This window comes from Zingiber officinale, chromosome 6A (assembly GCF_018446385.1).
Source record: "Zingiber officinale cultivar Zhangliang chromosome 6A, Zo_v1.1, whole genome shotgun sequence".
NCBI classification, from domain to species: domain Eukaryota; kingdom Viridiplantae; phylum Streptophyta; class Magnoliopsida; order Zingiberales; family Zingiberaceae; genus Zingiber; species Zingiber officinale.
Genome location: NC_055997.1, coordinates 39529440 through 39601528, shown reverse-complemented (window position 1 = coordinate 39601528; position 72089 = coordinate 39529440). Strand labels below are relative to the sequence as shown.

General features: G+C 38.7%; 1 protein-coding gene across 3 annotated transcripts; it reads right to left on the bottom strand.

Annotated features, from left to right (window-relative positions):
- Positions 1-22712: 22712 nt before the first annotated feature.
- Positions 22713-25508, bottom strand: LOC121996312. 3 transcript variants are annotated; one of them, XR_006116030.1, is made up of 4 exons: positions 24905-25504; positions 23279-23353; positions 23121-23203; positions 22713-23027 (listed from the first exon to the last, which is right to left on the bottom strand). XR_006116030.1 is itself a non-coding variant. In XM_042550244.1 (4 exons), exons 1-4 carry the CDS (start codon positions 24945-24947, stop codon positions 22900-22902), a joined length of 300 nt encoding a protein of 99 aa, XP_042406178.1. In that variant the 5' UTR covers positions 24948-25508; the 3' UTR covers positions 22713-22899. The 3 variants fall into 3 exon arrangements, 2 of the variants coding, with proteins under 2 accessions (XP_042406178.1, XP_042406177.1); XM_042550244.1 differs by having other exon boundaries at positions 23308-23353; positions 24905-25508; XM_042550243.1 differs by having other exon boundaries at positions 25272-25504.
- Between the last annotated feature and the right edge of the window lie 46581 nt (positions 25509-72089).

The window sequence follows — 72089 nt, the reverse complement described above, 5'->3', positions numbered from 1 at the left end:
GGCAACCTGAGAGATTCATGTTTTTGGGTGAGTCTTCGGACTTGATCCCAGGTAAACATGAACCAGATCCCCGAACATATAACGAAGCACTCCAAGATTTTGATGCAGTATCTTGGCAAAAGGCAATGAATTCCGAAATAGAATCTATGTATTCTAATAAGGTCTGGGAGCTTGTAGAACCACCTAATGATGTAAAAACCATTGGATACAAGTGGATCTACAAAAGGAAAAGAGGGATAGATGGGAAGGTAGAAACCTTCAAAGCAAGGCTTGTTGCGAAAGGGTATACTCAGAAAGAGGGAATCGATTATGAGGAGACTTTTTCACCGGTAGCCATGCTTAAGTCTATCCAAATACTCTTATCCATTTCCGCTCATATGGACTATGAGATTTGGTAAATGGATGTCAAGACAGCTTTCCTTAACGGAAGTCTTGAAGAAAACATCCATATGAAGCAACCAGAAGGATTCATTGAAAAGGGCAAAGAGCATCTAGTGTGTAAGCTCAATCGGTCCATTTATGGACTAAAGCAAGATTCAAGATCTTGGAACATCCGGTTTAACGAAGTAATCTAGTCATATGGATTTATTCAATGTCCGGATGAGTCTTGTGTATACAAGAAGTGTAACGGAAACGTGGTGGTATTTCTTGTACTATACGTAGATGATATTTTGTTAATTGACAACAATGTCATGGTATTATCAGACATAAGGGTATGGTTGTCTAAACAATTTGATATGAAGGACTTAGGAGAATGTGCACACATTCTTGGGATCAAAGTTATAAGGGATCGCAAGAAAAGAATGTTGTGCCTATCCCAAGCTTTATATATAGATACGATCCTTGCTCGTTTTAGCATGCAAAACTCCAAGAAAGGTTTCTTACCTTTTAGACATGGAGTAGCCTTATCTAAAGAGATGTCCCCGAAGACATCAAAGGAGATTGAGGACATGAAGGCAGTTCCTTATGCTTCGGCTGTAGAAAGCCTTATGTATGTAATGCTGTGTACGAGACCTGATATCTGTTTTGCCGTGGGCATGGTTAGCAGATATCAGAGTAACCCTGGACAAGGACATTGGACTACAGTAAAGCATATATTAAAGTACCTGAGAAGGACTAGAGATTATATGCTAGTTTACCAAGCAGACGATTTACTCCCTGTGGGTTTCACGGATTCGGATTTTCAATCAGATAGGGACAATAGTAAGTCTACGTCAGGCTATGTGTTTACTCTAGGAGGTGGAGTCATTGCATGGAGGAGTGTTAAGCAGAAATGCGTCTCAGACTCAACCATGGAAGCTGAGTATGTCGCAGCCTCTGAGGCAGCAAAAGAAGTCGTATGGCTCAGGAACTTTCTAATGGACTTAGATGTGATTCCTGGTTTGCCCAAGATCATCACAATTTATTGTGATAATAGCGGTGCAGTTGCAAACTCGAAGGAACCACGAGCTCATAAGGCAAGTAAACATATAAAGCGCAAGTACCACCTGATACGAGACATCGTCAAGCGAGGAGAAGTTGTCGTCGCCAAGATTGCATCAGAAGATAACCTAGCAGATCCTTTCACAAAGGCCCTTCTGGCGAAAGCTTTTGATCGGCATGTGGAGGGGATGGGAATCAGATGTAAGGCAACAGATATGGCAGCTTAGTCTTTTAGTATAAGTGGAAGATTGTTAGAGTGTATACTAAAAGCCTAGCTTTTGTAAACATTTATTTGTTGAAATAAATGAATCACATTGGTCAATATTTGTATTTATTTGTTAAATGTAATTGTTCAATTAATTTATATAGTAGATAACATGGAGTGTGGTGTCACACTCAGAAGATCATGTTATCGATTCTCTATAAATTATAAACAGTTGCTCGCGACTAAGATGGAAAGGAACAAACCATCAGAATAGTCGTAGTGTAATTAAGTATTAGTTTATCTTGACTAATAAATTACACTGATACACTTTAAGTGTATTGAGTAGGATCATTTATGTATGTTCTTTTTGTATTGACTTAGTAAAAGAACTAGACCTTAGTTATTATGGAAGTGTGTGCTCTTAATCCTAATATAATTACAAGCACATATATTTAATATTTATTTCTTTGACTTATCAAAGGGTGAGGTTTAGCTCGATAAATCAATATGCCCGATAAGTTGGGAAATGATATTACTTATAGTGTGTATTGTTGTTTATAGAAGGAATCTGTGTCCTAGTTATCGAGGTTGAGAATGTCCCTAAGAGGAGCTCATAAGGATTGTCATGTTAAACCCTGTAGGTGGACCTAGTCCGACATGACAATAAAGTTGAGTGGTACTACTCTTGGAGCTAGATATTAATTAAGTGAGTTGTCAGTAACTTACTTAATTAATGGACATTCATAATCTTGAACACAGGGAGACTAACACACTCATGATAAGAAGGAGCCCATAATGTAATTTGGGATTGGTGCGGTAGTGCGGTAATAACTCTCTAGTGGAATGAGTTATTATCTATGAACTTGAGTTGTGTGTTCAGGGCGAACACGGGATACTCAAGCTCATCGGAAGGCCAAAACTAATTTCTCCTCAAGGTCCCTGTCATAGTCTCATTATAGCCTCAAGTCCATTCAAATGTAAGGCTCTTCTTGGTGTCCAAGAAGGGGGTCGGACCATTGCTTGGTGGCTAAGCAATGGCCGGCCACATCCTCTTATAGGGGCCGACCCTATAGCTTGGTGACCAAGCTTGTAGGGGTCGGCCAAGATTAATTCAAATAGGAGGGGTGTTTTGAATTTTTAAAATCTTCTTTTTGTATAAAACTATAAGTTTTAAAAGAGAGATTTTAATTTTAAAACTTTTCTTATTTGAATTAGGCCGCATGTTTTAATAGAGAGTTTTAAAAGTTTTAAAACTTTCCTTTTTTAACCATCCTCATGGTTTAAGAAAAAAAGGGAGATAAATTTTAAAATTAAAATTTTCTATCATCATGTTAAAAAAAGGATATTTTATAAGAGAGTTTTTAAATTTAAAACATGGTTTTAATTTTTAGAAATTTCCTTTTTTAACTCCTTCTTTAGGAAAGAGAGCTTGTAAAATTTTATAAGAGTTTTTTCTTGTAAAAATTTTATAAAAAAAATTATTATTCCTTTCCTAAATATGGTGGTCGGCCACCTTGCTTGGTGCCCAAGCAAGGGGCCAGTCAAGCTTAATCCTAAACCAAATAGGATTGATCTCAACCATTGATTGATGATTGATTCAATCAAGAGGAAAGAAAAGGAAAAATAAAAAGGAAAAAGAAAAAAGGAAAAACTCTTGGATGATTTTATTTTTGTAAAAGGTTTTTCCTTATTTGCCTTGGCCAAGTAATATAAAAGAAGGGGTGAGGGGGTTTCATGGGACACAACTCTTATTCTTTTGCTTGGGTGATCTCTTGGTGGTCGGCCCTCTCCTTTCTCCCTTTCCCTTTGCTCTCTTTTCCTTGGTGGTGGTGGTGGCCGAATTCTAAAGGAAGAAGAAGAACTCTTTTGGGTGGTGTTCATCTTGGAGGATCGTCGCCCACACGACGTCCAAGGCGAGGCGAGGAATACGACAGAAGATCTCGAGGTCATTAGCTTACAAAGAGAAGTTATAACTAGTAGTTTTCTTCCGCATCATACTAGTTATTTTCTTTGTAAGAATTCTAAATACAAGAGGCAATTAGATCTAGTTTATCGAATTTATTTTTCGATTTTGTGTTTTCTTCTTTTTCGAATTTGTGATTCGATTATTCTTTTCGGTTAACCTAGAGTTATTTAAGGAAATAAATATTAGCTTTCCTTAAAAGGCTTTGCCTAGGCGGTGGTGGTTGCTCCCATATCCAAGAAGGTCATGTGCCTCACCATGCAGTCCTGGAAGCCAATTTTGGAAATTAATATTTATGGAATTAATAATCTAGGTAAATTTGAATCAATAGTGTTAAGTTCCGCTTGCGATTCAAATCTAAACCATTAAGAACAGATAAGTTAAATTTGGAATCAATGATGTTAAGTTCCGTCTACGATTCCTAATTTAACTTCTAAAGAACACAATAGGTTATTTAAGGAAAGGTTTGACACTTATACAAAAAAAATTTTGTACAGTGGAACCGGTACGTTTTCCTAGGATTAACCAACACTTTTGTTCTTCTGTATTCACAGTGTGTGCAAGAAAACCAGCACACCCTTTAGCTAACATTTGCTGAGCTGTTAGGGAAGAGAGGAATTTCTGGGTCTTCCTCTTCGGCACTCCCGTAAACTCAAAGGATGGTTCACCTTCTGGGCTGAAAATCACTTTCCTTCTGTGGCAGTCCACCGAGGTGCTGTACTTACTGAGGAAATCCATACCTAGAATATTGTCGAAATCCTGCATCGCAACAACTACTAAATTAACATATAGCTCTCGGTCTGAAATTTTGACTGGTACAGCCCGAAGCCATTGGTTGGACTCCATGACTTCCCTAGAAGGTAGGGTTGTCAAGAACTTGGAGTTCATGCTCTCTGTAGGCACCTGAAATTCCTTGGCAAAGGGTACTGATACAAAAGAATGGGTCGCCCCAATATCAAATAGTACAGTAGCTACATGCTGAAAAATAACTACTTGACCTGTTACGACCGTGAAGGCACTAGCAGCTTCCTCTTTAGTGAGGGACAATACTCTGGCACTGGCTGAAACTGGTGGGGCTTCCAACCTTCCTTGACTGAGCTGAGGTCCGTCCAGAGTTGCAGGCATGTAGTGTAACTGAGACTTGTTCCCGTATTGTGCTGCCTGTTGCTGAGGTGCTTTGAACTTATTAGGACATGCCTTAGCCAGATGCCCTTCTTGACCACACGAATAACATCGAGTCATACCCAAAAGACAGGCTCCTGGATGTACTCTCCCACATTTAGGACAAGGAGGGAACTTGGCCTGCTTGTTTGTTGAACCTCCCTTTTGGTTGCCTCCTGTATTCCATCGTTTTCTTTTGTGATCTTTACCCTTCCAGTTCTGCTTGTTTGCCTGGAGTTTCTGACTCCCTACTGTCATGTACTCTATCTTGACCAGCTTGAGCTGTGTTTGTTGTGCCTTGATGCTATTCAGATAGTGCTCAGCGACTAATGCCCTGCTGACCAGCTCTTCACCAGTCTGTGGTCGGTGAGTTCCACTACTCACGTTAAGTGCTATTTCTGGCCTCAGCATTTAGTGCATCAGTCTGACTCGTTCTTTCTCTGTACTTACTAGCTCTAGGCAGAGACAGGCTAGCCTGTTGAATCTCTTAACTGCTTCTTCTACTAGCAGGTCACCCTGTCTGAATTCTATAAACTCCTCATAATGTTTATTGGTGATCCGTTGACGGAATAATTCTTCGTAAAACTCTGTCTCGAAGTCAGCCCAGCTCATCTGGTTGGCTGCTCTCTTGCTCTTCACTCTCTCCCACCATATACGGGCATCTCTAAATAGGCAGAAAGAGGCACACTTGGCCTTCTCGACTTCTGATCAGTCAAGAAGCTCCATTGTGCTCTCCAGTGTTTTGAACTAAGCCTGAGCATCCCAGGGCTCAGTCGTGCTTGAGAAACTTTCTAGCTTCAGCTTCAGCCACTGTATCAAATATGCTTCTTGTCTTTTAGGTGCTGTGGCGACTTCCAAGGTAGTTGGTGGAACTTCAGTCACCACTGGGGTCTCCACATTGATAGTTGGAGGAGTGGGAGGGACTGGTTGTCGATTAGCCATCAGATTGACGATCACTTGTTGCTGCTCTGCCACTTGTCTCTGGAGTTGAGCAACAACTTCAGAGAGATTTGGTTCAATTGCTCTGGGCTCTTCATTCTCCTGTGCTTGGTCCTCAGTACGAGCAGCACGGGGACGTCCTCTTCTTGACATCTAGTCATGAAGAGAGAGAAAACCTGAAATTGTCTCTATACTCTCTAGACATATAAATAAAACATAGAAAGACAAACAAGAACTTTTATCTAGCTTAAGCACATATAAATAAATACTTCTAAAGATTTCTCTTTACTGCAAACAAAAGAAAGGCATACTAAAAGGAATTTAAGTACTTTCTTACTTGAAAACGGTAAGGTAGATGCTGATGTGTGTGTGATGCTGGAGAATAGGGACTGCTCTGATACCAACTTAAAACACCCCATCCTCCACTCAACTAGTCTATGAGAGTGGGATGTTACTGGACTATTAACTTTACTTAACTTGTATTATTCACATGTTGATAGTTATACTTATAACTCTTTTCAAACTCAAAACATGCAATAAGTAACAGCTGGAAACATAAATAACTCATCTAATACATTCTACTAGATTATTTGTTGTCAACCAAAACTATATATATTAATCTGAACATGCTAAAACTATATATTAATCTGAACATGCATGCAACAATAATACAACTCAGATAGTGGAACTAATGTGCATAACAAATAAAAGGAAGAATTCTAAAACTTAAAATATTCAATGAACAAATCCAGCAACATGAAAGAATAATCTCAACAGTCTAAATACAAAATCTTAATGAATTCTTAAGCAAAAATCCCAAGGCTTCCATAGTCCAAACATCACACATCCATCTCACATCTCCTTGTCGCCTTCCTTCTCTATAGCTTTCCTTTCCCTTTATTTGTAGTAAGAGGAAAATGCAACTATAAGCAGAATGCTTAGTAAGCGCTATCTAACTCACAAAAACTCGAATATGCATATGAACAGGAAGAAATCTAAGAACTGAATACTTTAAAAGAAATACTACTCATGCACATCTAATAGCAAAGGAATCAAACATACTGAAATGCTAAACATGTAAAGTTGCTCAACTAATAGCAAATAACAGTAAGAACAATCTAAACAATATGCTAGCATAAAAGAAAACTAAACTTGCTGATCTTTAAACTTATGTGAAACTTATTTCACTTGTTCAAAACTTATACTTTTATACTTTAAAATAATAATCTCTTGGGCCCAGGCTTAGTACCATTGCGCACTCCCTAATAGAAACTGAGATAGCGAGCCACCAGTCCTATGAGGGTAAAGACCTTGGTCTTACCAGGGCCGAGACATCGGAACCGGTCACCTGGATTTGTTTAACGACAACCTCGGAAGTCGGGTACTAGCCTCTTCAAGTAAAATACTTGTTCTTGTTAATACTTCTAATAAAGAATGCCTCGTACAAAACTATAATGCTTAAACAGATTCTAAAACTTCATACAAAGCTTAACAAAAATCTGCATACAAAGCTTAACAAAAATCTGCATACAAAGCTTAACAGAAATCTGCATACAAAGCTTAACAAAATCTGCATACAAAGCTTAGCAAAAATCTGCATACAAAGCTTAACAAAATCTGCATACAAAGCTTAAAGAAATTGCACGAGAATGCTTAATAAAATTGCACTGTAAGCTTAAAAAAAAATCTGCACTATAAGCTTAACAAAAATCTGCACTATAATCTCTAAAGGGGTTGTTCGTGCCCCTTTTATAGCACAAACAAAATTGAATCTTGTTGGAATTAAAGTCTATGTGAAGCTTGTTGGAATTTTAAACAAAACCCATGTAAAACTTAACCATTCTTCATGCTTAGTGCCATGGCAAGGAAACCAAAAGGAACCGAGTTGCTACACATAACTGTTCATTGCAGTGACCACAAATCAACCTTCATGCTAAAGGAACAAATCTATACTATCTCATATTCATTTCCTAGTAGCAAAAATCCAAGGAAACCTGTAGAACTCCATATGAACTGTTCATACCCATTAAGATCACAAACAGAAGGATCTACATCAAAAGGAATCTGAATTTCTAACTACAAAGCCTGAAGAAACAAACTACATGCTAGACAAACAAATCTATTTCCTTTCTTTGAGATTCACAGCAGTAACATCAAATACATTGCTCCCTACATCATGTTTCGGAAATACAAGAGGAAACAAACTCCAAAAGCTACTCCTACCGCAGGTGAGAAGCACTTACCTTGTTCTTGGACTTACAACCGAAATCGCTTCTAGGGCTTCGAAGAAAACTCGAAATCTTGGCAACTTCTTCACGTCTACGTGTTCCCCTCGACAAGGCGATCGCGGTGGTGGAGAAGGCCCTCGGAGATCACCCTGGACCGGTCGCCGGAGAGAAGCCCTAGCTTCCTCTTTTTCGGTTTCGCCCGAGCAGGGAACGGCGTCACACGCGAGAGAGGAGAGGAACTTTAGGTCACAGAAATAAAACCCCTAATTCCTCTCTTAACTTATCCCTTTTAATACCTAAATATTTCTGTTATTAACTACTACTTAAATTATTTACGCTCTTTCTTTAATCAGCACGGCCCTGCTGGGTTCTTGGTCATCCGAAACAACTTAAGGCTTTGCTTAACCAGAGGTCTCCGATTCGAACCTCGATTCAACCTCTTTATTTTTTACAACTTGTTTCTTTTGGTAAAAATACCAAACGAACTCCAAAAATTACATAAAAATACTCTAAAAATTTCTAAAAATCTCTAGAATATTTTTAAAGCATTTCTAAATATTTTTAAGCACTATTAGGACTCGTAATAAGGAAATTTGGGTTGTTACATGGCTCATGTTAGATTGTTCGTGTAATTCTAATTCGTAGAATAACTCATCTAGTTTAAGAATTGAAAGATCCTTAGAAATTCTGCAAGCATTTACTATTGATGCCCACAAAGTATTCTGTGGAAAGGCATTTAGTGCGTACCTTATTGTATCACGGTTCTCCAGGTTGTGTCCGATCAGATGGAGACCATTGAGGATGTCCTTCAGTCCAGCGTATAGTTGTGAAGCCGTTTCTCTAGGAAGCATTTTAATATTAAATAAGTTATTTAAAAGTAAGTCTCTTTTATTTACCTTGGACTCATCGGTCCCTTCATGTAGCTTTACCAGGCAACCCCATAATTCTTTAGTGTTGTCATAGGGACCGACTCGGTTCAACTCCTTCATTGTGAGTTCGCACTGAATGGTGTTGATCGCCATGAAGTTTAGTTGTGCCTTCTTGATCATTGGGGGAGTCTAGTCTTCTGGTTCTAGTGGCCCTCCATCTTTCGTTGGAGGAGTGTAGCCTTTCAGTATTGTGAACCAAAGCTCGATGTCAGACTTTAGATAACATTCCATTCTGTTCTTCCAGTAGCTGAAGTTTTCTCCTTTAAATAGTGGAGGTCGGACGGTACTGTACCCTTCTTGATAAGAGTTTATCATCCTTGTATCAACAAAAAAATAAATAAATTTCCAAGACTCTCGTCTTGGGATTAGTAGTGCTGGGAAAAAAAAAGGGAAAATAAAATTTTTAAAGGTGCTAGAAGAACGATTAAGTACTTTTAGAGCTACAAGGCTCTGATATCAATTGTAGGATCGAATGAGTACGATAGAGGGGGGTGAATATCGTGCTTTTAAAACTTTTCTTTACTTGTTTAAAACAGATTCATGCACCGGAAAAGTAGAGAATAGATTCGGTTACTTGGTTCAGAGCCTAGGTCGACTCCTACTCCAAGGCCTGCAATCCCTGATCACATCGATGGGAAAATCACTAAAACTCTTCTTTCCAAAAACCTCAAAATGAAGCAGTGCGTACAAGAAAATGAGTAAGATAGTAACAACCTACTATCTTACTTGAGTTAAGTACAATGCAAGTGATAAATTAAAAATATACCGACAGTATGTTAAAATTGAAGCTCGATCGACACTTGAATGATGTAGTTGCTTACGATTTGTAGTAGCAGTGACACAAGCAGCTTTTGTAGAGATGATCTTCGAATAAACTAGAATCAATTGTCATAGCCTCGGACCTCAAGCTCTCTTTTATAAGAATCATCGATGTTCGGTCGACCGAACCAGCTCCTTCCATCTTCACTGAGGTCTGATGCTGATTCGATCTTCGATATTTATTGTCATTAAAGTGTTTGATTGATCGATCACCTTTTTCAGTCAACTGAACAGATAATTTCCCTGTTCGTCGAGATTCACACTTAATGTTGCATTGACGATGTATCGTTCGATCGATCGATCTACTGGTTCGGTCGATCGTTCAGCTTAGCTTCCTTCTCTGCTTTTAACTGAGCTGATTTATGCCACATCATCAGGGTTTGGTTGGCCAATAAGGCTTTGATCGAATTCGCTTTGGTTTAGTTTGAACTTGTATCTATTCTGAGTTAGTCTGGTTCGGTCGACCGATCCTCCTGTTTGGTCGACGGATCAGGCCGAACCGTAAAACAGCATTAAATAGTATTTTCCTGTAAAATAGAGATTAGCATAGTTGTAAAATATGGTAATAAAATAATGATTAAATAATAAGGTTATTTGATAAAATAATATTATTAGAATTTTTAGAAATTTTTTGGGATTTAATCGAATCTCGTATGATGTATTTAGAGGGGATGCATTTAGGGGCTTGAGAAAATCCTATTTGGAATACCCAAAAGTGGGAGTTGATTGAGAAATCGATTTAGAGTTTAATTTAAAATCCCTAAGTCCTAAGTTATAAAAGTACATCCTCGTGCCCTAGCTCCCACATCGCCAAAACCCATCTTCCCCGAGCTATCTCGCGACGCCGCCATCGCCGCGCCGCCATCGCCGCGCCTCCCTCTCCTCCACCAAGGGATGACGGCTCCATCCTTTACCGCCGCTGGACGTCTGACCCTCTCTTCCCCCTCTCCATCTTCTTCTACCTTCATCCAAATCTAGTTTGGACGCCAAACTTCTCCTCACGGACAAAAGGTAGAGAGCATCTCTGTCCAGTACCGCTGTCGCTGCCAGAGGGAGCACTTCCGACCACCTTCATTCGTCGGCCTCACCTCCTCCACCGAAGTCCTTCCTCCTCTCTTCCTCGCACGCGAGCACCACAACAGCTGACGATCTCTCCTCACGCTAGCACCAGAGACGCCGCGACGAGCCAACGACCAACGCCGAGTCCTTCTTCCTCTTTCTTCTCGTGTCACCCCGGTGGCCACGACCAACACCGGTCTCCAGCCGATCTTCTATCACCGCTGCCTCTGCTCAGGTTCACCACCACAGTAGAGGCATTCTTGGTAGCCATCGGTAGAGGTGAGGTTGGATTTATGTGGATCCAAATTTTGTGGGTTTTTGTTGCTCAATCTTAAGCTGTGGAGTTTTCTTGTTTGTCCAGCAGCTAACCTTTCCAGCACCAGAACCCTAGCTGTGCAGTGGTTGTGAGTTTGAGGTAAGATACTTGATTTAGGTTTTGGTAGTTAAGGAAACTAACCCTAGTTAACCAATTGATTGTATTTAATTAGGGTTTTTAAAGTTAGATAAGAGTTCAAGTTTACTATTGGATACATGGATAAAGCTTGATTATATGCGTAGTTACAGGACTTTGATTACGACGAGTCATTTGACGGGTGGATAATTTTGGATGCTTGACCTATATTAAAGGCGAGTACTTCTTAATTTGACTCTTTAGTTCTTTGAACTTGGTGCATGAACTATTTTGGATAAGAAATTATTTTTACCTTGACTCCACTCTTACTTTCCTGCGCTTGATACTTCCACTCGATCTTTGAGATATCCGTCTCCATATCTATACAGTCTCTCGTTGTTATCCATGATACGTAGTAGATATTAGATATTAACCTTATATGCTTTGATTGCTATTTATTTATGTACCGTATTGAGCATGCTGGCTTCATGTAGCATACATGATTCCTGTTTACATGTATATGATGACTGTTGTATGTTGCACATCATATCATTACATACATGTTAACGACAAATTCTCCCTTGCGGTCGAGAGAGTTGTTAACCAGGGTCGCACGCTCGGCCACTTGAGAGAGTGATAGCTAGAGCAGATGTCGCTTGTCCTGTCGTGCCGTACTCGACCACTCATGGGTAGTGGTAGCTGGAGTTGCGAGCAGTAGGGACCCCCTTCGCTTTGTAACTAGTTAGCTACTCAGCACCTGTCCACTCGGTCACTCGAGAGTAGTGGCACCCTTTGAGTGGTATAGTTGTCATCGATCTGGCTTCTCGACCATACAAGGATCGTGGTGCAGAGAGGTGGGTGGGGTGAGCATCTGTACATACGTTGTTATTATTATATCGACTGATGTTATTGCTTACTTATGCTGTTGTTGCTAGCTTATGCTGCTATTGCTTACTTATGCTGATATGCTTACATATGTTAAGATATATATCTGTTGTATGTGTTTGGACTGACTTACCTATTGGTAATATGTATATACATCACATGTTCCCTTGTAGTTATGAGTAGCTCTGTAGCAGAGTTGTTCTACTCTTGATTTTACTAGCATAGGATATAGTGTCAGGTATGGAGATTTATTATGATAACATGGTAGTATCTGCTATTACTTTTCATATGAGACTGTATACCTTTGTATCTCTAGTTCTTGATTATGTTCATACACTATCTTTTCTTTGTTGGAGCAATCTAGGTGCCCTAGGTTTTGATGTTTGGGAAAATGTTTAAGTTAGGTTTATTATTGTATTTGATATGCATTGTGAGTGTGCAGGATACAGGTACAATAAGGAAAGTCCAACTGTAATCTTGGCAGAGGAGAAAAGTCCAAGGATGAGTCTTGGCGGTGTAAGTCCAAGTATGTAGTCTTGGCAACGTAAGTCCAAGTGTGACTTGACAATGGATGAAGTCCCGGAGGTGAGGATCCTCTTGGCAAAGGAAGACTCGACAATAAGGACAAGGCCGAAGGAAGCTCCAGAAGGTAAAACATGAAGGATGGGGAGACATCCGCGGGATGCGAGGCTGATGGAGGAGGCTAGAAGGCTAGGTCTAGGTTGGTCGGGCGAGGACGAGTGCTGAGTGATTGTACTCGGGGTGAAATCTTATGATTTTAGGTTTCACTGTAGTAGTACTATAGCGACATTGTAGTAGTACTGTAGCAGCACTGTTGCAACACTGTAGTAGAACTATAGCAGTCGACTGGTTACTTTAGCAGTCAACTGATACACTGTAGCAGTCGACTGCTACAGTACACTGTAGCAGTCGACTAGTAGTCGACCGTTGGATAACGGTCAACTTCACTTAAAGGACCAGTCGACTAGTGCATACACCAGTCGACTAGTAGCGGAAAGCAGCTTAGTGTTTTCCTCTTAAGCTCTATTTAATAGAGCTCGGGGTGCTTGGGCATGGTTGACTAAATAGACTTGGTTAAAGCCTATTAGAGTCTCCCAAGCCTTCGTGTGATCGGTGTGCTTTTATTCAAGTGTTTGTGGCGAGGTTTCTCCACCGACAAGGAGTTTGAGCTAGCCGGAGGTTTTCTGGGGAATCATCCACCGACAGATCGGGATCGTCCACCTTACGGACAGCCGTGGAGTAGGAGCTTTATCTTCAAACCACGTTAAATCAACGTGTTAGGTTTGCTTTATCTTGTTAGTATTTCTTTTTGTATTTCCACTGTGAACTAACATTATAGGAAGCGATCGATTTGGGTGAGATGTTATTCACCCCCCCCCCCTCTAGCAGACGTCAAGGTCCCAACATTCTTTACCCGCTGAGTCCCAGCACTCACCACCCCACAAAATAGTTTTTCTTTCATCAGGTAGCAGGTAGATGAATCAAGGATGCTTGGGAGAGTCCTAGCTGCCAGTCCCGCGTCACATTCGAGGATAATTTTTCTTTCCAGACTTATTTTTGTTTGGATGGTATATTGAATTTGCGTATTTACTTTATAACTAGTTGATGTGGATTTTGGAGTCTAGTCTGGTGATTTCAGGTATTTTGGTTAATGACCTTGTTGGTCTTACATTCGATTTTCAATTGGAGTTTATTATGTGGAGTTTGTATTTGTATTGTTTTGGTTTGTATGGGCTCCCTTTATCATTTTTCCACTGTGTTGGTTTTTAGTACAGCCGAGTGAGTTGTTTAATATATATAGAACTATGTGGTTGTATTTCCATTTTTGTTCCAGCCATGTAGGCTAATGGTTATATGGATGTATTATGTGTATTTATTGCTTCAAATTGTCACCGGTACAGGGGAGATGCTGCCAAAATTTTATCGGTAGGGACTCCTCTGGGGCATGACAACAGTAATATATATAAAATGCATGAGTAATGATAATTGATAGTTTAACTGTCTTGATCTCAACTTGGAAACCTTCCCGATTTCTTCAGTTGGATCAGCGACCTTAGGTTGTTCCCTTCAGGAATACGACCTCAATGTCGCTCCTCCAATTGTTTACCTCAACCTACCTGCCAAACTTTGATCCTCCATATCTGTTTGGACTTTTCACTTAGCCTTGATCGGTTCGCCAGGACTTTCTCTCGATCTTCGGTCCTTCGGACCTCTCGATCTCACTACCAAGTGTTGGTTCCTCTCGACCCACTTGGTCTTTCCACCTGGGTTCCACGATCTGCTAAGACTTTTCCTGCCTAGCCTCCAACTAGATCTTTCTTGGTTGAGTAAATAGCCTGCACACTTAATCAACTTTTTAGATCACAACAAGACTTAACTTGAACCTTTGGCAACATCAAAACTTAAGTTTGATTCTTGTGCAACTTGCACCAACATTTTCTTCTTGAAGATCCACTTGCAACCTAGTGGTTTACTTCCCGGAGGAAGATCCACAAGTTCCCAAGTGTGATTTTACAAGATAGAGTCTATCTAAGATGCAATTGTCTCTCACCAGTGAGGTCCATCAGAAGAGCCTACAAATTCTAAGTAACTTCGGCGCTCACTTTCCAACATGAAAGTGATAAAATCCAATCCATAAGACTTTTTGTACCCGAGCTCTTTTGCTCCATCTAAGCTCAACCTCCACTGGCTCCTCATCATCATCTTCACCTTGTGTTTCATATGCCCGCTTTGAGGAGCTAGCATCCGCTCGGGTCTTATACGGAAACACATGCTCGAAGAACGAGGTATTTCTCGATTCTATTATAGAGTTCTTGTGTATCTCCGGTATTTGTGATTCATACACAACAAATCGATACACACTACTATTCTATGCATATCTAATAAATATGCAATCAATAGTCTTTGGTCCTATCTTAATCCTTTTCAGATCAGACACCAACATTTTGACAAGACACCCCCACATTCGTAAATATTTATAAGACGGTTGTCTTCCATTCCACAACTCATAAGGGTTCTTATCTATTTTCTTTTGGCGCACCTTATTTAAAAAGTAATTAGCTGTTAACACAACTTCCCCCCACATGAACTCTGGCAATCCAGAGCTCAATAGAAGAGCATTCATCATCTCCTTTAGAGTTTGGTTCTTTCGCTCAGCAACTCCATTTTGTTGAAAAGTATAAGGAGCTATTGTTTCGTGTCTGATCCCATGTTCAGCACACAACTCAATGAACGGTGATACATATTCACTGCCTCAATCACTTCGAACCACCTTAATCTTTTTATTAAGTTGGTTTTCAACCTCATTTTTATATAGAGTAAATTTCTCTATAGCTTCATCCTTACTTTTGAGAAGATACACATAACAGTATTTTGTGTTATCATCTACAAAAGTGATGAAGTATTTATTATCATGAGGTGTTGGCATACCTTTTAGGTTGCACATATCAGTGTGGATTAGGTCAAGTGGTTCGTTATTTCTTTCAATATGTTGAAAAGAAGACCTTGTCATTTTCGCTTCAACACAAATCTCACACTTGTGTTTTGGGTCAGATGGAATGTAGGTATGTTTTCATATTTATTAATCTACGCAACCCATCATAGTTAACATGCCCTAGTCTACCATGCTACAAACACGAAGACTCAAGCATATAAGTGGAAGAGCTTTCATTTTTATTCATCTTAGGCATAATGGCCATTACATTGAGCTTGAACATCCCATCAGATACATAGCCTCTTCCTACAAACATTCCATTCTTAGACAGTACAACTCTGTCTGACTCAAAAATAATGCAACAGTCATGCTTGCTTAATAGTGATCCGGACACTAGATTCTTTCGAATCTCCAGAACATACAACATATTGTTCAGAGTTAGGTCCTTGCCCGAGGTCATCTTCAGCACTACTTTTCCTTGGCCCATGATATCCAAAGTTGATGAGTTCCCCATGAACAGTTTATCTCCATTGACTTCTTTGAAGTTGTGGAGCAGCTCCTTGTTGCAGCAAACATGTCTGGTGGCATCAATATCGATCCACCATTGTTGCGGGTTTGAACCCACCATGTTCAAATCAGAGACTACAACGCAGAAGTCATCCATTTTCGGTCCCTCATTCAGGTTGGCTTCCTGCTTCTTCTTAGGCTTCCTGCACTTCAAAGATTTGTGACCCACTCAGTCACAGTTGAAGCACTTCCTCTTGCTGATGCCTCCTCTGGGTCCCATCTTGGAAGATTTGGGGTTCTTCCATTTTGATTTTTGACCATGCTCGACCACCTTGGCTTTCACAGTAGCCTGAGAGAACAGTTTCCTCTCTAAACTCTTGTTGTCTTCTTTGATGCAAAGTCTAACAATGAGTTCCTCCACATTCATCTCCTTTCTCTTGTGCTTCAAGTAGTTCTTGAAGTCCTTCCAGCCGGGAGTAGCTTCTCAATGATAGCAGTCATCTAGAAAGTTTCACTCAGAACCATCCCTTTTGAGTATATCTCATGCAAGATCACCTGAAGCTCCTAGACTTGGCTGATCACCATCTTGGAGTCAATCATTTTGTAATCCAGGAATCGACCCACGATGAAATTCTTGGCCCCTACATCCTCCATCTTGTACTTCTTGTCCATGGACTCCCACAGCTCCTTAGCCATTCTCTTTATGATATACACAGAGTATAGCAAGTCGGCAAGGCAATTGAGGATATAGTTTCGACAAAGGAAATCAAAATGAGTCCATGCCTCCACTGCACTGATGGTTTATGCATCAATATCCTCAGCACGCTTGGGAGGGTCCTCAGTCAAGAATCGAGCTAGATTGAACATGATCAGGTAGAAGAGAATCTTCTACTGCCACCTCTTGAAGTTCAGTCCACTGAACTTCTCTGGCTTTTCCCCTTGACTAATTGGCACAGTTCCAATCGGGGTGGAGGGGGCCTGCACGTGTTGAGTCTGTTGCACCTCAACATTTTGTTTTGTGGTCATCTCAACAAAATCGAATCTGTTTCAAGATTGTTAGCAAAAATAATCTATTGCCAGAGATTTTTTGGGACTTAATTCACTTAACTATTAAAATGACCTGAGATGATAATCTCAAGCTGCCAGCAGGAGCTGGTGTCTGCCAAGTGCTTAATGTAAGCTTCATAGTGGCCGATCGGGCGAGTGAGCTGTCGACCGAGTGAAATAGGCTAAGGCCGACCGAGCAAATCAAAGGTTTTTATCAATCGAGAGAAACAGTCTAAGGCCGACCGAGCGAATAGAAGGCTTCAGTCGACTGAAAGTAGAGGCCTAGGTTGACCTAGCGAAGAGGCTAAGGCTGACCAAATGAAGAGTCTAACTGAGTGAAGAGTCTGACTGAGTCAACCGAGCGAAGCTTAAAGCCGACTGAGCGAATTGAAGACTTCTGTCGAGCAACTTGCTGCCGAGCGAGTCGAAAGCTTCTGCTGAACAAGTTGCTACCGAGCAAGTCGAAGGCTTCTACTAAATGAGTTGCTGCCGAGCAAGTCGAAGGATTCTGCCGAGCGAGTCAAAGACTTCTGCTAAACGAGTTACTGGGCGAACAACAAAGCGAAGCGATCAGCAGGGCAAAGCCTAGAAAGTGGTCAGATGAGTGAACTAAATGAATCGAGGCCTACGACGAATGCAGTTTCCTTGAAACAGATTCGCCCCACCTCTGGCTATGCTTCGAGGCTTTCTTGGGTCGTATGTTTCCCAGGATATAACGGTGAACCGTGATTCCTACCAAGCACTGATGGTCACGATGAACTGAGAGGTACCCGACTGCTATCACGGGCAGTCCACTGAGCAAGAAATGCACGATAGAGGAGAAGGAGAATATAGGTGGAGAGCTTCAACCTTTAAGTGTGTAACTTTTTGCCTGTGGTTGCAACCTCCTAATATAAGAGCTCAGACCAATAGACAACATTAATGATCATTATTCACCGCCAGTTGTGAAATGCCAACGTTTCACTCGTCTATTTTGATTCTGCATTAATCTTGCTTTAATGCATCCATTGCATAAGCAGCAAAAGGTTGGTTGTTCTACTTGGATAAATTTTGCCTCGACCGGTCCGGCATTCGATACACATAGGTCATACCCACACATGAGTCAACATGATTCAGTGAAACTCGGACCTTGGATTTTCCCCCCCCCCCCCCCCCCCCCATGTGAGAGAGAGCCTCTTGATTTTGACCAATTTTGTTGTGAATTTGGCATCAAACAATATGAAGCACCAAACCCCTCCTACGCTATTGTAGCATAGAAATGACTCGGGTTGTCTGCCAACGAAAGTAACGATAGGAAGGTAAACTTAGGATCGTATGTTATTTCTATTTTTGGGATTTTTAATATGGAATAGGGGTTTGGATTTTTTATTTTGAGACTAAGAAATGAAATAGCAAAACAAGTATGAAATTTACCCTAACAAAATGATTAACATCCTATCTATCCATTAATAGTGATCTCACAGCGCATTGTCACTCTATGCTATAATTTCATCAATAATGGAATTAAACTAAGGAATGAAATAACAAAGTATTAAATAAAACCTAATCTAGTAAATAAAAGACAGTGCAAGTAAGAAAACCTAATCTAACTTAAACTATGATTGCAAGGAAATTAAAGACAACATAAAGTAAGCATTGAATGAAATATAGAGCATTAAAGAAATCTAATCCTAATTTCATCCAAACGAATAACAGAACTTATAGCAATTGAAAGAGACAAGACAAGCAAACATTAAGTAAAATAAAGTGGACAAATTTAAACCTAACTATTGGAAGAAGCAATTTGTCGAACACCTTACGAGCATGAATCAAAATGACATGAGTACGTGCACTAAAACATGGGAGAACTACTTAGTACAAGCATCAAACAATCAACCACACAAATCAACATATCGATACGAATCAAGTGAAGAAATGCAACAATCCAAAACTATCAATTTGATGAAGAAGAAGTGCTGCTCGGACTCGTCGGAACGAAGAGGATGGGAACCGGAGCTTGAAGAAGATCAGATCTATAGAAGATGGAGCTCAGTTTACCCAGATCTGGTCCAGATGAAGGAAGTGGGTGCAAACTTCTTCTCTTCTAACCCTCCCCGCTGTCACACGAAACATCCAGCTCCAGAACCCCCGGAACTGATGAACAACAACTAAGAAACTGGCTGTGAGAAGGCACTGTGTTGGAATGAATCATCGCCGCTCCTCTACCTCTTCCGCCTGAACCCCAGTAGGAAGAAGTGAGAGAAGAATGCCTGAAGGTGAAGAATCTCACCGGAAAACCCCTCCGGTGGGGTGGATGATCGGAGCCGAAGCTTGTCGCTTGGAATTGGTTGTTGTCGCTGTTGGAATCAAGAAGCAGAGGAGGCCGATTGGAATCAAGAAGAAGAAGAAGAGTAGATAGGGATGGCCGGCTGGCGATCGTGAGGTGAGGGTGAACCACCGGTCGTGAGGTTGAGGGCGTGAAGTTGGCTTGCATCGGTGCGTGGGAGAAGTAGCCTCACTTCTTTTTCGCATTCGTGTGCGAAGAAGAAAGGAATAGGGGTCCAAAATTAGGGATTTTTCCTCAACCCTTGGATGCTCTTCAATTCGAATCAATGGACCAGATTTGAGGATGAGATAAAGCTTGAGTGGATCCAGATTTCAAGTTGTGGAAGAAGATCCAAATCCATTAGAATATGTGGATCCATCAGAGGGTGAAATTGGGCTTAAGATTGATTTGGGCTTCTCTCTTCTTGGATCCAAAGTGGACTCTTTTTTTTGGATGATGATGATCTCTATGGACGGTTCAGATCTTCCAAATTACTTCCCTACAAATAAAATGCACATTTTTAGATAAAATACCAAAAAATATAGGAAGAATTATATCAAGACTCTAAATAAATACAACTCGTAAAATGTGATATAAAATAAGATTTAAGTATACGAGATGATAAAAAAATATTAAGTATAAGAGACAAAATAATATATAAAAATGCTCATTATCAATTCCCCCACACTTATTCTTGCACGTCTCGACAAATAAAATAAAACTATGAAGCAACCAAAAACTTATCTCCCTATCAATTCCCTAACCATACTCTGAAATTAGTAAAAGAAAGTTACTTAGGATCATCAAGTTTTAAGAATCAAGGTATTCATGATTCCAATTCTCACAAAAGTCAACAAGCATGGTAATTTCAATCAACTTGAATAGATTAAGCATGATAGAGCCTCACAAGGTGATTATATGCACTAATGCTCACATAAATAATAGATATGAAAGTGGAGCTCTCTCCAAAGCAACTCATGACATTGCACTACCATATGCTTGCTTATTTTCTACTTCTCCACTAATGTAAACATAAGTGCACAAAAATCAAGAGGACTTGCCATGAATAATAATGAAACTACACATGTAAACAATAGAACAAGAAGGATAGATATAAAGGAATTCAAAGAGAATATGAGAGCATTGGGGTAATCAACATGAAGAATACAATCAAATAATATACTCAAAAACTCATTCAAACATCCAACACTCAACTCTCTTTGCACATTCTCATGTGATATACATCAACCACTATAACATCTCCAAAATGCATGTATGTATTAACAACTTAACTCATGAGAATCTCTCAATAACAATGTAAAATGGATATACATCAATCTTTCCATGGAGATATTTTTTCTTATTCATCACTAACAAAATAACAAATGCTTGAGAATTTTTTTACCTCTTTTTATTTTTTTTATGTTTTTTTTTCTTCTTTGTTTGTTTTTTCTTTTTTTTTACATAGAGAGATTTTTTTTCAAAAAGCATTCGTCCAAACATATTTGCATCCCCCACACTTAAACTTGTCCGTCTCGGACAATATAACAAATCATGATATCATCTAAAACTCAACAATAGGGGGCTAAAAAAATAAATAAATAAAGATATGCCAAAGAAAATGTAACTCTTCATGCAATCATCCTATGCTCTCATCACATGACCAAGGAAAGAATGAATTGATAAAGATATGCTAGTGGAAATATAACGACAATAAGAAGATATGACAAGGGAAGTACAATGAAACATGAAAGCAATAGGTGAAATGCTTACTGGTAAGAACAACAAAATATAGGAACAACTAAAAGATTAATAAGAAAATTTGCCTCTATCATATTCATGCAAGCTTATGTTACCATAATTTTAAAAAGAATCAAAGCAAGTTCTAGAGTGTCAAGTATCACAACTGCTATCACACACAAGAGGATTAAGAATAAGCATGGGAACAACCTCACTAGGTGAATAACCAAATATCATGCATAATCTAACAAGATAAAGTCCATCACCACAACAAATGACGAAATGTAATTAATGCACCCAACCATACCAAGGAAACCAAAACTTGATAATCAAACTTAACTGTCTTTTACGATTCTCAAAGTATTATAAAGGGATATGTTGGGAGATATGACTCAAAATCAAGCAAGGTATAAACAAGACCAAACAAAATGGAAAACAAGAAAGCAAAGTATGAAAGCCAAGTATGGAAGCAAAGTATAGAAACAAACAAACATGCAAGTATAAAGATAAAGGAAAGCAAGAAAAGGAAAGGAAAGGAACGAACTCCCCTTTATTCCTGGCGGCTGAAGATGGTTCAGAAGTAGAATCCATGCATGTAGTGGAATGATCCTTCTCGGTGGTTGCAAACGGTTAAGGTGCAAAATCTAAGTTGGGAGTGGAATGTTTGCATTTGAAGTAAAGACCGCTCCCTTCACCCTATTCTTTTTGAAAGTTCTTCCCGGAGGTTGAAGGCGGTTCAACTAAGCATCCACTCCAAGGGCCTGTAAAAACCTGCAAGGCCAAGGATAGAACGCACCTTCCACATGCATGTGGGGTAAGGAAGAGATGAAACAATATCAAACTTAGACAAGCATAAATCCAAATATGAGTCACATCTAATAAAATCAATATTAGGAACCTCTATGGAATTCTCTAAAAGATCACAAGAAATACTAACCTTGTTGTACTGAAATGTACCTAGAGGTTCTAGAATAATGGATGTGACTTCCTCTTCATCAAGTAATAGCTCAGACTCTGGTTCTGGCTTAAAAATAAGTGATTCTTGGGGCTCTACCTCCACAACACAACTCCCTACACTCTTATCATCAGGTGGTCGTGCAACAAAACTAGGTGATTCTTGGGACATTGCTTCCACCATACAAGTCCCTACACTTTCCTTAGCGATAGATGTATAATCAGGCTCAGCTAGCTCCTCAACATCACCAACAACACCTGCATCAACAATATCTACAACAACAATATTATCAAAATTAAAATAATCACTACAAGAAAAAAGCTAATAGACAACACTTTAAAAGCATTGACTATGTGGTTGAAAAAGCGTTGTTAAAAGCACTGTTGTTAAAAGTCTACTCAAAGACAACACTTTAAAAGCATTGTCGTTTGTAGCAAAGATAACGCTTTTGCAACGCTTTAAAAGCGTTGTCATTTTTTGCAAAGACAACGCATAAAAAGCGTTGTCTTTGTTAAAGACAACACTTAAAAAAGCGTTGTCTTTTTTAAAGACATCACATAAAAAGCGTTGTCTTTTTTAGCAAAGACAACAGTTTCACAATGCATAAAAAAGTGTTATTTTTTTAAGCAAAATACAAGAAGTTTTAAACTATTATCACAAATAAAAGATAAATGAAAACTAATCTACTTCAATCAACAACATATTATAAAATAACAACTGAGATAAATATATAAATTATCATCCTTACACTTCTATAACAAACATAATTACTCGCATACAAAGAAATTTTAATTAGAAGATACTCAAAACTAATCCTATCAACTACATCTTATTACATGAACTTAAAGGATCTTGATAGATGCTACTTATCCTCTTAACTTGAATGTTCTTTACTCATTGGCTTTAACCATCTTCTTGCTTAAATCCCAAAGCCTTCTTGATAGTTCTTCGTCGAAGTACTTTCCAGTCACACTCCTGAGGTTCGGATGCAGTGCCACATAGCATGTAGTTGCTGCTCCTGTAATCACAGAAATGTAGATAAATGAAATAAATCAAGTTCTCATAACATCAATGACTATCATATTCAATGAAAATAAGAACATAACATCACCTAAAATTTGGGAAAAAAACAAACAAGAAGAGAGAAGTTCCCTTGCCCTTTTTGTCTCCTCCAATCTCAAAGTGCTTGCATCTCTAAGAGAACAAAATAGATATTAGCTATAGGTGGAAAAATTACAAAGGACAGAGAGGTAGAATATCAGTACAAACTTTTATTGGATGACGTGAATAATGCTTACAGCTCTGGCATTGAAGTGTCAACACAATCTTCTTTGTTGTTTTGGCCTGAAAAAAGAATTAGTTCTATTGCTTACAATTTTATACAGTTGAGCATTAAATACAACTATGAATTTGTTTCAAGAAACTAAGCTCAAAACAAAAAACTTCATTGTCTCTAACCACTAAAACTGGCCTATTATTTCGACCGCACCACACGATTATGAACTGATTATAAATTGGAAAGACAATAACAACAACATGGATACATCAGTAAGAACTCAGAAACTAGAGAGATGTATAGGAAGCTTATGTCTTCTTCAGCAAAGCCTTCTCGACTTAGTGCTTCTTAGCAAACATCTTCCTCTTAATTCCCATAATCTGTAAATAAATTGTAAACCTTTAAGACAGTTTCACACACATGGAAAATCCTTGGGTTAGAAGTAAATAGCAGAGTTAAAAAAAATCCCATCCTTTTGGCAAACACAAACTCTCATGGACCACATAAAAAAAATCCAAATAAACTATTCTCTTAGCTTCTCTGGACAACTTTGATCATTGTTCCTTATTCTGTAACTTCTTGACATTGTTAATCCTCATCATTTGCAATTCTTAGCTTCTCTGGACAACTTTGATCATTGTTCCTTATTCTGTAACTTCTTGACATTGTTAATCCTCATCATTTGCAATGACTTAACAAACCTCGCACTTCTCATATCATCTTCTGACAATTGTGGAACTTGATCCTTTTTTCCTTTTTCATATGTTGACTTCCTTTGGCTCATTTCGTCTTCTAGCAGAATTTTATGCCCAAACTATCTAAATTGTACTCGGCCATGTTCACAGGGATGAGGAGTTGTTAGGTCAAGGCCTTGAATTGAATGATGACTTGCAAAGCACGATGCTATTGCTTCAGGTTCACCTCTGCAAGCTGGTGCATCTGAGTTGATCGAAAGGGACCCTGTGGCACCTCAACCTACAAAACCTGAAGTCTCTGAATCCCTTCCAAGAACTCCAATTGTGCCTCAATCTTCTAGTCAGTATGATGAGGAAGAGGAAGATGAAGACGATGATTATGCTCAGTCAGCTCGCATGTTAGTTTTAGGTAGCTAATCTACCATATTTTGAAAGAAAGAAAAAAGACTGGTTAAAAACATGTCTGTGCTTGTGTAGGAACTCCAAAGTCAATCCACCAAATTCTAGAAGCAGCTCCGTTGCAACCAGTGATCATTTGGGCTCTCGAAATGGAACTGATGTTACAGCTTCCTCCATAGCAGGAAGCATGGAGGCATCATCACCTCCTTCAGCCAGTAATGCTCCAACACTTCCTGATCCTCCAACTTCAGTTAACACTTCAACCAAAGAACAAGACATAATTAGCCTTTTGAGCATTACCTTGTCAAACCCATCACCACCCACACTCCTTTAACTCCTACAATGTCTGATCAAAATGTATCAATTATGTTGCTGTCGATAGCAATGCCAATGCCAATCCATTTGAACCAACTCAACTCTTAGCTTTCAATGATTTGAAGCTAAGAGAAGGGACTGCTTACTTGGATCTAAACTTCATTCGATCTAGTTCCTTGAAGCTAATCAGAGAAAGGGGAGGATGGGTACCTGAAACGGAGGTGAGCATCGCGACCATACCACGGTAAAGCATGGTGAGGCCCTCCTGAGCGACGATTCTACAAAGGAGGTCGATGCCCAAGATGGATCATTGGGCAAGGGCGAAGGAATTTGAGGAAGCGAGAGTTGGCGGTGGCTATTGCAGGCGGATACGGAGCGTGTCGAGTGGATAGCTGAAGGTGACCCTGACCATGCCGTTGATGCCCGCCCCACTATTCACCAAGAACTCCGTCCAGAACTCCATGATCTTCTACTCTCATGTGCACCTCCCTCTTGCCCTAAAAAAAATCTTGCACAGCCAAAGGGGGAGCCAATCCTGAAACCTACCAAGGAGGCAACTTTGCGCTCAATCACTTACTTGTACCCAAAGATGAGCAAGGATGGAGACGAATGAGGAAGGGGGCGGAAACATTGGTTTTCCTCCTCCTGCGCTTGTGCTGGGATCAAGAAGTTGACGAAGACGGAGACGGAGCTTAGGGTCAGTGGTTTCGGCGAAGGGAGTTCGCGTGAAAGGAGATCACGAGTTAGGAGGTCAGATTGCTAATTTAGGTTTCGGCGAGTGAGGGTTTTTTGTTTTTCAGCATGAGGCTTTGTTGCATGTGGGAGGATGTGTGGCGGAAAAATAATTGGGTAAGTTAAAAGTTTTAGTCAAATATCAATTGGTGGTTTAAAGACTAATAAAATTGTTAATAGACAACGCTTTTTTAAAAATATTGTCTTTGATCCACAAAAATTACTAATAGACAACGATTTTTAAAAAAACGTTGTCTATTAGTTAGAAAATAAATAGATAGACAACGCTTTTCACTAAAAGCATTGTTAAAAAAAAGACAATGCTTTTTAAAAAAAACGTTGTCTTTTAAGTGTTGTAAAATCTAATTTTTCTTGTAGTGAATCTACAATTGCAACATCATCACACAAAAGGATAGAGGAGTCTTGTATAGGAGTAGAATCAGGGTCAGGGCTGTGACATTCTCTAGAATCCATCTCCTCACTAGATAATTGGGCTTGTCGTTGGCTGATGGATGCTGCAATTTGATCTAGATACATCTGGCAATTTTGTAGTGATGCTTCATTTCTTTGTTGAGACTGGATATATGCCTCTTGTTGTTGCTACATCTGCTACATTACATCCTTCAAATCTTGAAATATTGATTGATTAGTGGCATGAACTTCTTCAGTGCTCTCTTGAAATGTCCCCCAAGGAGCTGGTTCGGTCTGATTGAATGGATGTGAATAGGTAGACATATAATCATCATTAAATCCATGTGACCTCTAATACGATGGAAAAGATTGATCCAATTGTTGTTGCTCATTCCCATACTGCTCAAGAATTTGTTGGGGTTGATAGCATTGGGATTGAAAGTATCCATGCTGCTCTGGAATTTGGGGTTGAAAGTACTGAGTCAAATAATTGCCCCAGTCATGACTATAGGTACTAGGAGCTGGATCATATGCCTGTGGATATTAATGTTGGAGATATTGGGGTTTCATAAGAAATCTAGCAGTCTTTTGAATGAGATGACATATAGCAACTAGATATGATGGACTGCCACAATTAGTACATATGTGCCTCACTTGCCAGTATCCAAATTGTGATATTCATTGAAACCTCCAAATTATTGAGAATAAAGATGCATGTTGAACTGAAAGAATTGTCCTGGTCTTACACTGAAACACTAACAAACAAGATTAGAAGACACAGGAGTACTATATGATATCAAACACATGAATCTATGAACATTAAAGCATTTGACAATTTTTTTTAACAAAATTTTGTAGAAAAATAAGAAAGCAATCCTAAAATTATCAAACACCACCACAAGTTCCCTGGCAATGACGCCAAAAAAATCTAGTCTAACTTAAACTATGATTGCAAGGAAATTAAAGACAACATAAAGTAAGCATTGTATGAAATCTAGAACATTAAAGAAATCTAATCCTAATTTCATCCAAACGAATAACAGAACTTATAGCAATTGAAAGAGACAAGACAAGCAAACATTAAGTAAAATAAAGTGCATGAATTTAAACCTAACTATTGGAAGAAGTATTTTGTCGAACACCTTATGAGCATGAATCAAAATGACATGAGTACGTGCACTAAAACATGAGAGAACTACTTAGTACAAGCATCAAACAATCAACCACACAAATCAACATATTGATACGAATCAAGTGAAGAAATGCAACAATCCAAAACTGTCAATTTGATGAAGAAGAAGTGCTGCTCAGACTCGCCGAAATGAAGAGGATGGGCACCGAAGCTTGAAGAAGATCAGATCTATAGAAGATGGAGCTCAGTTTGCCCAGATCTGGTCCAGATGAAGGAAGTGGGTGCAAACTTCTTCTCTTCTAACCCTCCCTACTATCACACGAAACGTCCAGCTCCAAAACCCTCGGAACTGATGAACAATAACTAAGAAACCGGCTGTGAGAAGGCGCTGTGTTAGAATGAACCGTCATCACTCCTCTTCCTCTTCTACCTGAACCCCAATAGGAAGAAGTGAGCGAAGAATGCCGGAAGGTGAAGAATCTCACCGGAGAACCCCCCCCGGTGAGGTGGATGATCGGAGCCGAAGCTTACCGCTTGGAATTTGTTGTTGTCACTGCTGGAATCAAGAAGCAGAGGAGGTTGATTGGAATTGAGAAAAAGAAGAAGAGTAGATAGGGATGGTCGGCCGGCGGTCGTGAGGTGAGGGTGAACCGCCAGCCGTGAGGTTGAGGGCGTGAAGTTGGCTTGTGTCGGTGCGTGGGAGAAGTAGCCTCACTTCTTTTTCACGTCCGCGTGCAAAGAAGAAAGGAATAGGGGTCCAAAATTAGGGATTTTTCCTCAACCCTTGGATGCTCTTCAATTCGAATCAATGGACCAGATTTGAGGATGAGATAAACCTTGAGTGGATCCAGGTTTCGAGTTGTGGAAGAAGATCCAAATCCATTAGAATATATGGATCCATTAGAGGGTCAAATTGGGCTTAAGATTGATTTGGGCTTCTCTCTTCTTGGATCCAAAGTGGACTCTTTTTTTTGGATAATGATGATCTCTATGGATGGTTTAGATCTTCCAAATTACTTCCCTACAAATAAAATGCACATTTTTAGAAAAAATGCCAGAAAATATAGGAAGAATTATATCAAGACTCTAAATAAATATCAACTCGTAAAATGTGATATAAAATAAGATTTAAGTATACGAGATGATAAAAATATTAAGTATAAGAGCCAAAATAATATATAAAAATGCTCATTATCACCTCTCCCCATGCATTTGTTCACATCATCAAAGCATGTGAATCAATATAAACCAACCAATTTTCCTTGAAGCTCCCAATGTGGGACTAAAGGTCTATTCACAAAGGAGCTTCTTTCTACTTCCACCTCTTCTCCATTCATATATATCTAACACCTTCAACCCTGTTGAAGGTGCCTTCCAACTGAAAGGTGCGGAGGCGTCTTTAACTCCTTTGAGGGCACCTCCAGCAGCTCCGCAGCTCCCTTTTGGCTCTCTTATTGCTCCAATCACTTGGGTGATTTCGGTCAACCGAAATAGGGTTCATCCGAACCCATTTTTCGGCCTTATCCTCGAGCAGACTTCCTCCCTGGCTTCTCATCTCTCGGACCGCCGTGCGCATCCTTCCTGTTCGCCGGTGTACTCTTCCGCAGCACCTCGTCCCTCGGATGCACCAAGCCTGTCAACTCTCTTCCCGTGCCATTCTTCTCGCTAGCTGCATCTTCCGCTCGACTTCCTATGCTCCTAAGCTCCTGCACACTTAGACACAGAGATCAAATACTAACAGAACCTAACCTGACTTGGTTGATTACATCAAACTACCACAGGGTTCCAACATCAATCACTTGATAGACTTTTCACCCTTGTTAGTTATTGGTTCAATCTTGTCTTGACTAGATTCTCTTTGCTAGTTATCTCATTAAGCTTGACCTAACTAGACTTCTTACTTTCAAATATCCTATTTAGATAACCCTTGGTCAAACCTGATAATACATAGGTATATTAGCAAACATCGAGGCTAATTGCACTAACATTAACATGATAATAGATACCTAGGGTAGGCCTACCTTAGGTTTCTTTTGGGCAGCAACAACTAATACAATAGCCATTTATGACCGAGTAATACAATCCATGCTTGAAAGGCATCCAAAATCTTATGAGTAGCTATAGAACATAGATCGTAAAAGATGTGCTAATGTATACTTTACTATGTGAAAATCGACAATAGACTTCGGATATTATCCGAAGTAATAGGTAGTTAATTACCGAAGTAGACGCACGTGAAGTAAAAGGGTAAATTTTTTACTGCAGCACACATTACCGAAGTCTATCACCGGTTCAAAACCGGTTCAAAATCGAACCATTTTCGAAGTAAAAAAACTGTATTACTTCATCAAGACCAGTAAAAATACCGAAGTAATTGATGATATATTACTTCATAAGTTACGTTATTTAACGAAGTAAAATATATATACGACTTCACAGTTTTTGAATTTTGGTGCAGTAAATGTTTTATTTTACTTTCGTATAATTTAACTTAGTCGAAGTATTTATTATTGTATTAATTCATCGTAGTATAGAAGTAATAGAGTATATTTCACTACAACAAAAAAATTCAAATGTAGCGAAGTAATTGATACAAACTACTTCCCAAATGTAGCATATTTTACTGCAATACAATTTTAATTGACAAAAATTTATATTATAATATTTTATTACAACACAATATTTTTTACCACCAAAATTAAATAAATATATCACAAATATGTATCAAATACAATCCAAAAATGTATTCATAAAAGACATGTTTAACCATAACCCTAAAACTTTTGTATCCATAAATCTCTAAATACATGTCTAAACTTTATATCATAGCCTACACTTAGGCACCCACATAGAAGTAGACGAATTCACTCCATTCACTTCTGACTTCATCATACTGAGATTGATTGTAATACTGTTTATTTTTTGATGCTGCAAACTGAAACATTAATAGAAATTTGAAGATCAATAAAAAATAACTCAATATTTTATAAAAAAAATATTTCATAAAAAAGAAATTCACCTTTCTCTCCAATTGTGGATCTTCATCCAAGACTATCTCTTTCATGTACCGCATCACACAATATCCACATTCAACACCACCCTTTTGTTTAAGATTACCCTAATGAAATTGAAAATGTCATACAAGAAGTCACAATCTAAATAATAAAAATTATGAATTGTTGTCTAAATACATAGTCACAATACATACTGTCAATTGTTTAAAACCTGGTCCTTTTGAAATATCCCTTGATGCATTGTATATCTTGACCCCCACTACATTGTAAACAATAGAAAATTATTTTTACAACCTATAATGAATTGAATGCATTCAAAATCAGTATAATCTACTACTTACTTGGTCACAATATTTTGTCAAGCTTAGTCTCGGTTCCTGTTACTCAAAGAGTCTAATAAATATATCATATTCTTATCTTCATTAATTATAGTCAAGATTCAATGGTACCTGTACAAATGAAAATATAAACAGTGGTTAACACATCATTTATCCCAAAAGATTTGAACTCTCCTTTGACTTTCTTTTCCAACAAATCATCATACAATATGAGATTGTAACAAATCAATCCAAAAATTCCAATATTATTTAGCAAGACAATATGAAAATTAGATTAAAAAAATATTTACAATTTTTTCAGCGACTTCTGCTATCTCCATATTTGTTATGTTGCCAGATTTGTCCTCGCGGGCTTTACACCAAAGTATCGATCTATCAATTTCCTCATTTTCAGCAATTAATTTTTTCTCCCTCTATAATTCCAAAAATGATTAGTTACATAATATTAAATATTTGCTTGAAAATGACAAATACAATGCTTCAAAGCTTACCAATTCATCCTCTAAGCCGACGTAACCCTTGCGAGACAGTCTGTGATGATATTTATAATGCATCGTTCGTTCTTTTTGCTTTTTATGAATAACCTACATAGAAGATACATTCATAGACACTTGTATACATTCATAAACACTTGTATGAATAACTGCATTTGGTGGCTGGTCAAGAATGGTTGTTCTAATCAAGCAGTTCAAAATCACAGAAGTTAAACAACCTAACATTTGGGAAGTCAAACCAGCTTCTGTTACTGCTGAAGTGACTTGTAGCATTGCAAGTTATAGAGCACATATCAGATCAGAATGGGATTCTCTTAAAGAACATGATGTTTAGTTTTTATTGTCAATTAGGCCTCTTTTGAACCTCTTAGTCCAGAGGAAGCCGCCAAGTCATCTGTCCCACAGAGGTTTGACCTTCAATATGTACGTGGATGTGAAATAACTAAAATCCATGATGAAGAAGGTGTTCTTATGAAGCCACCTAAGGGTGATCTTTGTGCAGTGACAATTGCTCTGGACACAGCACAGTATCACATGGATGTTACGGATATTGCTGAAAAAGGTGCAGAAGATGTATATGGAGCATTTACCTTTTTGATGCGGAGGAAGCCTAAAGAAAATAATTTCAAAGAAATGTTGGACTCCATAAGAGACCTTATGAATGAGTCTTGCATAGTTCCTGATTGCTTGCGTAACATCTTTTTGGGTTATGGTAATCCTGTTTCTGCACAATGGCATAACATGCTTGATCTTTTGGACATATAAGCTAGATAATTATACAACTAATATGATAAGAATGAATTAAAGAAGGCAGACCAAAGTTAAAATATGAAGATATTAAAGTAAATAAATAAAAGTTAAAAAATACTACATGCAACTCAAAATATAAAATCATTGGAACTTCAATTTGTGAAATCTAATACAAGTAAGAAGAGACAGACCAAAGAGGTTGGTGTGTGGTATGAAGAAAAATTTATTAAAATTAACATACTAATCTCTAATGGTATTAAGTTGTTTATAATATGTGTTGGTTAACAAAAGAGTGATCAATAGTTTCATAATTGCATTGTAAATAATAATATAGGTTTGTAAATACATAATTGCATTGTAGAGAGAGCTATAAAATGGTCAACCTACATTGCATAACATTTCTCTAATGGATAAACAATCATGATACTCAATTCATAAATTGTACAAGTGTTAGAATAATCATATAATGATTTGTAATGAAGCTTTTAGCCAGCGAAGGTTGTCCAATCGAATGGCAAGTCAAGAGTGCTAAGTGTTGCTTCAAGTTATACAGAGTAGAAGTGACCAAAACTCCTATATCTTACATAGAGGTTGTCTGAAACTAATTACCAAAAAAGAGAATTTTTATCCCGATATATAAGGCTAATTTATGTTTTCCCAAAAAATGGGTTCTTATAATTAAGATTTCAACTCTTATATTAATAGAAAGTGAGAAATAATAGGCCTTCATTTCTTGTATTTCAATCAAATGGAGAGGAATCTACAATTCTTATTTTATCTAATAAACCATAAATACAAGTTGCTGGTCAATTACCATAAACCAAGTGTAGTTATCATAGTGGAAGTCCATTTTTAAAGGTTGGTCAATTACCATAAATACAAGACTGAATTGATTCAAGTTGCTGGTCAATTATCATAAAGATTGATACAATTTTTGTCTTAAAAAAGGGATGGTTAAATCCATTTTTATCTAATAAACCATAAATACAAGAGTGAAAAAGCAAGTGTAGTTGAAAAAGAGCTTTGTTCTTATGTTTTGTGTCATTCTAAAGGTTGAATTAACAATCACTCAAGCATTACAAATTGACAGATCAAAAAATAAAAGACAGAATTGACCAATTCAAAATTTTTCTAGAATTGAACAATACAAATGACACAATTCATCCCAAAATTGTCAAATAGTTGGGATCATAATTGTCAAAATTAAGATTAATACTAGAATCAGATGGTCAAAACATGTCAGTATTAATCATATTGAATGGTAGAGTATGATGACGGTTTTGTGGCACTTGGTCTAGGCAGTGGAAAATTGAAAATAATAGCACGGTAAATAATTAATCAAGACAAGTTGTGAGTGATTGATTGCAAGGCCAGTGACAAAGACTTGCCTACTCAAATTCATTCATTCTAAGGTTAATCGAGACCAAGAGCAGAATGACAAGGTTGAAGAAGATAGGAGTTGCGATTGGGTGAATCATTATTTTTTTAACAAACAAACAAATTAAAAAGAAGAGATATCTATAGGAAGAACATTAATGGTACAACATAGGAAAGAAGGGGTCGAGAAGGAAGAAACCTAGTGTCGGGTGACTCTCGGCATCAGGGAGAAAATGCAGAAGGAGAACCTGTTGTTCGCGTCGGATTGAAACATCGAAGGAGGAGGTAGCCGTCGGGAGGAGGGGCGCGAAGGAGAAGGCTAGTGTCGAGTGGTTGTCGCGCGTCAGGGAGAAACTGCGACGAGTGGCCGTCGCGCGTCGGGGAGAAAGCGATGAGGAGAAAACGCAAGAAGAAAAGGGCAGATTAAGGTTTAGGGTTCGGTGAAAAATCCTTATAATAAACCAATTCGGTGAAAAATCCTTATAATAAACCAATTCAACTTTTAGCCAACTATAACACCAACATTAATCTATTTAATTTATTACTTCATCAATTATCCATATAAAATTTATTTTATAACTTATTACTTCTCTAAATATATATTATGAAGTAAAAAGTAAGATAAAATTAGAAGTGGGTCCACATTTTTAAACCTATGAAGTATAAAATTATATTTACTGCATCAAATTTAATATCGAAGTTTATTATCATATATTACTTCACAATTGTTGATTGTCGAAGTAAACAGTGGCGAAGTCTATTGCCCATTTTCACATAGTATAGGAGAAAGGTACACAATCCTAACTATTAATTATTCATAGAGTTTAAATGTTTTGTTTAAGGATACACGTGAAATTTCCATTAATAGTTTAATTGATAATGTTAGAAGAAAGGTTGTTTAATGGTTCTTTAACCATAAGGAAGAAGCTTCAAAATTTTATGGTGTTCTAACACCTTATGCCATGAACGAATTTGATTTAAGGAGACAAAGAACTAGACTATATGTGGTCTTTTCATACTCCCATACTAAAATGAAAGTATAGACATCAACTTCTTCCTACATTATTGATTTGGAAAGACAGTTACACCTGCGGTGAGTTTCAAATTTCAAGACTTCCATGCTCATATGTTATTACGGTCATCATACATTTGTATCGCAAAATTGAAAGGCCACTTACATGGATTGCATTTACCCATGTTAACATAAGTAATTTTGGCCTAGTGATTTATACAACATTCTAGTTCTACCTCCCTACAGTGTTGTGCAGCTCAATAGGAGAAATAAGGCACGCATCTAGTCTTGACATATTATGAAGGTAAAAAATAAATATAAAAGGTGCAAGCAACTTAACCATAATAGAAGGTCTCATAGAATGCCACTAGATATTGATTCCTCAATTACTATTGTTGTATATAATTAAGATAAATTATAAAGGATTAATGCAAGTCTATTACAACAAACATTTGATAATATTGATATGAAAAAGTCAGTGGTTATTTTTACTTGAGTGTAGACATTGTTCAATGATAATTTATAAATTCTGTTTAGCATCTCTGTTGTCTTATATCTCTGCAAGTGTTTTACTTGATAGCATCTATTTTCATTTTTACTTAGTTGACCCAATTTTGTGTTATGGTTGTTTGCATAATTGGTAACGTAATATTGCAGTGGCATGTATGAATTCATTTTTATGGAAAAGTTACAGTAGTTATTTTAGTGCATTGCCATTAATCAGCATTAAAAAAATAATTAAAGCATTATGCTTATCAACGAAGAGTGCCAATTGGCATAGTGGGGTATCTTATAATCTTACTTGGAGCGCACTAGTAGCTTTGTTGAAGAGTAGAATGAGGCATCTGTATTGTTAGATTTATTTTATCACAATGTGAAAGTATAATATTTATAATTTTTTTAAAAATAAATAGGATTAAATTTTTAAAATTTTCTCAATGAATAATTATCGAAGATATGAGAATCATGAAAACTCCACGAATTAAACTCATAGTCGAGATGACAATTACGAATAAACTATCACTATAGATCTACAACGTCTCGATCCAGAATCCAGCAATTCAAGAACAAAGTGTCAAAAGCCTCTCACTTATTTCTCTTTGCAATGTGCTCTTTATATAATACTTACTTGCCTTACCCATTTCTCCCATTCTCTTTTATGCGGGAATCATGGAGACATGAGAATCATAGAGTAATAAGATCATGGGAATAACCACCCATGATCTCACAAGTGATATTACCAAAATGTCCCTAAGTGGGCATAATATCTATCTCCCACTTGCACACGAGGATATTTTATAACTGTCACAAGATCATAGCTCATATGATCTACTAAATCACCCTACTGGATCTTCATACAGGATTGGGCATCGTGCGACTAGCAAATACACCTATAAGCAAAGACCTCTCAATACACCTGATAGGATGATCGTGAGGTCACTGATAGTACTAAAAGAACTCGTTGTACCCCAGATCCAATGCATTTGCATCCATCAAGCCACCTTCCTCATCAAAAGTGATCCCCCTATAATTTGCTCGATTGTGTATTCACTATTATGCTCAATTCCCAACTTGGATTAACATAGCAGACTGGTCAGTGAATACTACTCAATGATGTAATATCGATTGGTCTTCCTTTTCCCAAACATGAATCTATCAGTTTCAATTCAGCTACTTTCTTAGACCTGCCCCCACATACCTCAATTTATATTACGGGTCATAGGTAAATAAACTAAAGTAGCAACACTAATCCGAGGCTTCAAGAATCGGCCGAAAGTAATAAAGGCACAAGAGATCCCACCCAATGGATCTCGGATCTCACACAGTGGAATACAGGGATTAATAATTTAATTGTTTCAAATAAAGTGACTCCAATTATCCTTAGTGGTATTATCACATGTGGTATGAAACACGTGCTATAATATTATTCCCCCATCTCTCAATAGGGCATATATAAGATTTATCTAATACTATGTAGGTTTGGGACTCAGTCTACCCGTAAAACTTTACCCAGAGATCTTAGAAAGAGTACCTCAGAAATGATATCACTAATTGCAGGTGATAGCTAAGATCTCATACTTGGCTACTTATAGGCAACATGAATGTGAGTATATCTATATTGATCATTTTGTAAATGACCTCATCCTGAACACATATCAGGGCAATATATGTTCTAGTAGGGCTACATTCAAAACCTCTTATAGCTAGAAACCATCTCATCCCTACTCACTCAGAGTTAGAGGTGGTCACTCGTGTGAGAGAGATGACCTGGCCTGCCTCACATATCTTTTCACCACATCATAAAATATATGATAAAAAAACATTAATTAAAATATAATAACTTATGTGTGACTGAATAATACATAATAATCCCATATTAAAATAATAAGCATTAACATTTAACATCATCAATCTAGTACAAAATGAGAAATGTCAATACATACACAAACCCAATGACTCTCTGTGTCCTAAAAATGAGTCTCTAGTAATGAGTTTGGTAAAAGGATCATCCATCATGCTATGTGTAGAAATGTACTTGATGGTCACTTCACTCTTCTCGATGATGTCTTGATAACCATGATTATGCTACATTATTTTGATTCATAATGTATGTTTTTAATGGTCTTTTCATAGCTTAAACTTATGTTTACTCTACATTTCATAAATTGCATGTGATCTTGGACCTAATTGCAAATTAGCCTATTTTTATGGTATTTGATGCTAATATTTGTTTATTATTTTGTAGGCATCAAAAGGGTCATGGGCCCGATCAGATCAGACCACACTTGGGATCCAATCTAGGGCTAAATGAGGCGATCAAGCTTTGGAGCGATTTGAACCGTTCATCTACAATCAAGCAGATCTGGTCTATCCGACCTAATGAGGAGCAGATCTCATCCGTTGATGAAGATCCGAAGCTTTTGATCCAGATCTGAAGACATCACAGCCGTTAGATGAGATCAAATCAATCTGGACCGTCCGATCAGATGTGAGGATGATTTAAATGGCGAGAAGCTACAGTGCAGAAGTGAGGCTCGACATTTCCGCGACAAAAACACTGCTCTTCCTTCTTCTTCCTTGCGGCGCCGTTGCTCCCTTTCCACAAACTAGATCTGGAGCAAATTTCTTCATCATCAGTGATTTCTAATCTTTCGGCGTTCATCGTCCGAGGTTACAGAGAGTGGCAGAGGCGTTCCCAGTCCACAAGCTTAAGTTCTATTCCTTATTCCCGCGATCCAGATTAATGGTCGTTCTCTAAATCTGTGATTTCCGTCAATCAACTGGAGCTCGAGAGGCGTTCCCAGTAGCTTCAGAATTCATTCCATCTTCATTTCATCTGTTGCACTTGAGTGGATCTGATCAATCGACCGAGTGACACGAATTCCAGAATTCATCTTCTGAACTCGAGCGATAAGGGTGCTAGTCAGTTCGTGAGCTCGAGAGGCGTTCCTAGCAGCTATGATCGTACGCTTGCATTAGTTGGGAGTTCAGATCTTTGCCGGTGGTCACCCGAGGGCATTCTCAGAGGTGGCTCTATTTTCTGACAGAATGAAGAAGTGCTGATCTGGGTTTGGGTTTGTGGAATGCTAGGGTTTTTGTTTTCTTTGCCTTTCTTGCAATTAGTTTAAATTGTCCACATACATGCTCAGATCTTGTGATCTGATTTCATTACTTTGTCATTTCTTCTTTGTTTCATGTTTTCTGAAATTCCCGAATCTGAATTTTCTCACTTGCTTTCTGATCTTGTTGAATTTCTACATCCAAAACAGTGTTTAGCTACTAACATAGTTGCAATTTATTTCCTAGTTTGAATTCTCTATTTTAGTTCATGTAATTTAGAGTTAGTTTCAATTAATGAGTCAATGAAACTTTTATTCTAAGCATTTGAATTATGGTGAATGTGAATGGAGTTTGAATGTAAATGTTTGTCTTGAGCCTTTCATTATTATCCTTTATTAAACTTTGTTGAATGAGAGTGAGACTTGAAGATTTGTTGTTTGAGATTGATTGGTGAGGTGGATTGTTATTGGGAATAGGATGCTAGTTCGGTTTCTAGAAGTGTAATAAGTTCTTGAGTTACATGATTACTTGTAATCTTATTTTTGATTGTAGATGAATTTCGGTTGAAGTGTGAATGAAGGTGAAAAGTTTAATTGATCTTGTGGATGTAAGGAATCAATTTTGAATCAATTCTAGAATTAGCACACACTCACTAGTTATCCTTGGAGAAAAATACGACTTGGGACTCCATATTACAACACTTTTATTTAGTTCAGTCGAGTTCCTAATTTTTATTAATTTGATGTGCCATGTGATATGTAATATGGTCGACACCATGTCTCTCACAAAATTATATCTGGTGTCTATGTGTTTGGTCCTATTATGATACTTAGGGTCTCGAGTGTATGCGATAGTTACCTAATTATCACAATAGATAATTACTGGCCTCCCACTATCTACCACAATCCCTAAGTCATCCAATAGTCTTGGAACCAAACACTCTCATGAACTACAACTAAGCAAGCCACGAACTTAGCCTCCATTGTAGATAAAGGCTACACAAGTTTGCTTCCTATTTCTCCATGAAATAGCACCGCCATTGAGCAAGAGGGCAAAACCTGATGTTGATTTATGCTTATCTAGGTTGTCACCCCAGTCGGCATCTGAATATCCCACAAGGTGCAAATCATCTCCCCCATAACACAAGAAAAGGCTCACAGTTCCCTTAAGATACCTAAAAATCCTTTTCACTGCTCTCTAGTGACCCCTTCTAGGATTTGATTGATATCTACTCACCAGACTGACTTCGTAACATATGTCTAGTCATGTACACAATATTGCATACATTAAACTTCCTACTGCACTGGAATAGGGGACTTTGCTCATTTCCCTTGCTTCTTCTTGAGTTTTAGGGCACATATCAAGACTTAGACCATCACCCTTGTCTATAGGAGTATTTATGGGATTGTTATCGTTCATCCAAAAATGCTCAAGAATTTTCTTAATATAGGTCTCTTGTGAAAGAGCCAACATTCTTTTTAAGCGATCCCTTTGGATCTTTACTCCAAGGATGAACTTTGTTTCACCCATGTCTTTCATGTCGAAGTTAGATGACAACCATATTTTAATAGTCATAAGATACTCTATGTTGTTCCCAACCAACATTATATCATCCACATACAATGACAAGATCACAAAGGAGTCATCAAAACATATCAAATAGACACAATGATTATCCTCGATCATTGCAAAACCATAAGATATCACTTCCTCGTGAAATCTCAAGTACTACCTATTAGTATTAGCCTTAATACCAATTATGAGATGATTATAAAGGGCTCCTTTTGTATCATATTTCATTATTAATAAAGGCAAAGTTGGTTATTATAATTACTTCAATTTAGTGACAAATGAATAGGTATAAATAATGTCCTAGAGTAGGAGGTTCTAATATACAACATATCAATTGGATGAATTGATAATGAGATATTGTAGATATACATAGAATACTACTCTTAACTATTCCTAGTCAAGCATTAATATGCAAGGAAAATATTAATGCGTTGAGACTAGCATGTAAGTCAACGGATGACTTAATCTCACAAACCATTGATATGAGATATCAGGTTGATACATGAGTATATATTAGAGAATATATACTGAATAATCCGCTATGAGAATGTTTTATGAATCATTATATGAGTATCATAAATATTCTCATGTGACTATTAGTATGAATAGTTCTTAGACCTGAAGTCACTACGGTTTTCTACATAAGGAGTTGTATATTTTGGTATCGATAGACATCACCCGTAACAAAGTGGACCATAAAGTCAATTATTGAGTATGCAATAAGTTATACGGAGAGATATGAGTAATGTAGATGAGATCTATCCCTTCTATATAATGGAAGTGATATCTATGGGCCCCTTAATTAGTAGGATACAAGAATACATGGTCATGCTTAAATGAGTCAATATGTGATATTGAGCTTATTTGATTGAGTGGGTCTACCTAGAGATCAAGAAACATAAAGATTGATAAGAGGATGACACGCTCTATGCCTCATTGATCAATCTAGATATCAAGGATAGAAGGATTGAGTCATACAAGATAATAGTCACAGAAAGGTTAAGTCAGATCTTGATATTCTCGTCACTTGGGTAGCAATGATGTCTTGCTACTAGAGCCATCAATTTGGGTTGGGCCCGTTGGATTGGCCCACCCCGCTAAGCCAATTAAGCGGGTTGGGTTGGAATTTTATCAACCCAAGCCTGCCATTGGCCGACCCGCCTAGGCCCGCGACCCGCGCGGGTTGGCCCGCGACCCGCGCGGGTTGGCCCGCGACCCGCGCGGGTTGGCCCGCGACCCGCGCGGGTTGGCCTGTGGGTTGAGAAACACATGTTCGTGGACGTGGAGAAGGACACGATATGGTTTAAGATATGAAAGTTTTTATAGTTGGCTATCGACTTTATTGATCATGTGATTGAGGCCATAGTTGGCTGAATATTTTTTAGCTTGAAGGATTGAAATTTGCTTCTGCTAGTCAACAACTATCAACTCTTGAATAGTCCACAATCCATCAATCTCACCCTTTGCTACTTTGATCTTTCTAATTATTTCTTGCAAACCATCAATCTCTTCTTCAAGCAACATTTTCTATGAATTTATCTCAAGATGCAATTTTCATTCTTCTTTTAAAGGTTGCATATCAAGTTGCAGAAGCTTAATGAAAATATGAAAGTTTTTTAAAAAAATTTATAGGCCCGTGGGTTTGCCCGCCAAACCCGCAACCCACCTTTGATTGGGTTGAGTTGGAGATTTCCCAACTCGCCAAGTTGACGGGTCGGTCCACCTTGCCCCGACAAATGGTTGGCCCACCACGGGCTGACCCTCCCCGCCACGGGTCGGTTCGTTTGACAGCTCTACGTGCTAAATGTCACTCATTACTTATGTATCTAAATGTTGATTTGGATACATTACTAATCTTACAAGAACCTATTGAGTCACACACAAAGAACAAGTCAATGGAGATAGATTCATATGATAGATCATTGGATTAAATTTAATTCAAATTAGACTCATTGAGTTAGACTTAATTGGATCCAACTATTTGATTGAGTCCAATTTGAATTAGACTCATTAAGTCAATTGGATTGATGATTAATGAGTTGGACTCATTAAGTGATTTCATGAATTTGAATTCATGAAGAAAGAGGAGTGTATATTAATGAAGAAAGAGGAGTGTACAACTTGAATTACTCATTCATTGGATGCATTGGATGAAGAATGAACAATTTGAATTGCTCATGCATTGGATTCATTGGATGAAGACAAATATTAATGTCAATTAAGGCATGATATTAAGGCATAAGGCAATTTCATGAATCTATAAAAAAGAGATTTTTGGATTTATTTTCATGATGAGTTTTTGGTGTTCTTGCTCTTCTTCCTCCTCCTCTCTTCACTTGGCCAAAACTTCCAAGAAGGGTTGCTAGCACAACCTTTGGTTGTTTCATTCTACACTTTGTGAGTTTGTGAGACAAACAAGGCTTGTTCGTGTGGATACCATAGAGGCGCGGCCACTTGATCGCGCTAACATTTGCATCTAAAGAAATGTTGATGTCGGGATTGTGAAGGGCATGCAACAAAGGTATACCTCCTTTTTCATGTAGAAACTTAGTATATGGTTTCCTTTCGTATGGATCTTCTGGATAGAAACTAGATGTTTTTTCGTTGCTCTTTTCCGTGTTTAGTGCCTTAGTTCCTTACAGTGGTATCAGAGCCGCTTGCGAAAGCATATACTAAGTTGTAGTAGAATTTCATATGTGATATAGAAATTGCATGACATGTTTATTATGATTTGCATGATTATGAGCAAATTTCGGCTAAGAGGTTTTTAGCGAGACCATTGTGGCGTTGCGGCTTATAATTAGTTGTTTAAATCATAGTAAATTTTATGTCATAATAGATTGAGAATGTTATATGACATGGTGCATGGTTATGGGCCTTAAACCCCAATATGATTGGATGTGTGTGTTGTAATTCATAATACGGCCTGCGTGTCGTGCCTCTCCTCTTTCATTCTTATTGAAAATTTAGACTACACTTGAATGTAACTTGAGTTTTCATTAGATTTTGTAATGTATAAGTTAGAGAAGAATAAGTCTACTTGACGACGGTGAAAAAGGGAGGAGGACAACAACACACGACGACAGAGAAAGCACTTGGAGAAGATGCTTTGACCTAGGTTGACATTACGATCTTCTCCTTGGCTTGAGAGGATCATAGAAAATGGGGCCACAACTATGTCATGTTTTATTTTATACATATATGTGATGTATGTCATGATATGCTATGATTTTATGCGATACATGTGTAGTTTAATCATAATTAGGTCTCTTTTAAATATGCCTACCAAATTTCGGTACTCACTACTACCTCGATCATTTGTAGTCAGGTTTGCCAAATCAAGGTGACTCGTTTTATCTTGGTAGAGTGTACGGAACAATAGTGATGTCCGACTATTAGACTTTGAGTGTGACTTAACTAAGTTACCTTAATTGGATTGAGAACTTAGAGGCACATCCCATATGATATAATTCAATTATACTAGTCTTGGGTGATTAGCCAAAACTAACTCAAGATGTGTTATCATGTGGATTTCATAAGATGGGCAAATGAACAAATAATCTTGTTCACACAATGATACAAGAGTTACATATAATGTAATTGGTAAATGTTACCTACCTAAGTTATACTAAGTCTTGGATGATTAGCCAAAACTAACTCAAGATGCAGTATAATATGGATCTTGTCCTACATGAATGTTATCGTGATTGGATTTGGAGCTAGTAGTGTGGGTAAAACCACATCCATGACTTGCTCCTACCAAAGCTTTACAATTTAGTGGGAGAATCATTTAATGAAAAGCCTAATTAAGAGATTTAAATATGATACCTATTTCTGTATTTTATAATTATGGATCACCATGTTATCTAGTACGTCGAATACACTTTCTCTGCGATCTGTCCTTGATAAGGACAAGCTCAATAGAGCTAATTTCTTGGACTAGTACAGGAACTTGAGAATAGTTCTCAAGCAAGAAAGAAAACTGTACGTCCTAGAGCAGCCCATTCCTAAAGCACCCCCCACTACTGCCACTAGAGCTGATAAGGATGCTTATAAGAAGCATCAAGATGATGCATTAGATGTATCATGCCTTATGCTCGCTACCATGAACTCTGAGCTTCAGAAGCAACATGAGAACATGGATCCTTATGATATGGTTGAACATATTAGACAACTATATAAAGGATAAACAAGGCATGAGAGATTTGAGATCTCCAAGGCTCTATATCAATGTAGAATGCAAGAAGGAAGTCCCGTAGGGCCTTATGTGCTCAAAATGATCGGATATGTGGAGAATCTACAAAGGTTGGGATTCCCATTAGGCCAAGAATTGGCCACTGACCTTATTCTACAGTCATTGCCCGAGAGCTACGGTCAATTTGTCATGAACTATAACATGAATGAAATTTACAAACCACTGCCTGAGATGTTGAGCATGTTGAGAACTATTGAACTCAACCTTAAGAAGGCAAAACCTAGTACCATTTTAATGGTGCCAAAGGGCAAAGGCAAGTCGAAGCCTAAAGGTAAGGGTAAGACCCAAGCCAAAGGCAAGGGCAAGACTCATGCACCGAAACCCAAAGGTGGGGTAGCTAAGGAAGGAACCAGCTTCCACTGTGGTAAGATCGGACATTGGAAGAGGAACTACAAATTATACCTAGAGGAAGTGAAAAGGAAGAGAAGTGAAACTTCTGCCTTAGGTATATATGTTATAGAAGTCAATCTATCTATTTCTTCTTCATGGGTATTAGATACTGGATGTGCATCTCACATTTGTACTAATGTGCAGGGCTTGAGAAATAGTAGTATTGGGATGTATACTATAAGCCTAGCTTTTGTATGAACATCTGTTTTTGAGATATTTTGAAATGAGAATTACTTTGGTCAAACGTTTGTATTTTATATTTATATATATGCAGTTGTCCATTTAATTTATATTATAGATAACATGGTGTGTGGTGTCACACAAAAGATCACGTTATCGGTTCCTTATAAATTATAAATAGTAACTCACAACCAAGATGGATAGGGACAAACCATTGGAATGGTTGTAGTGTAATTTGGTTTTAGTTTGTCTTGGATATAAAATTACACTAGTACACTATGTGTGTATTGAGTAGGACCATTTGAGGTTGTTTGATTTATACTGACTGCATAAAAAGAACAGAACCTCTATTATTATGGATGTGTGTACTCTTAATCCCGATATAATAACAAACACATATACTTAGTATTTATTTCTTTAACTTATCAATGGGTGAGATTTATTCGTTAAATAAATAGGCCCGATAAGTTGGGAGATAATATCATTTATATGGTGTGTTGTTGATTATAAAAGGAAACTGTGTCTTATTTATTTAGGTTGATGATGTCCCCTTGAGGAGCTCATAAGGATTATCATGTAAACCTTGCAGGTGGACTTAGTCCGGCATGATAATAAAGTTGAGTGGTGCTACTCTTGGAGTCAGATGTTAATTAAATGAGTTGTCAGTAACTCATTTAATTAACGGATATACGATATCTTAAACATAGGGAGATTAACACACTCATGATAAGTAAGAGCCCATATTGTAATATGAGATTGGTGCGGTAGTTCAATAATGACCCTTTAGTGGTATGAGTTATTATTGATAAACTTGAGTTGGGTGTTCAGGTCGAATACAAGAAGCTCAAGTTCATCAGGAGGCCAAAACCAATTCCTCCTCTCAGACCCTGTTGTAGCCTCTATATATATAAAGCCTCACATCCATCCAAGCCCTGCTCTTACCCAAGCAAGGGGCTGACAAGCCTTGCTTCTTACCCAAGCATAGGGCCGACCAAGGCTTGCTTAGTTCCCAAGATAAGGGTCAGCCAAGCCTTGCTTGGTGCCCAGGCAAGGGGCCAACCACAATAGGAAAAAAGGGAGATTTTATTTAAAACAGAATTTTGTTAAAATCTTTCCTTTTTAGCGGTCAGCAAAGATTATAAAAGAAGAGAGGGTGGTGCCCAAAAACTAACCTAAGAATCCTCTTCTATTCTCTTGTGGTCGGTGCCCCTCCTCTCTTATTTTCCCCTTGCTTCTTTCCCTAGGGTCGGCAACATCTTTCCCTTCCTCTTCATTAGCGCCGACACCCCTTTGGAGAAGAGTTTACGTTGTGGTCGATTGCTTGGAGGAGAAGAAGAAGAGAAGGAGGCATCCTATTCTAGCATCTCTTGGTGGCCGAAAGATTGGAAACAAGAAGAAGAAGTCGGGTGGTTTTGTCTTGGTAGATCATCGCCCACACGACGTCCAAGAGGAGGAGAGGAATACAGCAGAAGATCAAGAGGTCTTAGCACACGAGGAAAGGTACAACTAATTCTTATTCCATAGCATAATTAGCTTGTTTTTCTTCGTATGGATCCTGAACACCAACACAAGAGACCAATGATCTTGTGCTTCGATCAAGGTGCGCTTTGATCAATCAAGAACTTGCTTGATTGATTAAATACATGTCTGATTGAGCATGTGGGTTGCTAGGAAAGGTTCTGTGCTCATACAAATTTTTGTACAGGGGATTTACACAGAACGAAATTCCCAACGCCAACAATTGGTATCAGAGCGAGGTTTCTGCCTCTGAGTGTTTGGCTTTTGATTAAATTATGCACTATTCATATATAATTTAGGTAGGATAATTGTAGGATATGCAAAATAGATTAACTCTGTGGTTGCAGGTATCCTAGTTTCAACTATTATGTCCTATTATATTTGTATGTGATTTGAACTCTCGGGCATATCGAGGGTATTTTGTGTGTCCATGATTGTAATTATTAAATACAGCCAGAGCTATATTAGTTTATTTTACATTTTTGTTCTATCTAGATTACAAGTACGTTCCTTCGTGGAATACAGGATCGATAAATGTAATTTTTTTTATTTCTTATTGTTGCGGCTTGCTATGCGTGGTGCTACCTTGAGAACCGGAGGCGTGGCAAAGAAGGAAGCAAGATAGACGCGACGACATAAACCCTAGGGCCGGCGGCTAGGTTTTCTCCTCCTCACCTAGCTACGGTTGGCGGCGGCTAGGGTTGGTGCCATACGGAGGACAGTGATGGATGAGGCTATAATATTTGGATATTTATTTTCATATTTATTGCCTTTATATGATGTGTTTGTGTGCTTGTGTGCATGTGTGATGTGTGTGTATGTTAAAATTCCTAGATTTTAAATAACTAAGTGGGAGAGGAATTATTTAAATAAATTCCATGGTCTCCATTACTGGTTTGTAAGTGATGCATTCAAACTTGTGCGTTGGCTTTAAGTGTCTTCCTCCACATCAGATGAGTTTGTTTGCGGATCACTAGATCAAACTTCCTATATGGATGATTATAGGAAATTATTTAGGTTTGTGTGATCTTCTCCATCTGAAGGGGCATAATTCTAATTAATGGACTAAGTATCAAGTAATGATATACACTTGGGTGCATTTAACCATCGGAGTCACTGCTATTATTTGTGTGATCAAAGACAAACCAACTATTAATTTTATTTGTCATAAAGTTAGGTTGACAAGATAATAAAATAAATGGGTAAAACCTCATCTTACAAATGTTTGAATTAGTATACGTCCACACTATCGTGACATATGAAATTCACGGTGTTTTGAAGTGTTGGTGAATTTAAATTGTATTGTTTGAGGAATCAATATTATTTTAAATTCTAAAGTTTTGACCAAATATCTTATTTTGTGATTCTCAGGATTTGAAAATGGCTTTCAATCCTCTTGCTATTATTTTAAAAGAAAACAAACTTACTGGTCCCAATTATATTGATTGGAAATGAAACTTAGACATTGTCTTAACTGCTGAAGGATATAAGTTCATACTTTTTAAGGTCTGTTTTAATGTGCTTGATAGCAATTCTAGTGAAAAGGAGATTGACAAACATAGGAAATAGATCAAGGCAAATGAGATGACGCAATGTTACATTTTGGCTTCTATGTCAAATGTGCTGCAACATCAGCATCAGGTCATGTCTACTGCCTATGACATGATGTACAATCTCAAAGAACTCTTCAGACACCAGAATCGGACTGTCAGGCAGGAGGCTATGAGAAACCTGATGATGACCACCATGACTGAGGGGACACCCGTGAGGGATCATATTCTCAAAATGGTGGCTCACTTGAACGAGATACAAATCATTGGAGCTGAAATCGATGGGGAAACCCAGGTCGATATCATTCTCCAAACGCTACCCAAGAGTTTTGAGCAGTTCTGCCTGAATTATAACATGAACAAAAGGACTTATTCATTGGCGGAACTTCTGACAGAACTCCAAGCAGCAGAAGGGCTATTTCGTCAAAGTTCTTAAATTCACATTGTTGAAAACGTTTCTGCTTCTAAGCCGAAAGGCAAGAAGAAGAAAAAGAAACAAGTTGGTTCAACAAAGAAAGTGATTCGATCTCAAGGGACTGGACCGCAAGCAGGTGTGAAGAAGCTAAAGGGCAAGTGCTTCGCATGTAAGCAGTCTGGACATTGGAAGGTGGATTGCCCTCGTAGAAAGGAGAACAATAAAGGTATATCTCATTCATTAGTTATTGAAACGTGTTTAGCGATGTTATCTACCAGTATCTTGTGTGTAGATATGGAAGCCACTGATCATGTCTGCAATTCATTGCAGGGATTCCAGGAAACTCGATGACTACATGAAGGGGAGATCACCGTCTACATGGGCAATGCTACGAAAGTGACGGCTGTTGCAGTGGGAGATGTTTATTTATCTTTTGATAGGAATAAAACATTGATTTTGAGAAATTATCTTTACGTACCATGTTTTAGAAAAGAACTTGATTTCAGTTTTTAAATTATTTATGGATGGATATTCTCTCTTTGGATGACAAAGTAGTTGTCAAGAAAAATAAGGTGGTTATCTGTTCTGGTACGTTGGTTGACAATTTGTACACTCTTAATCCAATAACTCCCACGATGCAACAAATGAAAATTAATAACACATCTTCTAATTCTAATAAGAGAAAACAGCCTTCAAAAATGAACCAAACATATCTTTGGCATTTAAGGCTAGGTCATATTAACTTGAGTAGGATTCAAAGGTTAATAGCCGATAGACCTTTGGGTTCATTAGTGGTGGAAAATTTTCCAACCTGCGAATCTTCCTTGGAAGGAAAAATGACCAAGAAAATTTTAAGGCACAGGGGTATAGAGCCAAAAAAGTGTTGGAATTGGTTCATTCTGATTTGTGTGGACCTATGACTATCCAGGCGATAGGTGCTTTCGAATATTTTGTCTCTTTTATAGACAACTATTCGATATATGGGTACATTTACTTGATGCACCACAAGTCTGAGTGCTTTGATAAGTTCAAAGAGTACAAGGCTGATGTAGAGAAATGTCATGGTAAAAGTATCAAGACACTACGGTCAGATCGTGGTGGAGAGTACCTCTTAGGAGAGTTTAGGAATTACTTATCAGAGGTCGAGATTCAATCCCACTTATTTGCACCTGGTACACCCCAACAGAATGGTGTGGCGGAACATAGGAATAGGACTCTTATGGAAATAGTTAGATCAATGATGAGTTATTCAGAATTACCAAATTCATTTTGGGGGTATGCTTTGGAAACGACGGCGTACATTCTGAACTTGGTACCTTCTAATTCAGTATCCTCTACTCCCATAGAATTATGGAATGAGCGTAAGCATAGTTTGAAACACATTCAGATTTGGGGTAGTCCAACACATGTGCTGAAGGGAGACACTGATAAGTTGGAATCATGTACAGAAGTTTGCTTGTTCGTGTGATATCCTAGAGGAACGAAAGGTGGTTTGTTTTATAGTCCTAAAGATCAGAAGGTCATTGTTAGCACCAATGCCTGATTTTTGGAAGAGGACTATGTAATGAACCATAAGCACATGAGTAAAATTGTTCTTGAGGAAATAAGAGAGGACACTTCTACTTTAGTACCAACGATACTGTTGGGTTTTTCGGGCCGCGAAAACCTCTTTTCGCGTCGCGGAAACCCCGAATCACCCAAAGCCGTAGATCCGTGCAAGGAAAAAAAACTGAATGAAATACAAGTACGAGTTTTAAAACTTTAGATCTACTCCTAGATCTATGTGTTGAGAGCTTTTACCTTTGAAGCGTGCCCTCGCAATCCCGCTTGTCCTCGGTTCGCCGGATCTCGAAAGTGTCAAAGTAGACACTTCTCTATGTGTATCCACACAAGCAAGAGATGGAGAAGAAACCTTAGAGTGTGCTAGCACTCAAGCAAGGTCTCAGCAAGAAGGAGGAGAGGGAGAGAAGAATTGTGAGCAAGAGGAAGAAGATGAAATCAATTAGCCTTGAATGAAAATAAAACATTCATCCACACTAAAAGTGGTCGGCCACATTAAGCCTTGTAACCCCCATGGAATATCAAGAGTCACAACTCTTGGTAACTCCCATGAGATGGCATTTGGTCAAGTCAAACTTGACCAAATGAAGAGGCCTTGATGATGTGGCATTGGTCAAGTCAAAGTCAAGTCAAAAACTTGACTCTTCATCTTCCTACTTAAGTCAAGTCAAACTTGACCACTTCTATCCCTTGGTTGATCTAATCTAACCATTGGTTCAAGCCAATTTTAATTTAATAAATCTCTATTCATTGAATTAAATTAATTAAATTAGTCTAAGTCCAAATTAGACTCACTTAACACATGAACCAACTTGAGTCCAACTCAATTAACCTACTTTGGATTACTCTTAATCCAATTTGGTTCATCATATGAACCTAATCATTTAGGTTCATCAAATGAACCTAGTCTCCATCTAATTTCCCTTAGTGTGTGACCCTATAGGTTCTTGTAACGTTGGCAATGCCCCTAAACCCATTTAGGAGCATAAGTAATGAGTGGTATCTAGCAACACATCATTACTACCCAAGTTACAAGAATGCTGAGATCCAACATCACCTTGTGACTACTAATTGTGACTCCTCACAATATATGACAAGTGTCCTTCTATCCTAGACATCTAGATTGATCAATGTGAGGCATAGACCGTGTCATCCTCTAATCAATCTAAATCTTGAACTCCAAGTAGACTCACTCAATCAAATGAGCTCAATATCCTATATTGACTCATTTGGGCATGGCCATGCACTTCGTGGTCTCACTCTATCAAGAATATCGATGTCGCTCCTGTCATATAGGAGGGATAGATCCCATCTACATCACTCACATCCCTCTGCATAATTTGTTACATACCCAGTAATCGCCTTTATAGTCCACCCAATTACGGGTGACGTTTGACGAAACCAAAGTACATAACTCCTTATGTAGGGATCCATGGTGACTTCAGGTCTAAGGACTAGTAGTCATACTAATAGCCATATGAGAAAGTATATGACACTCATATAATGATCCATGATACTTTCTCATGACGGGTCATTCAGTATACATTCTCCAATGCATACCCATGTGTCAACTTGATATCTCTATATCCATGACTTGTGAGATCAAGTCATCAAGTTGACCTACATGCTAGTCTTATTGCATTAACATTGTCCCTGAATGTTAATACTCGACTAGGAATGATTAAGAGTAGTGTTCCCTATATCATCTCACTATCGGTTCAACTAACCGATTGATATAGGTGAGAACCGTCTACTCAAGGATGTTATTATACTTAGTTTATTTGGCACCAATACAAGTAAGTATAATAACCAAAATCCAAATGCCTTTATTTATATAGAATATGATACAATAAGTCCAAAATACAATCATCAAATGATTGGCTCTAGGGCTCTAGCTAACAATCTCCCACTAGCACTAGTGCCAATCAGTGTAGGCTCTAAGCCCAAATGACCTAGTGTGACCATCATGCTTCTTCTGTGCCAAAGCCTTGGTCAAGGGATCTGCGATGTTAGCCTCTGTAGGTACTCTGCAAATCTTCACATCTCCTCTCTCGATGATCTCTCGAATGAGATGGAAGCGCCGTATTATGTGTTTGGTCCGCTGGTGTGAGCGAGGTTCCTTCGCCTGTGCTATAGCTCCATTGTTGTCACAATAGAGCTCAATGGGGTCAGCAATGCTAGGAACCACCACAAATCTTCACATCTCCTCTATCGATGATCTCTCGAATGAGATGTAAGCGTCGTAGGACTGTTGTGAACTCTTCTAGCTGACAGCACCACCATTAATGCAAAATACGAACCCGATTGCGATCTATAGTCATCCCGATCGGTCTGGAAGCTAGCATCACTGTAACCCTTTACAGCTAGCTCATCACTGCCTCCATATATCAAGAAATATTCTTTAGTCCTTCTTAAGTACTTAAGAATATTCTTGACCGCTATCCAGTGACTTTCACCTGGATCTGACTGGTATCTGCTCGTCATGCTCAAAGCATACGAGACATCAGGTCGAGTACATAGCATGGCGTACATGATCGATCCTATGGCTGAGGCATAAGGGATATGATCCATGCGGTCTCTCTCCTCTCTAGAAGAGGGACCTTGAGTCTTCGAAAGACTCACGCCATGTGACATCGGCAGAAATCCCTTCTTGGAGTTCTGCATGGCAAACCGAAGGAGTACCTTGTCAATGTGTGTACTCTGACTTAGGCCAAGCAATCTCTTAGATCTATCTCTATAGATCTGTATCCCTAGAATGCGGGATGCCTCACCTAAGTCCTTCATTAAGAAGCAACTCCCTAGCCAAGTCTTGACAGACTGAAGCATAGGGATGTCCTTCTCAATGAGTAGTATGTCATCCACATACAATATGAGGAAGACAACTATGTTCCCTACAACCTTCTTGTAGACACAAGGTTCATCTTCATTCTTGATGAAACCAAACTGTTTGATTGCATCATCGAATCGAAGATTCCAGCTCCGAGAAGCTTGCTTTAGTCCATAAATGGACCTATGCAGCTTGCATACTCTGCTAGTATGCTGTGGATCTACAAAACCCTCAGGTTGTATCATGTACACATCCTCGAGCAGGTTTCCATTCAGAAACGCGGTTTTGACATCCATCTGTCATATCTCATAGTCATGGTATGCTGCAATAGCAAGCATGATCCGAATGGACTTAAACATCGCTACTGGAGAAAAGGTTTCATCATAGTCAATACCATGAATCTGCTTGAAACCTTTAGCTACCAAACGACCCTTATAGATAAGTCCATCCATGTCAGTCTTTCTCTTAAAGACCCACTTACACCCAATGGGTTTTACCCCTTCAGGTGGATCAACCAAAGTCCATACTTGGTTGGTGTACATGGATTCCATTTCGGATCTCATGGCCTCTAGCCATTTCTCGGAATCTGGTCTCATCACAGCTTCCTGATAGGTGGTAGGCTCATCCTCTATGAGCATAACGTCATCATGGTCAGACAAGAGAAATGAGTATCTCTCAGGCTGATGACGTACCCTATCAGACCTGCGAAGAGGTATGTTGTAATACCCACTAAGCTTGTAAGATAAATATATGAATGTGGGATTTTGCCTTAGAAAAATAATAGTAAGTGAGTTGAAGCAAAAAGAAATAAAATGAAATAAAAAGAAGTGAAGGTCAAGGATTGAACCTTGAACCTCTTATATTATAATTCATAGAATTAAATAGTAGAAACCAATTGGGATAGAGAGAAGATATTGATAGCAAAGGAGGGAAACTCATGATAAAGGTAAGAGTAAAAGCTAGCCAAAAGAAAACAAGAAAGGAGCAAGAGAAAGGCAACTTGCCTTCCTCCCTTTCTCTCCTTCTTCCTCTTTGGTTTTGCCGAAATGTTTAAAGAGGAATTAAGGGGATTCAATCCCCCTTATTTCACCATGAATGATGAGGATAAATAAACAAATAAAAATAAAAATAAAATAGAAAAAAAGGGCTAAGGGAGAAGGAAAGCAAAAACTAAGTTTGCTACCTCTTCCCCCTTAACATAAAAGGGAGCAAGAAAAGAGAAAACTATTTTTCTCTCATTTTCTCTCATTCATCCTCTCCCTCACCGAGAACACCACAGTCCCCTCTCCTCCATCTTCAGCCCCAAAGCCAAATTTTTCCCTAAGAAAGCCTAAGATACAAGGAGGACTTAGCAAAGGAATCAAGGGAAAGGAACTAGAAGAAGAGGCTACTTCTTCTTCTTCATACCTTAGATCCACAAGCGAAAAAGGATGTAAGCTTCCCCTCACCTGTGGTACAAGGCTTTTATGTGCTTTTCAGATTTTATGAAGATTTTAAAACCTAGAAACAAGTTTGAGAAAATTCGGCCAAGAAGAGCTTTCAAAATCTAATGGTGTTTAAACTAGTCTTCACTACATGATAGATTCTTCTATGCTATGAAAGGGGGTTCTTCCTCATGTTTTTATACCTATATGATGCTTGATCAGAGGAGTACTGAACCCTAGAATTTTGGCCAAAAATATTCTTAAGAGGCTAGGGAAATTTATTGTTTTACCCAACTAGTACAAGGTTCTTCCTATGAAATATTATGGATCATGTATTAGTTTTTCTTCCTTAGAAGATATTGAAACTAAAAGAAAACCCACTCATATGATTCGGTTAAGAAAGGGTTTAGGGTTAGGAAGACCTTTAAATTTAAATAACCATGCTCATGTGATAGAATACAAAGATCTTAAAGGATTTGTATGCTTGAATATTGCTAGAATTTCATGAACTCCTTCTTAGGGTTTTTCGGCCATGATGAGATGGATAGCTTAGAAAAGCTTAAACAAAATTTTAATATGCTCAAGACCTCTGTGCTATTTAGATATGAAAGTTGTTTAATGCCCTCATGCTTAATTAGGGTGTAGAAAAATTAGTTGCATGACATATAATATGTATGACCACAAGGGGTCCTAGCTTATTCATGAACCAATTTGTATATATGTTTCTTAGTAACTTTTGCCATGAAACTTACATAGGTTTTTCATGCTTTAGTCCACTTAAAAACCTAGCTAAGGAATGGTAGGTTTCGGCCATGAGAAAAAAATAAAAGAAAAAGAGAAAAAGAAACCTAGAAAGCCTAAGACACAATTCATATGTATACTCATTATGCTTGTCCTTATACATGCTATGAAACTTGTATAAATTATCATGCTTTTAGGCTATTTGAAGCAAGTTTATATTCTGTGAGTTTCGGCCAAGTAGGGTTTAAAAGACCTAGAGGCCTTAGAAATGAAACCAAATGTGTTAAAAGTACTTCTTATGAAAATAGGATAATGTGTTGATTGTTTCACATGCTTGTATAATTTTTCCATGACCTAAATGAACCCTCGAATGTTTCGGTCATGAAGGAATAGATTCCCTAGAAACCCTAGGACTTAAATTAAATATGCTCATGTCACTCTACATGAAATATGATAAGTAGAAAGCCAAGGTGCAATTGCTATATGTTGTTTTATGACCTAAAATGATGCTAGGGTATGTTTCGGCCATAACTATTGTATGATGCCTTGTATGAATTTATGCATAATGTTAGTCCAAGTTCACATGCTTGTATGCTTGTTTGTAGCCCTAATGAGAACTTGTTAAATTTCGGCCATGACATATGTTAAGGGCTTAAAGAACTTAGGAACTAATTCAAATGTGTCAAATGTGTTTACCTTGTTCCTTGGTAAAAATGTTATAAATATGATTTAAAGTTGTCCATACTTTTATGTCATATGGAACCTTGTTTCACACCTTAAGGTTTCGGCCATATGAAATTAGGGACTTGAGGAACTTAGAAACTAAGTTAATCATGTTTATAATGCTTCCTATGAAAATGTTATGATGATAATTTAGGTGCCACATGCTTGGATGTTGTGTTTAACCTAAATTGAGCTCTAAAGGGTTTCGGCCACAAGGGTTTAGGAAGCTTAAAACCAAGATAAATATGATACCATGTTTCCTATGATAGGATAATCACAAGATACACCCTTATGCTTAAAATGTATGCTTGTGATTTATGACTTATGATATGATATGCATGCTTTTATGATATGATATGCTTTGTGCTTAAAATATGCATGCTTATGTTATGATATGTGGTTGAATTATGCATGCTTTGATGCCATGGTTAGTGCTTAAAATATGCATGCTTTCATGATATGCTATGTGGTTAAATCATGCATGCTTGATGATATGCTTTATGCTTAAGATATGCATGTTTTTATGATCTATGCCTAAGTGATGCATATTGTTATGACATGATGTATGCCTAAGTGATGCATGCCTTTATGATGAGATGTATGCCTAAGTGATGCATACATTTATGACATGATGTATGCCTAAGTGATGCATACCTTTATGATATGATGTATGCCTAAGTGATGCATACTTTTATGACATGATGTATGCCTAAGTGATGCATACTTTTACGATATGATGTGTGCCTAAGTGATGCATGCTTTTATGATACATGATATGTATGACATGTACTTTACTTTATATGTGAGTGGCTTGTACCAAGGGTGGGCTCCATAAGCGCCCCGGGGACTAAGGACCTCGTTAGGGATGGGCTCCTAAGTGCCCCTAGGACTAAGGGCCTAGTATGTTCGCCTCGTAGGGTTCAAGACTTGCTACCTTGGACCTACAAGGTTGCGCGCAATATGTAAGTGGTACATAGCCGGGATCCCCCTTATGTTGAGATTACTTTCAAGTATATATATGTAAAAGAAAATGGTTTTAAAGATCATGAGACATACACATGTTTTTCAGATACATGTTTTCCAAAATCATATTGCATACACCTTATGATTATGCTATGTTTCATGTTATGCTCTTGATTATGATATGCCATGATAAGGTATGATTATGTTATGTTCATGCTATACCTTATAGACATGTTTCGGCCATAGATTTGTTGATGCTTGATATATAGATTTCGGCTATAGATATGATGATGCTTTGATGTACATGTTTCGGCCATAGTATGATGCTTTGATATACATGTTTCGGCCATGCTTTGATATACCATAATACTTGTTTGTTATGCCATCTCTAGCTATGTTTTATGCAATGCACTATGTATATGTTTCGGCCATGGTGATGCTTGATATGCTATGACTAGTTGTGATTATATTATGATGCATGATATGCTTGAATAGAATGCTATGTTATGCCATGATTAGTTGAGATTATGACTTATTGATGCATTCTTGATTATGTGCTGATTGTTGGTTTTAGTGAGTAGGAAAGGAACTTACTGAGCCATGAGTGCTCATAGCTTACTTTCCTTGTACCACAGATAAAGGAAAAAGATGGATGAGTTAGAGGAGTAGCAGGAGGGGCAACGAAGATGTGTGTGGCAGTGGCTAGGCAACCAAATAAATAAGAACCTGCTTAAAGTTTCTTTAAAGAACTATGCATTGGTATTTTATGACTTGTGATACCTAAACATGTGTGGCTTGACATTATGGTTCCACTGGATTTGATGTTATGATTTTGATGCCATGTGATAGTATAGTTCAAAAGAAATTTAAAAGAAAAGTTTTATTAAAACTATGAAAATTATGTTAAGTCTTCCGCTGTTTTAAAAAGAAAAATTTATACGTAGAGTATCGTAGCCCCGTCCCTTAGGGTAGCAGGGAGGGCGGGCGTTACATATGTCTACTTGAACTGGTTGTTGTTCTTCAACTCCTTGTGGAACAACATCATCCACAACACTTTGTGGTTCCAGTTCAATTTCCATCGAGGCATCAGTGCTATTGTTCGCATCTTGAACTTCTTCAAGATCGAACGCGCTCCCACTAGTCTTTCTAGAAACAAAGTCCCTTTCTAGAAAGACCCCAGTCTTTGCCACAACTACCTTGTGCTGACTGGGAATGTAGAAGTAATATCCCTTAGTTTCCTTGGGATATCCGATGAAATAGCACTTGTCGGATTTGGGTCCTAATTTGTCTGAGACTTGACGTCGTACGTAAGCCTCACAGCCCCAAATCCTCATGAAAGACACCTGGGCATCTCTCCCAGTCCATATCCTATATGGTGTCTTTATCACGGCCTTGGATGGAACTCGGTTGAGAATGAAAGATGTGTCTAAGCATAGCCCCAAAGGTATGTCGGAAGATCTGTGACTCATCATAGATCGTACCATATCTAATAAGTACGATTCCTCCTTTCGGATACACCATTCCTTTGTGGTGTTCCAGGGAGGAGTGAGTTGGGATAGAATCCCCACTCATCTAAATAGTCACGAAACTCATGGCTTAAGTATTCACCACCTCGATCCGATCAAGTATTTTAATACTGCTGGTTTCGTACTTCATTCTTGAATTCTTTGAACTTTTCAAAGGATTCGGACTTATGTGTCATCAAGTACACATAACCATATCTACTGAAGTCATCAGTAAATGTGATGAAGTATCTATAACCGCCTCAAGCAGCGACATTGAAAGGGCCACATACATCACTATGTATGAGTCCTAACAAATCAGTCGCTCTCTCGCTGTGCCCACTAAAGGGAGTCTTGGTCATCTTGCCTCGTAGGCATGACTCACATATCTCATATGATTCAAAATCAAATGAGTCCAGCAAGCCATCCTTATGGAGCTGGGATAAGCGCTTGTCATTTATATGACCTAAGCGACAGTGCCAGAGATAGGTGTGGTTCATATCGTTCGATTTGAACCTCTTGGTACTAACGTTATAAATAGAGCTCTCAAGGTCTAGAATATAGAGTCCGTTCATCAGAGGTGCACTATAATAGAACATATCTTTTAAATAGACATAACAACATTTGTTCTTTATTATAAACGAGAATCCTTTCTTGTCCAAACAAGAAACTGATATAATGTTCTTAGTTAATGCAGGCACATAACAACAATCGTCTAACTCTAGTATAAGCCCAGAGGGCAGAGATAGAAAATACAGCAACAGCAGCAACCCGTGCTCCATTGCCTACTCGTAGGTCTATCTCGCCCTTTGTCAATGCTCTGCTATTTCTCAGTGCTTGTACATTAGTACAAATGTGCGAAGCACATCCGGTATCTAATACCCACGACGAAGAAATAGAGAGGTTGACTTCTATAACATTTATACCTGAAGTAGAAATCTTATTTCTCTTCTTGTTAAGATCTTCCAGGTATCCTGTGAAGTTCCACTTCCAGTGCCCTCCTTGTCCTTGATATAGTTGACGAAGATGTTCAACCATATCGTAAGCACACATCAACTCATGTTGCTTCTGAAGCTCAGAGTTCATGGTTGCGAGCATTAGACAGGACACATCTAATGCGTTATCTTGATGCTTCTTGTAAGCATCCCGGTCAGCTCGCGTGGCAGTGGCAGGAGGAGCCTCCGGAATGGGCTGCTCCAGAACGTACAGTTTACGTTCCTGAGTGAGAATTATTCTCAGGTTCCTCTACCAGTCCAGGAAATTTGCTCCGTTGAGCTTGTCCTTCTTAAGGACAGAACGCAGGGAGAAAGAGTTCGTATTCGACGTCATGGTTATCTACAACAGAAAATTTGCAGAAATAAATATCATATTCTTTTAAAATCATTTAATTAGGCCTTTAATTAAATGATGCTCCCACTGAATTCTATAATTCTTGTGGGGCAAGATCCACATCATACTAACCCTTGAGTTAGCTTTGGCTAATACCCCCAAGGCTTAGTATGATCGGTAGGTAACGATTACCAATTACATCTCTATGCAACTCTTGTTTATAAAATCAATATCCGCATTTATATTAAAACTTGAGTTAGCTTTGGCTAATACGCCCGAGAGTTAATATAGATGTGATTTTGACCTATCTTTTCCAACCGTTGGAAGAATGTCTATAGTTGACTCGATCTAACCGAGCAACTAGGAATACTCAATCTAATTGAGTTTGTATTTACCCATGCGTTGATAGGCGGGACCAAGATTGTCCCTCCGTACCCTACCAAGATAATATGTATTGCTCTGCTTTGACAGATTCAACAATACATGTGATCGAGGTAGTGATAGCTATCATGGCACGGTTAGGCATTTAGAGTTGGTTCGATCGAGATCTAATCTAATCGAAAAGGATGCATCTTGTGCACGACTTAGATCTAATCTAATCGCAAGGGTGCATCATGTGCACGACTTAGATCTAATCTAATCGTAAGACACTAATTAATTAATTACTTATTAAACATGCATCATATACATAAGTAATTAACTAATTAATCTATTTGTGATTTAGTCATGGCCCCACTATGATCTTCTCAAGCTAATGAGAAGATCGAATGGTCAACCTAGGGTCAACAGCTTCTCCAAGCTCCTCCCTTTGACCACCTTGTGTTGCTCGTGCCGGCCTCGGAACTCCGTCTCGTGTGGACCCTCCACCGCTCTAATTTGTACATTACAATTTGAAACTCGAGTTACATTCGAGTCTAAATCTAATTTACAACCAGAATATATGAGAAAGGCACGACGCGCAGGTCGCGGAAAAATAAAAACATACAACACGCGCAAACACATAACGACACGCAGGCCGTATTATGAATTACAACACAATCCAATCATATTGGGTTTTTGGGCCATGACTATCACAAAATTAATATATAATTCAAAATTATATATTTTCATAATTTTCTATAATTTTAAAATTAATTTTTTTACAATTTTTACGAGTAAAATTTCCCGACGGTCCCGTTTAGCGGTTTCGGGCGCAATCGCGGGGCCAGGGGCAGCGCCCCTACCCGCGATCTAACAATCGCGAGGGTTCCTTTGTGATCCAACAGCGCCTAAACTCGCTGTCCCAAAACGATTTGGGTTGAGACATTGCCGTTTCGGAAAAATCTTCCCGGCAGGTTCGTTTTTAGCGATTTCGGGTGCAATCGCGGAGCAAATCCCCTTGCGGGGTTAGGGGCAGTACCCCTACCCACGATCTAACCATCGTGAGTTGCTCCTTTGCGATCTAATGGCACCCAAGCCCGCTGTCCCAAACAGATTTGGGGCAAAACGAAGCCGTTTAAGGAAAAACTTCCCAGTAGCCGAAGCCTACAAGTGCAGAGATACTTGTGCTTCGCTTCTACAGAAAAATTACCGATAAAAACATAAAAAACTAAATTTTACAGAAAATCACAGAAGGTTTATTTTTCATAAAACCAAAAAATTAAACTCGTACAAGCCTTGCACGTGGCTCTGATACCACTGTTGGGTTTTTCGGGCCGCGAAAACCGCTTTTCGCGTCGCGGAAACCCCGAATCACCCAAATCTGTAAATCCGTGCAAGGAAAAAAAACCGAATGAAATACAAGTACGAGTTTCAAAACTTTAGATCTACTCCTAGATCTATGTGTTGAGAGCTTTTACCTTTGAAGCGTGCCCTCACAATCCCGCTTGTCCTCGGTTCGCCGGATCTCGAAAGTGTCAAAGTAGACACTTCTCTATGTGTATCCACACAAGCAAGAGATGGAGAAGAAACCTTAGAGTGTGCTAGCACTCAAGCAAGGTCTCGGCAAGAAGGAGGAGAGGGAGAGAAGAATTGTGAGCAAGAGGAAGAAGATGAAATCAATTAGCCTTGAATGAAAATAAAACATTCATCCACACTAAAAGTGGCCGGCCACATTAAGCCTTGTAACCCCCATGGAATATCAAGAGTCACAACTCTTGGTAACTCCCATGAGATGGCATTTGGTCAAGTCAAACTTGACCAAATGAAGAGGCCTTGATTGTTAGTTAGAGCCCTAGAGCCAATTATTTGATGATTGTATGGACTCATGTATATCATATTCTTATATATATATTAAGGCATTTGGTTTTTGGTTATTATGCTTATTTGTATTAGTGCCAGATAAAGTAAGTATAGTAACGTCCTTGAGTAGAAGGTTCTTACCTATATCAATCGATTAGTTGAATCGATAGTGAGATGATATAGGGAACACTACTCTAAATCATTCCTAGTCGAGTATTAACATTCAGGGACAATGTTAATACAATAAGACTAGCATGTAGGTCAGCTCGATGACTTGATCTCACAAGTCATGGATATAGAGATATTAAGCTGACACATGGGCATGCATTAGAGAATGTATACTGAATGACCCGCCATGAGAAAGTATCATGGATCGTTATATGAGTGTCATATACTTTCTCATGTGGCTATTAGTATGACTATTAGTCCTTTGACCTGAAGTCACCATGGATCCCTACATAAGGAGTTATGTACTTTGGTTTCGTCAAACGTCACCCGTAACTGGGTGGACTATAAAGGTGATTACCGGGTATGTAACAAATTATGCAGAGGGATGTGAGTGATGTAGATGGGATCTATCCCTTCCATATGACGGGAGCGACATCAATATTCTTGATAGAGTAAGACCACTAAGTGCATGGCCATGCCCAAATGAGTCAACATTAGATGTTGAGCTCATTTGATCGAGTGAGTCTACTTGGAGTTCAAGATTTAGATTGATTAGAGGATGACACGGTCTATGCCTCATATTGATCAATCTAGATGTCTAGGATAGAAGGACAATGTCACATATTGTGAGGAGTCACAATTAGTAGTCACAAGGTGATGTTGGATCTTAACATTTCTTGTAACTTGGGTAGCAATGATGTATTGCTAGATGTCGCTCATTGCTTATGTTTCTAAAAGAGTTTAGAAACATTGCCAACGTTACAAGAACCTATTGGGTCACACACAAAGAACATGTGGATGGAGATTAGGTTCATATGATGAACCAATTGGATTAGGTTCATATGATGCACCAAAGATTGGATTCAAAATTAGACTTATTGAGTTAGACTCAATTAGATTCAAATGTTGAATGAGTCTAATTTAAATTTGATTCATTGGGTCAATTTATATTAATGAATTAGATTCATTAAATTAAAATTGACTTGAATCAAAGGTTGGATTTAACTCAACAAGGAAGAGAATTGGTCAAGTTTGACTTGACCAAATGGAAGTTGAAACATCAAGTTTGACTTGATGTCTTGCCACATCATCATGAAGGTTGACTCATCCTACTTGGCATGACCAACCTAGCCACATCATTAGCCACATCACCACCTCATAATGGTATGCCACCTCATTGGAGGTTACACATCCAATTGGTTTTAATGTGGCCGGCCACATTAATGAGGGGCTTTATGGTGTGGCTGGCCACACATTAGATGGTGTGGAGGTTTTTGTTTTGGGTATTGATGTGGTGTCATTATTCCTTCTTCTTCCTTGGGTTCTCCTCTCCTCTTGAGTTGCTGTGGTCGTGGCTATCATGGTGAGGAGAAGATGTTGAGTTGTTTCCAAGAGCACAAGGGAAAGTGAAGGTCATAAAGGAGGGTACTAAAGGAGTGTATGTGATTCTCTCTTCTATTTCTCTCTTTTCTCCTTTTTGTTCCCATCCGAGAGCTCTAGAAAAGTGCTAGCACACTTGGGGCTCTCTTCTCCATCTTTGAGTGGTAGAAGACCACTCCTTGTTCGTGTGGATATCACTAGAGGAGTGTCTACATTGACACTCTCGAGATCCAACGCTTCCTTGGACGAGCGGGACTAAACGAAGGGCACGCTTCAAGGGTAAACTCTTAACATATAGATCTAGGAGTAGATCTAAAATTATGAAACTCGTACTCGTATTTTTCGTTTGGTTTTCCTTGCACGAGATCCGTGGCTTGGGCGATTCGGGGTTTCCGCGACGCGAAAACCCAACAGTGGTATCAGAGCCACGTGCAAGGCTTGTACGAGTTTGTTTTTATTTTTATGAAAAATAAAACCTTCTGTGATTTTCTGTAAAAATTAGTTTTTTATGATTTTATGGGTAATTTTTCCGTAGAAGCGAAGCACAAGTGTCTCGGCACTTGTAGGCTTCGGCTACCGGAAAGATCTTTCAAAACCGGCTTCGTTTTGCCCCAAATCCATTTGGGACAGCGGGCTTGGGTGCCATTAGATCGCAAAGGAGCAACTCACGATGGTTAGATCGTGGGTAGGGGTACTGCCCCTAACCCCGCAAGGGGATTTGCTCCGCGATCGCTCGAAATCGCTAAAAGCGAACCCGCGGAAGATTTTTCGAAACGGTCTCCACCCAAATCGTTTTGGGACAGCGGGTTTAGGCGCTGTTGGATCGCATAAAGGAACCCTCGCGATGGTTAGATCACGGGTAGAGGCGTGCCTGGGCCCAAGGGATCCGTTCATGATTGCGCGAAACCGCTAAACGGGACCGCCCGGAAATTTTATTCGTAAAATTGTAAAAATTAATTTTAAAATTATAGAAAATTATGAAAAAATATATAATTTTGAATTATATATTAATTTGTGATAGTCATGGCCCAAAGCCCAATATGATTGGTTGTGTTGTAATTCTTAATACGGCCTGCGTTTCGTTATGTGTTTGCGAGTGTTGTATTATATTCGCGACCTGCGCGTCGTGCCTTCTCTTATTTTCTTGTTGTAAATTAGATTTAGACTCGAATGTAACTCGAGTTTCAAATTGTAATGTACAAATTGGAGCGGTGGAGGGTCCACACGAGACGGAGTTCCGAGGCGGGCACGAGCAACACAAGGTGGTCAAAGGGAGTAGCTTGAAGAAGCTGTTGACCCTAGGTTGACCAATCGATCTTCTCATTGGCTTGAGAAGATCGTAGTAGGGCCATGACTAAATCACAAATAGATTAATTAATTGCTTGTGTATGTGATGCATATTTAATAAGTAGTTAATTAATTAGTGCCTAACGATTAGATTAGATCTAAGTCGTGCACATGATGCACCCTTGCGATTAGATTAGATCTAAGTCGTGCACAAGATGCATCCTTTTCGATTAGATTAGATCTCAATCAACTCAACTCTAATGCCTAACCGTGCCGTGATACCTATCACTACCTCGATCACATGTATTGTTGAATCTGCCAAAGCAGAGCAATACATATTATCTTGGTAGGGTACGGAGGGACAATCTTGGTCCCGTCTATCAACGCATGGGTGAATACAAACTCAATTAGATTGAGTATTCATAGTTACTCGGTTGGATCGAGTCAACTATAGGCATTCTTCCAATAGTTGGAAAGATAGGTCAATATCACATCTATATTAACTCTCGGGCGTATTAGCCAAAGCTAACTCGAGTTCTAATATAAATGCGGATATTGATTCTATAAATAAGAGTTGCATAGAGATGTAATTGGTAATCGTTACCTACCGATCATACTAAGCCTTGGGCGTATTAGCCAAAGCTAACTCAAGGGTTAGTATGATGTGGATCTTGTCCCACAAGAATTATAGAATTCAGTGGGAGCATCATTTAATTAAAGGCCTAATTAAATGATTTTAAAGAATATGATACTTATTTCTGCATTTATTTCTGTTGTAGAATTGCCATGACGTCGAATATGAACATTTTCTCCCTGCGATCTGTCCTTAAGAAGGACAAGCTCAACGGAGCAAATTTCCTGGACTGGTATAGGAACCCGAGAATAGTTCTCACTCGGGAACGTAAACTGTACGAGCAGCCCATTCCGGAGGCTCCTCCTGCCAATGCCCCGCGAGCTGACAAAGATGCTTACAAGAAGCATCAAGATGACGCATTAGATGTGTCATGTCTAATGCTCGCGACCATGAACTCTGAGCTTCAGAAGCAACATGAGTTAATGGGTGCTTACGATATGGTTGCACATCTTCGTCAACTATATCAAGGACAAGCAGGGCACTGGAAGAGGAACTTCACAGGATACCTGGAAGATCTTAACAAGAAGAGAAATAAGATTTCTACTTCAGGTATAAATGTTATAGAAGTCAACCTCTCTATTTCTTCGTCGTGGGTATTAGATACTGGATGTGCTTCGCACATTTGTACTAATGTACAAGCACTGAGAAATAGCAGAGCATTGACAAAGGGCGAGATAGACCTACGAGTAGGCAATGGAGCACGGGTTGCTGCCATTGCTGTAGGAACTTATCATCTATCTCTGCCCTCTGGGCTTATACTAGAGTTAGACGATTGTTGTTATGTGCCTGCATTGACTAAGAACATTATATCAGTTTCTTGTTTGGACAAGAAAGGATTCTCGTTTATAATAAAGAACAAATGTTGTTCTGTCTATTTAAACGATATGTTCTATTGTAGTGCACCTCTGATAAACGGACTCTATATTCTAGACCTCGAGAGCCCTATCTATAACGTTAGTACCAAGAGGTTCAAATCGAACGATATGAACTACACCTATCTCTGGCACTGTCGCTTAGGTCATATAAATGACAAGCGCTTATCCCAGCTCCATAAGGATGGTTTGCTGGACTCATTTGATTTTGAATCATATGAGATATGCGAGTCATGCCTACGAGGCAAGATGACCAAGACTCCCTTTAGTGGGTACAGCGAGAGAGCGACTGATTTGTTAGGACTCATACAGAGTGATGTATGTGGCCCTTTCAATGTCGCTGATAGAGGCGGTTATAGATACTTTATCACGTTTACTGATGACTTCAGTAGATATGGTTATGTGTATTTGATGACACATAAATCTGAATCCTTTGAAAGTTCAAAGAATTCAAGAATGAAGTACAGAACCAGCTTGGCAAGAGTATTAAAATACTTCGATCAGATCGAGGTGGTGAATACTTAAGCCATGAGTTTCGTGACTACTTAGCTGAGTGTGGGATTTTATCTCAACTCACTCCTCCTGGAACACCACAGTGGAATGGTGTATCCGAAAGGAGGAATCGTACCTTATTAGATATGGTACGATCTATGATGAGTCACACAGATCTTCCGATATATCTATGGGGATATGCTCTAGACACGGCAACTTTCATTCTCAACCGAGTTCCATCCAAGGCCGTGATAAAGACACCATATAGGATATGGACTGGGAGAGATGCCCAGGTGTCTTTCATGAGGATTTGGGGTTGTGAGGCTTACGTACGACGTCAAGTCTCAGACAAATTAGGACCCAAATCCGACAAGTGCTATTTCATCGAATATCCCAAGGAAACTAAGGGATATTACTTCTACATTCCCAGTCAGCACAAGGTAGTTGTGGCAAAGACTGGGGTCTTTCTAGAAAGAGACTTTGTTTCTAGAAAGACTAGTGGGAGCACGTTCGAACTTGAAGAAGTTCAAGATGCGAACAATAGCACTGATGCCTCGATGGAAGTTGAACTGGAACCACAAAGTGTTGTGGATGATGTTGTTCCACAAAGAGTTGAGGAACAACAACCAGTTCAAGTAGACATACCTCTTCGCAGGTCCGATAGGTACGTCGTCACTGAGAGATACTCATTTCTCTTGTCGACCATGATGACGTTATGCTCATAGAGGATGAGCCTACCACCTATCGAGAAGCTGTGAGACCAGATTCAGAAATGGCTAGAAGCCATGAGATCCGAGATGGAATCCATGTACACCAACCAAGTATGGACTTTGGTTGATCCACACGAAGGGTAAAACCCATTGGGTGTAAGTGGGTCTTTAAGAGAAAGACCGACATGGATGGACTTATCTATAAGGGTCGTTTGGTAGCTAAAGGTTTCAAGCGATTCATGGTATTGACTATGATGAAACCTTTTCTCCGATAGCGATGTTTAAGTCCATTCGGATCATGCTTGCTATTGCAGCCTACCATGACTATGAGATATGGCGGATGGATGTCAAAACCGCGTTTGAATGAAACCTACTCGAGGATGTGTACATGACACAACCCGAGGGTTTTGTAGATCCACATCATACTAAGGTGCATAGGTCCATTTATGGACTAAAGCAAGCTTCTCGGAGTGGAATCTTCGATTCGATGATGCGATCAAGCAGTTTGGTTTCATCAAGAACGAAGATGAGCCTTGTGTCTACAAGAAGGTTGTAGGGGACATAGTTGTCTTCCTCATATTGTATGTGGATGACATACTACTCATTGGGAAGGACATTCCTATGCTTGAGTCTGTCAAGACACGGCTAGGGAGTTGCTTCTCAATGAAGGACTTAGGTGAGACATCCCGCATTCTAGGGATACAGATCTATAGAGATAGATCTAAGAGATTGCTTGGCCTAAGTCAGAGTACATACATTGACAAGGTACTCCTTCGGTTTGCCATGCAGAACTCCAAGAAGGGATTTCTGCCGATGTCACATGGCGTGAGTCTTTCGAAGACTCAAGGTCCCTCTTCTAGAGAGGAGAGAGACCGCATGGATCAGATCCCTTATGCCTCAGCCATAGGATCTATCATGTACGCCATGCTATGTACTCGACCTGATGTCTCGTATGCTTTGAGCATGACGAGCAGATACCAGTCAGATCCAGGTGAAAGTCACTGGATAGCGGTCAAGAATATTCTTAAGTACTTAAGAAGGACTAAAGAATATTTCTTGATATATGGAGGCGATGATGAGCTAGCTGTAAAGGGTTACTGTGATGCTAGCTTCCACACTGACCAGGATGACTATAGATCGCAGTCTGCTGGAAGAGTTCGAAGCAGGATACAGTGGCTGATTCTACAATGAGGCCGAGTACATTGCTGCATCGGAGGCAGCAAAGGAGGCAGTTTGGATCCGCAAGTTCATCACTGAACTTGGGGTGGTTCCCAGCATTGTTGACCCCATTGAGCTCTATTGTGACAATGGAGCTATAGCACAAGCGAAGGAACCTCGCTCACACCAGCGGACCAAGCATATACTACGGCGCTTCCATCTCATTCGAGAGATTATCGATAGAGGAGATGTGAAGATTTGCAGAGTACCTACAGAGGCTAACATCGCAGATCCCTTGACCAAGGCTTTGGCACAGAGGAAGCATGATGGTCACACTAGGTCTTTAGGCCTTAGTGCCTATATTGATTGGCACTAGTGCTAGTGGGAGATTGTTAGTTAGAGCCCTAGAGCCAATCATTTGATTATTGTATGGACTCATGTATATCATATTCTTGTATATATATTAAGGCATTTGGTTTTTTGGTTATTATGCTTATTTGTATTAGTGCCAGATAAAGTAAGTATAGTAACGTCCTTGAGTAGAAGGTTCTTACCTATATCAATCGATTAGTTGAATCGATAGTGAGATGATATAGGGAACACTACTCTAAATCATTCCTAGTCGAGTATTAACATTCAGGGACAATGTTAATACAATAAGACTAGCATGTAGGTCAGCTCGATGACTTGATCTCACAAGTCATGGATATAGAGATATTAAGCTGACACATGAGTATGCATTAGAGAATGTATACTGAATGACCCGCCATGAGAAAGTATCATGGATCGTTATATGAGTGTCATATACTTTCTCATGTGGCTATTAGTATGACTATTAGTCCTTTGACCTGAAGTCACCATGGATCCCTACATAAGGAGTTATGTACTTTGGTTTCATCAAACGTCACCCGTAACTGGGTGGACTACAAAGGCGATTACCGGGTATGTAACAAATTATGCAGAGGGATGTGAGTGATGTAGATGGGATCTATCCCTCCCATATGACGGGAGCGACATCAATATTCTTGATAGAGTAAGACCACTAAGTGCATGGTCATGCCCAAATGAGTCAACATTAGATGTTGAGCTCATTTGATCGAGTGAGTCTACTTGGAGTTCAAGATTTAGATTGATTAGAGGATGACACGGTCTATGCCTCATATTGATCAATCTAGATGTCTAGGATAGAAGGACAATGTCACATATTGTGAGGAGTCACAATTAGTAGTCACAAGGTAATGTTGGATCTTAACATTTCTTGTAACTTGGGTAGCAATGATGTATTGCTAGATGCCGCTCATTGCTTATGTTTCTAAAAGAGTTTAGAAACATTGCCAACGTTACAAGAACCTATTGGGTCACACACAAAGAACATGTGGATGGAGATTAGGTTCATATGATGAACCAATTGGATTAGGTTCATATGATGCACCAAAGATTGGATTCAAAATTAGACTTATTGAGTTAGACTCAATTAGATTCAAATGTTGAATGAGTCTAATTTAAATTTGATTCATTGGGTCAATTTATATTAATGAATTAGATTCATTAAATTAAAATTGACTTGAATCAAAGGTTGGATTTAACTCAACAAGGAAGAGAATGGGTCAAGTTTGACTTGACCAAATGGAAGTTGAAACATCAAGTTTGACTTGATGTCTTGCCACATCATCATGAAGGTTGACTCATCCTACTTGGCATGACCAACCTAGCCACATCATTAGCCACATCACCACCTCATAATGGTATGCCACCTCATTGGAGGTTACACATCCAATTGGTTTTAATGTGGCCGGCCACATTAATGAGGGGCTTTATGGTGTGGCCGGCCACACATTAGATGGTGTGGAGGTTTTTGTTTTGGGTATTGATGTGGTGTCATTATTCCTTCTTCTTCCTTGGGTTCTCCTCTCCTCTTGAGTTGCTGTGGTCGTGGCTATCATGGTGAGGAGAAGATGTTGAGTTGTTTCCAAGAGCACAAGGGAAAGTGAAGGTCATAAAGGAGGGTACTAAAGGAGTGTATGTGATTCTCTCTTCTATTTCTCTTTTTTCTCCTTTTTTGTTCCCATCCGAGAGCTCTAGAAAAGTGCTAGCACACTTGGGGCTCTCTTCTCCATCTTTGAGTGGTAGAAGACCACTCCTTGTTCGTGTGGATATCACTAGAGGAGTGTCTACATTGACACTCTCGAGATCCAACACTTCCTTGGACGAGCGGGACTAAATGAAGGGCACGCTTCAAGGGTAAACTCTTAACATATAGATCTATGAGTAGATCTAAAATTATGAAACTCGTACTCGTATTTTTCGTTTGGTTTTCCTTGCACGAGATCCGTGGCTTGGGCGATTCGGGGTTTCCGCAACGCGAAAAGCGGTTTTCGCAGCCCGAAGAACCCAACATTGATGATGTGGCATTGGTCAAGTCAAAGTCAAGTCAAAAACTTGACTCTTCATCTTCCTACTTAAGTCAAGTCAAACTTGACCACTTCTATCATTTGGTTGATCTAATCTAACCATTGGTTCAAGCCAATTTTAATTTAATGAATCTCTATTCATTGAATTAAATTAATTAAATGAGTCTAAGTCTAAATTAGACTCACTTAACACATGAACCAATTTGAGTCCAACTCAATTAACCTACTTTGGATTACTCTTAATCCAATTTGGTTCATCATATGAACCTAATCATTTAGGTTCATCAAATGAACATAGTCTCCATCTAATTTCCCTTAGTGTGTGACCCTATAGGTTCTTGTAACGTTGGCAATGCCCCTAAACCCATTTAGGAGCATAAGTAATGAGCGGTATCTAGCAACACATCATTACTACCCAAGTTACAAGAATGTTGAGATCCAACATCACCTTGTGACTACTAATTGTGACTCCTCACAATATATGACAAGTGTCCTTCTATCCTAGACATCTAGATTGATCAATGTGAGGCATACCCCGTGTCCTCCTCTAATCAATCAAAATCTTGAACTCCAAGTAGACTCACTCAATCAAATGAGCTCAATATCCTATATTGACTCATTTGGGCATGACCATGCACTTCGTGGTCTCACTCTATCAAGAATATCGATGTCGCTCCCGTCATATAGGAGGGATAGATCTCATCTACATCACTCACATCCCTCTGCATAATTTGTTACATACCCAGTAATCGCCTTTATAATTCACCCAGTTATGGGTGACGTTTGACGAAACCAAAGTACATAACTCCTTATGTAGGGATCCATGGTGACTTCAGGTCTAAGGACTAGTAGTCATACTAATAGCCACATGAGAAAGTATATGACACTCATATAACGATCCATGATACTTTCTCATGGCAGGTCATTCAGTATACATTCTTCAATGCATACCCATGTGTCAACTTGATATCTCTATATCCATGACTTATGAGATCAAGTCATCGAGTTAACCTACATGCTAGTCTTATTGCATTAACATTGTCCCTGAATGGTAATACTCGACTAGGAATGATTAAGAGTAGTGTTCCCTATATCATCTCACTATCGGTTCAACTAACCGATTGATATATGTGAGAACCGTCTACTCAAGGACGTTATTATACTTAGTTTATTTGGCACCAATACAAGTAAGTATAATAACCAAAATCCAAATGCCTTTATTTATATAGAATATGATACAATAAGTCCAAAATACAATCATCAAATGATTGGCTCTAGGACTCTAGCTAACAGGTACAAGATGAGATACCACAAGTAACTGCAACACGTGTCACAAATGATGCACAGTTACAGGTAGTGCCTCGTCGTAGTGGGAGGGTTGTTAGGAAACCTGAAAGATTCAGACTTGATCCTTGGTGAACATGAAGTTGACCCCTGGACATATGATGAAGCACTCCAAGATAAAGATGCAGCATCTTGACAAAGTGCAATGAACTCTGAAATAAAATCTATGCATTCTAATCAGGTCTGGGAGCTTGTAGAACCACCAAATGGTGTAAAAACCATTGGATGTAAATGGGTCTACAAAAGGAAAAGAGGAATAGACGGGAAGGTGGAAACCTTTAAAACAAGGCTTGTTGTGAAGGGGTATACTCAGAAAGAGGGAATCGATTATGAGGAAACTTTTTCGCCGGTAGCCATGCTTAAGTCTATCCGGATTCTTTTATCTATTGCTGCTCATATATATTATGAGATTTGGCAAATGGATGTCAAGACAGCTTTCCTTAACGGAAGTCTTGAAGAAAACATCTATATGAAACAACTAGAGGGATTCATTGCGAAGGCAAAGAGCATCTTGTATGTAAGCTCAATCGGTCCATTTATTGGTTGAAGCAAGCTTCGAGATCTTGGAACATCAAATTTGATGAAGTGATCCTTTCTTATGGATTCATTCAGTGTCCGGATGAGTCTTGTATATACAAGAAAAGTGACGAAAATGTGGTGGTATTTCTTGTACTATATGTAGATGACATTTTGCTCATTGGCAACAATGTCAAAGTATTGTCAGAAGTAAGGGTATAGATGCCCAAGCAGTTTGATATAAAGGACTTAGGAGAATGTGGATATATTCTTGGGATCAAAGTAGTAAGGAATCGCAAGAAAAGGATGTTGTGCTTATCCCAAGCTTCATACATTAGTATTATCCTAGCTCGTTTTAGCATGCAAAACTCCAAGAAAGGTTTTTTACCTTTTAGGCATGGAGTACTTTTATATAAAAAGATGTGTCCTGAGA

Bases quoted from the DNA above. Each gene is read 5' to 3' on its own strand.
- LOC121996312 (XM_042550243.1), bottom strand. From the start codon at position 25,325: ATGTTTCCGCCCCCTTCCTCATTCGTCTCCATCCTTGCTCATCTTTGG. The intron at 23,354-25,271 runs GTAAGTGATTGA...TTCTTTTTTCAG, and splicing joins TTGCTCATCTTTGGGTACAA to GCCAAAACAACAAAGAAGAT. The intron at 23,028-23,120 runs GTGATGTTATGT...CTGTGATTACAG, and splicing joins GTTTTTTTCCCAAATTTTAG to GAGCAGCAACTACATGCTAT.